At 37.9% G+C, this 72,089-nt stretch overlaps 2 protein-coding genes across 2 annotated transcripts; both read right to left on the bottom strand.

Annotated features, from left to right (window-relative positions):
* Positions 1 to 21,433: 21,433 nt before the first annotated feature.
* Positions 21,434 to 63,089, bottom strand: LOC144337078 (zinc finger protein 728-like). Its single transcript, XM_077979901.1, has 5 exons — positions 63,084 to 63,089; positions 61,092 to 61,218; positions 59,797 to 59,892; positions 34,595 to 34,684; positions 21,434 to 21,576 (listed from the first exon to the last, which is right to left on the bottom strand). Exons 1-5 carry the CDS (start codon positions 63,087 to 63,089, stop codon positions 21,434 to 21,436), a joined length of 462 nt encoding a protein of 153 aa, XP_077836027.1.
* On the bottom strand, positions 32,283 to 34,361 carry LOC144336792 (uncharacterized). Its single transcript, XM_077978055.1, is given in 1 exon segment — positions 32,283 to 34,361. A coding segment is annotated over 1 exon segment (2,079 nt).
* Positions 63,090 to 72,089: the final 9,000 nt, after the last annotated feature.

Raw genomic sequence — 72,089 nt, 5'->3', positions numbered from 1 at the left:
ATGCACAAGCTTCAGTAGCTGATTCGATCAAGTGGAAGAAAGGGTATCACTGATTGAAGATCAAATTAATGAAATAAAGTGAGAAGACAAGGTTAGAGAAAAAAGACTAAAAAGAAACAAATAAAGCCTCCAAGAAATATGGGAGCACACAGATTCATAAAGCAAGTCATCAGAGACCTTCAAAGAGACTTAGACTCCCACACAATAATAATGGGAGACTTTAACACCCCACCGTCAACATCAGACAGATCAATGAGACAGAAAGTTAACAAGGATATCCATGACTTGAACTTAGCTCTGCATCAAGTGGACCTAATAGACATCTACAGAACTCTCCACCCCAAATCAACAGAATATACATTCTTCTCACGTTGCACTTATTCTAAAACTGACCACATAATTGGAAGTAAAGCACTCCTCAGTAAATGTAAAAGAACAGAAATCAAAACAAACTATCTCTCAGACCACAGTGCAATCAAATTAGAATTCAGGATTAAGAAACTCACTCAAAACCACAAGATATGGAAACTGAACAACCTGCTCCTGAATGACTGCTGGGTAAATAACAAAATGAAGGCAGAAATAAAGATTTTATTTGAAACCAATGAGAACAAAGACACAACATACCAGAATCTCTGGGACATATGTAAAGCAGTATGTAGAGAGAAATTTGTAGCACTATACACCCATGGAGAAAGCAGGAAAGATCTAAAATTGACATCCTACAATCAAAATTAAAAGAACTAGAGAAGCAAGAGCAAGCAAATTCAAAAACTAGCAGAGGTGAGAAATAACTAAGATCAGAGCAGAGCTGAAAGAGATGGAGACACAAAAAAACCTTCAAAAAATCAGTGAATCCAGTAGCTGTGTTTTGAAAAGATCAATAAAATTTATAGATCTATAAAGAAAAAAAGAGAGAAGAATCAAACAGATGCAATAAAAAATGATAAAGAGGATATCACCACCAATCCCACAGAAATAAAAACTACCATCAGAGAACACTATAAACACTTCTATGCAAATAAACTAGAAATCTAGAAGAAATGGATAAGTTCCTGGACATATACACCCTCCCAAGACTAAACCAGGAAGAAGTTGAATCTCTGAGTAGACCAATAACACGTTCTGAAATTGAGGCAATAATAGCCTACCAACCAAAAAAAGTCCAGGACCAGATGGATGCACAGCTGAAATCTACCAGAGATACAAAGAGGAGATGGTACCATTCCTTCTGAAACTATTCCAATCAATAGAAAAAGAGGGAAGCCTCCCTAACTCATTTTATGAGGCCAGTATCATCCTGATACCAAAGCTTGGCAGAGACACACACACACAAAAAGAGAATTTTAAAACAATAACCCTGATAAACATTGATGCAAAAATACTCAATAAAACACTGGCAAACCAAATCCGGCAGCACATCAAAAAGCTTACCCACCACAATCAAGCCGGCTTCATCCGTGGGATGCAAGGCTGGTTCAACATATGCAAATCAATAAACGTAATCCATCACATAAACACATAAACCACATGATTATCGACAAAAATGACAAAAACCACATGATTATCTCAATAGATGCAGCAAAGGCCTTCAAAAAAATTCAACACTGCTTCATGCTAAAAACTCTCAGTAAACTAGGTATTGATTGAATGTTTCTCAAAATAATAAGAGCCATTTATGACAAACCCACAGCCAATATCATACTGAATGGGCAAAAACTGGAAGCATTCCCTTTGAAAACTGGCACAAGACAGGGATGCCCTCTCTCACCACTCCTATTCAACATAATGTTGAACGTTCTGGCCAGGTCAATCAGGAAAGAGAAAGAAATAAAGTGTATTCAATTAAGAAAAGAGGAAGTCAAATTGTCCCTGTTCACAGATGACACGATTGTATATTTAGAAAACCCCATCGTCCCAGCCCAAAATCTCCTTAAGCTGATAAGCAACTTCAGCAAAGTCTCAGGATACAAAATCAATGTGCAAAATCACAAGCATTCCTATACACCAATAACGAACAAACAGGAACCCAAATCATCAGTAAACTCCCATTCACAATTGCTACAAATAGAATAAAATACCCAGGAATACAACTGCCAAGGAATGTGAAGGACCTCTTCAAGGATAACTACAAACCACTGCTCAACAAAACAAAAGAGGACACAAACAAATGGAAGAACATTCCATGCTCATGGATAGGAAGAATCAATATTGTGAAAATGGCCATACTGCTCAAGGTAATTTATAGATTCAATGCCATCCCAATCAAGCTACCATTGACTTTCTTCAGAGAATTGAAAAAAACTACTTTAAAGTTCATATGGAACCAAAAAAAGAGCCCATATTGCCAAGACAATCCTAACTATTGGGGTCCGTGCCGGGGGTGGTGGAGAATGAACAGACACAAAAGACAAAGACAAACAGAGAACATGGCGGCCGCACTCAGAGCCTCTACCTCACTTTATTTATATTCCATAAACCTCACGTCAGCAGAAAGAACACAATGCAAAACAAACTTTCTTTACCCAGATGTAAACTTTTACTCAGTTCCTTGTCTTTATGCTCTTATCTGCCCGCCTTCTTGGCGCCTACGGGAGTTCATTAAAAGTTCTATTGGAGAGACTGTCCTTGAGCCCTATCTATTCTTAGCATACTGTTTTCAAAGGCCCCTGCATTTCCCCCTTTTTGCTTTGCCTCAATCCTAAAAAGGTAGCCCATATTTGTTTCTGTGTTTTTTTTGTTTTTGGAGGTGACAGAGGGAGCATCGAATCACCAAGAGAAGTAGACCCAATCCGAGTGTCCAAAGCAATATACTTTCAGAGATTGTAGAAATCCATGTTTTAATTCATTTTATGAGGCCAGTATCATCCTGATACTGGGTTCCATGGGTTAAAGGCAGCAAGGCGTTGACCCAGCTCCTGTAGGGTTGTGGTTCCGGACAACACATGTAATTGTTGTTGAAATGCTTCGGAAATGTTCTGAGTGAGCTCTTGGATGTCTAAACTAATATTTTTATGGCCTATTAATAATTTTCGGATTTTCGTCCAATTCTGAGAGATATTAAAAGGCACAGGCGTTATACAAAATTGAGTGGAGTTCCAATCACATTGTAATGTTATCCGAGTACTGAGGACAGTGAGCTGATCTCCAAGCCATGTCAATGCTTGCTCCATGTTGTCTAATCTTTCAGCAAGTTGAGAATCAATGTTTCGTTGTTGAAGCCATAACCCGTGAGATTGTTCGTGCCATTGCTGCACAAATTCAGCATTTTGTATGTTTTGATGAAGAGCGAGCCCTGCTACGGCCGCAGTGGAGGCGATGGCGACAAGGCTCATCACCGAGGCAATTATAAGTCCAAGGGCACGGCGGGCTCGCTGGAGAGAAGTCCAAATATAAGTCTCAAGAGGTGATGCCCCCCACGGTCGCATAAGGTTAACAGGTAGCCAAATTTCTTTACGAGCCCTGAGGATATAAATATCTCTAGTAAAGTTGTGTCACCAGGAATGATTGAGGCAAGACAAAAATGTACACGTATCTGTATAATTAACAATCTCCATATTATTATCTCATGTCAAATTCTCCACTAATAATAGGTAGGGCTTATGGACACAAGCAATAATATATCAGGAGGTATTCCAATATAACTGAATATGAAAGGAGTTATTTTGGTTAGAAAGATTAAGGGACATATTCCCCACAAAAGTGCTAATGGCATCGCCTGCAGCTAACAACTTCCAAAGATGACTCTGTACTTGTAAAGAGTGTCTAAGATGAGGCATAGGTGGTGACAGGCCTCCTTCACGCCATACCAAGGTTTCATTACCATCAGCGGCAATACTTTTATTTACCTGGTGCCATTTCAAAGGTATGTGACTAAATTTTGTTTGAAAATCACCGTGCACACTCCAATCAGTTATTTGCATCCCATTGTATTCTAATAAAATCTGGGGTTTAGTTTCCCGACATTGTTGCCACTCCAGCACCTCAATATTAGGGGAAAAACCTCTGGGTTAGGACAAAAAGGTAAAGAACTAGGAATAGTCTCATTACTATATACAGTATGATTATACTGAAAGCTTCTAGTTACAATAATAACAGTATTAGCAGCCACATGACTATGATTATAGCGAACAGCCCAGGCTTCATGCGATTTTCAGAGACAATGAGGACTATTTTCCATGCATATTGGAAGTCCTTCCACTCCAAATTGGTATGTGTTGTTTATGATTCCCGTTTCCCATTCTGTGTTGTCCTTGTCTATATAGGGGGACGGCATCCAAGTAGTGTCATTGGTGAAAACCTTAATTTCCGCCTCTCCCCAGGCGACTCCCTGACACAAGGGTGGAAAGGGAATATAAGTCCAATATTCATACAAAGCCTCACTAAGGGAAATAAGTCCCCCGCCGAGGCACATCCAACAAAGGAAGAAATGCATGCTGAATCCAGTTTTCTTTTCAACAGGGTTTGAATCGTCTTGTAGGAAACCACTCAGGCCCGCTCCCTGTAAGGACAAGAGCATAGCCCCATCCCTGTTTTAGAACTTGCCCTTGAACATACTTACCTTCTTCATTAGGATGCCAAACCCTTAAATTGTCAGCAGGGACTATCACCGAGGGAGGTGAGGAAAGATGGGTTACGGCAGCGGAGTTTTGCAATTGTCTCCATTGATTCAAAAAATTTAAGGTAAAAAGAACCTTCAGAATCTGGTTTCTGGGGGACTCATTTCCCCCTTTTTGTTTTTGCAGTTGAGTTTTTAAGGTTAAATTTGCGCGCAATGATGGCTTGACCTTGACTGTTGCCCGGGATACCGGTGATGTGTTGAATATTGTATTGCTGTAAGAAAACTTGCAATTTATGAGAGACATAGGCAGGGGCATTATCAGTTTTAAGTATAAGAGGAATGCCCATGATGGCGAAACAAGCTAAGAGATGTGTAATAACAGAATCAGCTTTCTCAGATGGCAACGGAGTGGCCCATTGAAAATGAGAAATGGTATTAATGGTATGATGAACATACTTTAATTGTCTAAAAGAAGGGACATGTGTGACATCCATTTCCCAAATCTGATTAATTTGAGTATCTCGTGGATTAACCCCAGAATGGAAGGATGGAATGCTCAAAGGAGCACAGGAAGGACAAGCTCGAATAAGAGAACGAGCTTGTTTACGAGTTAAATGAAACCGTCGTTGAAGGCCAGAACTATTAGTGTGATGTAGAGCATGTTCTTGTTCTGCAGCCTGCAGGTGGCCAATTAAAAGTGAATCAATTTGAGTATTACCATGAACTAATGGTCTAGGAAGTTGAGAATGAGAATGAAGATGAGTGATGAATAAAGGAGCTCGACGTTGGCTCAAAGTAGAGGATAACAAAGAAAAGAGTTTTTGAAGAGAAGAAGTAGCACAAAGAGGTAAAGTGGCCTGAGAAATATAAGAAGTAACATAAACGGCGTGTTGAGAATCACTAACAATATTACAACTAGTAGTAGGGAAATCAAGTAAGACCATGAGAATAGCAAACAATTCTCCCTGTTGCACTAAGGGATAAGGATAAACTATAACTCGAGATTGATGAACACTCCAATATCCAGCCTTACCATTGCTATTAGCATCAGTAAAAAAGGTAGGACCTTGAACAGGATATACAGAAATTGGTGAGAAAGGCAACACAGAATGTTGCCTAAAAAATGAAAAGATCGGAGACTTAGGATATTGGGTAGAAAATTGTCCAACAAAGGAAGCGCAAGCAACTTGCCAAGAATCAGAAGTTGCAAGAAGATAAGTGATCTGACTATGAGTGAATTGAGAAATAATTAAGGAAGGATCTCCTCCCCAAAGTTGTCGACAATGATGTCGTCCTTTGATGATCAGTTCAGCTACACGGTCGATATAAGTAGTCAAGCGTTTAGATGTTTTATTGGACAAAAAGATCCATTCTAGCGGCCGATTGGTTTGATGAATCATTCCTGTAGGAGAAAGTAAAGTATGAAATAAACAAAGGGAAAGGGGAACGTCGGGAAGGATATAATGTAAATGGGCCTTTTGAAGTTGCTCTTCTACAAGCTGGAGTTCCTGTAAAGCCAAAGGAGTTAAATGACGTGAGCTGTCCAAGTGACTGTCTCCTTCTAGAATAGAAAAAAGATGCTGTAACTGATATGTTGGTATTCCTAAAACAGGACACATCCAATTAATGTCTCCTAAAAGCTTTTGAAAATCATTTAATGTTTTTAAATGATCACGTCGAATTTGAACTTTTGGGGGTCGAATATTTCATGCTTTCAAGGTATAACCTAAATATTGAATAGGAAAATCTACTTGAATTTTTTCTGGGGCAACATTAAGTGAGTAGAAAGAAAGCTGAGTTTGTAATGATGCAAAAGCATCTTGCTGCTTTTCTCTGGTGGGTGCAGCAAGAAGAATGTCACCTATATAATGATATAAAAGAACAGAAGGATGACGCTTTCGAAGAGGATCCAAGGCCCGATGGACAAATTTTTGACACAAGGTAGGGCTGTTTAACATACCTTGAGGTAAAACTTTCCATTGGTATTGAGAAAGTGGCTGAGAATTATTAAAAACAGGGACAGAGAAGGCAAAACGCTCACAATCCTTTTGATCTAAAGGAATAGAAAAAAAAACAATCCTTTAAATCAATAACCATGAGCCCCCAATCTTGAGGAATTATAGAAGGATTAGGAAGGCCAGGTTGTAAGGATCCCATGGGTTGAATACATGCATTAATAGCACGAAGATCTGTTAATAATCTCCATTTACCGTTCTTTTTCTTTATCACAAAAACAGGGGAGTTCCATGGAGAAGTACTAGGCTCTAGATGACCTAAGGATAATTGTTCCTGAACTAAGTTTTCCAAGGCCTCAAGCTTCTCACGTGTTAAAGGCCACTGTTCAACCCATACAGGAATATTAGTTTTCCACTTTAAGGGAAGGGCTTGAGGCTGCTGAACGGTGGCTACATGTTTAAAGACTTTTTAAGGGGATTGTAGCCCATGTGGAACATCATATTCTTGGCAGAATTAGAAACATGAGGAATAGAAACAAAAGCTCCAAATTGTTGCAATAAATCTCGCCCCCATAAATTTAGGGCAATAGGAACAATATAAAATTGAACTTGGGCCATTTGGCCATCCGGCCCTCGACAACTCAAGGATTGAGAACTTTGATACACCTCTGAGGCGGCATTGTAAAGGCCATTGGTCGGAGGCAATAATGGAAACGTTAGCTCCTGTATCAACCAAGCCCTGAAAAATTTGTCCTCTACTTCGAGAGGAAACAAGGGTTTTTGTTGGGTTACTAAAGTTTCCCAAAAAATATGTTTACCCGTGCTTCCAAAACCTCCAGTTCTTTCTTGCCTCCGTGAAGGAAACTGAAAATAGGGTAGTAAAAGGAGTTGTGCAATCCGTTGCCCCTCTTTAAGGGATATGGGTTTATGAGCCTGTGCCATAATTTGAATTTCCCCTTTATAATCAGAATCTATAACACCCAAATGAATTTGTAAACCCTTTAGAATACTACTACTATGTCTTATAAGCAATCCAACAGTATGTGGAGGTAACGGCCCAAAAACACCTGTAGGCAATTTAACAACTCCCATTTCTGGGGTGAGTTCGACGGTCTGCAAAATTGACACATCAGCAGCGGTGCTACCAGAAGTAGCAGAGAAAAGTTGAGTTAGTGAAAATTGGGGGTTAACATTGACTGATTGCCTGCTGATGCTGGACCCCCGAGCTGATTGGAAATTGCAAATGAAGAGGGCTTGTATTGTTGCTGGGGCCCCAAGCTGAAGGGCCCCTCTGCAAGGTTCCCGATCCGGAGGTTAGAGGGTTACCATATTTGTCCACTTTAGAGTGACATTGATTAGTCCAGTGTCGCCCTTTGCCGCAACAACGACAGGGCTCAGTGGGAAGCCTTTTAGATCCTATTTTGGGGGAGTCATTCTTACTAGATAACTTACAACAATCCTTTTTAAAATGACCAGTCTTTCCACATTGAAAGCAAACCCCCTTTTTTCCCATGAGTGCCTTAGATAGAGCTCCAGCAAACAATTGTGTGTTATAGGCAGCCCCTCCCACTCCGGCACAGACTCTAATAAAATCTTCTATTTGTAAGTTTCCAGCAGCCTTTAGAGGGCGCAACAACCTTTGACATTCTTGATTAGCATTCTCGAAAGCTAATGTGGTTATCAGGATTTTGCCTGCTGCCCCATTACCCACAGTCTTCATTACAGCATCTCGGAGCCGAGCAACAAAATCAGGATAAGGTTCATTAGCACCCTGCAAAATCTTAACGAAAGACAAAGCAGTTTTTCCCAATGGTTCTACTTTACACCAAGCTTTTAAAAAAATGTCCTTTAACTTGTGATAATGCTATGTCATCGAGCCCAGATTGAGCCGCTACGGTAGCAAACTGACCAGTACCTGTTCATTGCTCCTCTGTTGGTCCTGGAGGATTTTTAGTGGCATTGCGGCAGGCCTGTTCTTTGGCATCTTCCAGCCACCAACTGCGTAACTGGAGCCACTGAGAGCGGTCCAAAACAGCCTTCCCCAAAGTCTCCCAATCAAGAGGCAAAAACAAATTCTCAGAGGAGAAAGAATCTAAAAGCCCCATGACAAAAGGAGATTGAGGGCCATAATTAGCAACAGCTGCCTCCATTTCTTTAAGGAACTTAAATTGAAGGACATTATACTGCACATTCACACCTCCTTGAGGAAATTGATCATTAAGGCCAAAAGGTTGCCTAGTAATGGGAAACAATTGTAGTGGATCCTCATCCTCTTGAGAATCCAATACCTCAATTACAGCTTTAGCAGTAGAAGCAGGGACAGTAAAAACCGTGCCTGAACGAGGCAGCATTTCCACCGGCGGTGGTGGTGGTGGAAAACTATCCTCCTCCGCCTTGGGTGCTGATGGGGGTGGATGAGCCATGGGAAAAGTAAAAACAGGAGTGGGTGGAGGAGAAGGGTGAGGGGGAGATAACTGCAATTTTAAAATTTGTTGTAACAATTAAACAACGGGCTGAAGCTCCTTTTGAATTCCTGATTCCCTTTCCTGAGACACATCATTATACAAAGAACCTTCCCCATCAGTTACAGGATTATCTAAAGGAGAGGAAATGGCTATTGGAGACTTCAAAGATTCCTCATCTCCACCTTCCCCTTTTTCAGAGTCTGTCTCTAAGAGCTCCAAAGCCTGAGTAATAGAGGCACAGAGGGCCCACAAAGGTGCCAACATTACATCGCCACGCTGATGCGCTTGACGAAGGGTCTTAACAACCTGTTGCCAATCTCGTTTATTTAATTGCACTTTAGTTTGATATTGAAACCAATAGCAATGTTGTTCCACATGAGCAAACAATTTGCGTAAAGTTCTCTCTTTGGTATCAACTCCAATTGAAAGTAAAAGCCCTTGTAATATCTTAAATATTCTGAGGCCAAGGAACTGGAATTCCCCATAATGAAAGCTTAAGAAGGTTCCCCTTAACAATCTCCGGGCTTTACCCGGTCCTAGGGGGTTCCCCTTCTTGTTCTCCCCTACTCACCCGTGCGAACCCTGCTCGCTGCGCCACTTATTGGGGTCCGTGCCGGGGGTGGTGGAGAATGAACAGACACAAAAGACAAAGACAAACAGAGAACATGGCGGCTGCACTCAGAGCCTCTGCCTCACTTTATTTATATTCCATAAACCTCACGTCAGCAGAAAGAACACAATGCAAAACAAACTTTCTTTACCCAGATGTAACCTTTTACTCAGTTCCTTGTCTTTATGCTCTTATCTGCCCGCCTTCTTGGCGCCTACGGGAGTTCATTAAAAGTTCAATTGGAGAGACTGTCCTTGAGCTCTATCTATTCTTAGCATACTGTTTTCAAAGGCCCCTGCACCTAACCAAAAAGAAGAAAGCTGGAGGTATCACGCTACCTGACTTCAAACTATACTACAAGGCTACAATAACCGAAACAGCATGGCACTGGTACCAAACAGATATATAGACCAATGGAGCAGAACAGAGACCTCAGAAATAACACCACACATCTACAATCATCTGATCTTTGACAAACCTGACAAAAACAAGAAATGGGGAAAGGATTCCTTCTTTAATAAATTGTGTTGGGAAAACTGGCTAGCCACATGTAGAAAGCTGAAAGCAGATCCCTTCCTTACACCTTACATAAAAATTAACTCAAGGTGAATTAAGGACTTAAATGTTAGACCTAAAACCATAAAAACCCTAGAAGAAAACCTTGGCAATACCATTCAGGACATAGGCATGGTCAAGGACTTCATGACTAAAACACCAAAAGCAATGGCAGCAAAAGCCAAAATGGAAAAATGGGATCTAATAAACTAAAGAGCTTCTGCATGGGAAAAGAAACTGTCATCAGAGTGAAAAGGCAACCTACAGAATGGGAGAAAATGTTGGCAATCTACCCATCTGACAAAGGGCTAATATCCAGAATCTTCAAAGAACTCTAACAAATTTACAAGAAAAAAAACAACCCCATCAAAAAGTGAGCAGAGGATATGAACATATATTTCTCAAAAGAAGATATTTATGCAGCCAAGAGACACATGAAAAAATGCTCATCATCACTTGTCATCAAAGAAATGCAAATCAAAACCACAATGAGATACCATCTCATGCCAACTAGAATGGTGATCATTAAAAAGTCAGGAAACAACAAATGCTGCAGAGGATGTGGAGAAATAGAAATACTTTTACACTGTTGGTGGGAGTGTAAATTAGTTCAACCATTGTGGAAGACATTGTGGTGATTCCCCAAGGATCTAGAACTAGAAATACCATTTGACCCAGCAATCCCATTACTGGGTGTGTACCCAAAGGATTATAAATCATGCTAATATAAAGACACATGCACACACATGTTTATTGTGGCATTATTCACAATAACAAAGACTGGGAACCAACCTAAATGTCCATCAATGATAGACTGGATTAATAAAATATGGCACATATATACCATGGAATACTATCCAGCCATAAAAAAGGATGAGTTCGTGTTCTTTGCAGGGACATGGATGAAGCTGGAAACTATCATTCTCAGCAAGCTAGCACAAACACAGAAAACCAAACTCCACATGTTCTCACTCATAGGTGGGACCTGAACAATGAGAACACTTGGACACAGGGTGGGGAACATCACACACTGAGGCCTGTTGGGGGGTGGGGCCCTGGGGAAGAGAGAGCATTAGGAGAAATACCTAATGTAAATGACCAGTTGGTAGGTGCAGCAAACCAACATGTCACATGTACACCTATGTATCAAACCTGCATGTTGTGCACATGTACCCTAAAGTATAATAATAATAATAATAATAATAATAATAATAAAGATGTGTAAAAATCTCACTTCGTGGTCAAACTGGTTAAGATTAAATATAATTGTCTATAATTTCATTAAAATTGGGGTTAACATTAATAGTAAACTAATACAAGGGTAAAATTTGGCTTTCTCTTTTTAACAGGATTTTTATGTAATAGTAAGGGCTAATAAAAGGTTTTTGCTTTTTCAAATCTTTAATTCTTCATGTTGGAAAAACAAATAACTTGTAGTAATCTGAAATTCTATTCCATAAGATTAACTGTTTTAGACCTCTAACATCTTTAACAAGCTCCCCAAAGTCAAACTTCAGTCTCAAGGTTGTCTTTTCTGATTACTGACTTTTTGCTGCTACAAAGAGTCCCTAAAGCATTAAAAAGAAAGGCAAACAGAATTACTTAATATGTTTAGGAACATGGGATTGTCAAAATGATGTCCTTTTTTTTTCAGTTTATATTTGAGTGTATAATATTAACATTTGTTCCAAAACCATACGGGGTGTCCAAGGTTCTAATGTCTAAATATGTGCTTCAATCAAAATTAACGTTGTTATGTTGGGTCATTGTAAACTGCAGATAACCAAATTTTTTTGTCAATCATGTTTCTCACTGTAACCCTGGACAATTTGTCGTTGGCAGACAATTTTCTTGTTTTAATCCTCTTAAAAAATGGCTTCTAATCAGCTGTGGAACTTTAACAGGTGCTCTCAAATGCGGGCTTCTGATAAGAGATAAAAGTACAGAACTCATAAAAAGCGAAAATATTTATGGATATCAAGCAGAACAAAGTTAATAGAATAGATTTAGTTAATAGAAAACTAAAGCAATGTTTTTAACTGTCGCTTAAAACATTGCTAATTCTTATTTTGTTTTTCAGAGTCAGAACTCTCTCAAAAGTTTTAAACAATTGAGCAAGGTGTACTGCTGTAAACATAATTTGGACCCTGTCTGTTTCTCTTTGCCTGGTTCTGCTAAAAATCAAAAACTAGTTCTAAGTATTCTTAACTTACAATATAGTTATTTGCAGCAGTGAAACAAAAATCAATTTTCTTTTCTTTCCTTTTTTTTTTTTTTTTTTTGAGACATAGTCTTGCTCTGTCTGTGGCTGGCATGCAGTGGCAAAATCTCAGCTCACTGCAACCTTGTATCCCGGGTTCAAGTGAGTCTCCTGCTTCAGTCTTCTGAGTAGCTGGGACTACAGGCATGCAACACCACGGCCAGCTAATTGTTATATTTTTAGTATAGATGGTGTTTCACCATGTTGGCCACGATGGTCTGAATCTCTTGACTTCCTGATCTTCCCACCTCAGTCTCTGAGAGTGCTGGGATGACAGGCATGAGCCACCACGCCCAGCTAAAAAATCCATTTTCTTACACAATGAAACACAATAGAAAAATGCTAGCTGTTTCACCAAGGCTTTAACTGGAAGGGTGTGTTTTCCTTTAAGAAATCAAGTTTAAGTTGCAAAGCCAGTAACAGTCTCTTGGGAAAGCTGGTCTCATACCTTGTCTACACAGTCCTCATACAGAGTTCCTGGCCTGTGGTGAGTAAAACATGTCACTTTCTAACAGACTCAGAAACACTATGCTCTTGGAACCTCAAAAAATACAGAAGTTTACCCAACTCAGGTATTTATCCATGGCTTGGCCCAGGTTAAAAAAGTCCTATCTAAGATTTCTTTTGGAACAGAGTTTCACCAAAGCCTATCAAAAAGGCCTATGTAGGGGTAGTTATTCTTGCTGTACTATGATCAAATAGTCAGGCCAAGTATAATGCTAAAGTCTATTTTGCAAACAATTCAGTCTATTCTGAGTTGTTTTTAACAAAATAACATCTTAGAAAAAAATTATCTTTCAAAACTTACCATACATTTCTTATGAACTTCTAGTCTCATTCATTGTTTTAAAGTTTTTGATGATATTTTAAACTAACCCTGCTTATTCCTATAAGCCAACCAGTGATCTCTGCCTGCAACTCAGAAAAAATAGAAAGGGATGGGTAATGTGAAAATCTAAATCAATATTCTAGTTCTAATCAAGTATTCTGCAAATCCTGCTGGGTGATGAAAATAAATAAGGTGCCAATAACCCAGAGGCTTCTTTTATCAGAAAGTAAGATAAAAGGAGCTAACCAAAGCCAAGTCTTATGCACCCAAATCTTAGCAAACATAAGTATAGCTACCAGTTATCGGGGTGTGTCAGCAGTCTCAACATTTTTAGGCTTTTCCTACCCTCCTTGTTTCATTTCAATGTATGTCTTCTGGTAAATCAGATTGTTTCTTTTTCCCTAAAAACTACCAAGCTCCAAGTGGTAATGCAAATGGAATGACGCATAAACACATGTTTCTTCTGAGACACTTAAACCAGCCCTAGAAGAAATTCTAACTGTTGTTTTCTACACAGCACCACTCTCCACTGAGGCATAGCCAAAGATATCAATGCCTATTCTCCCTAACAGCAGTTAGGGTCTCCACTCCTGAGAGGGGACTGAGAGGGATTAGCTAGCTAGCCTAAGGCAGACAGCAAGGGAAGGGTCCCTGGAGAACCCCTAACCCATGAGTCAGTGCCTCATAATCACATACCCACCAAGTCAGGCATAATGGCACACACCTGCAATCCCAGTGACTCAGGAAGCATGAGAATTGCTTGATCCTCGGAGGTGGAGGTTGCAGTGAACTGGGATCACACCATTGCACTCCACCCTGGGTAACAGAGTGAAAGTCAGTCTCAAGAAAAAAAAAATCACCTTTTATCAATATTTTAATTGTTTTATGTCTGAATACTTAAGCATCAAGGACAGGACATTGAATGATCATAAGGGATATTTAAATTTATAAAGTAAAAAATGATCATCAGAGTCTAATAATTGATAAATACAACAAATAATTCTTCATAGAATTATTCTGAGTATGTTTGACAAACAAGAAGGTGTCATAGGACCTTCTTGTCCTACTCATGTGAAGAGTTCTTCTCTCTCACTTTAGTCTCAATTCCCTACCTTAGAGCTAGCACATACTCACCTACAAAGAATAAGAAAAGTTAACTTATTTTCTTAGAAGGTTGTGATTCACATTTTATTCTATTACATCTTTTCTGCATTGCTGTTATAATACTGTTGAAATGCACTCTCTTTCACCAGAATACTTTTCTGAATCTGAATAGACTGACACTGGAGAAGATTAGCTCAACACACTCACTTGAACGATCCCTTTGCTTTTCAGGCAGTAAAAATACCTTTGAGGAGTGAAAATAAAGTGACTGCGGATTAAGCAGAGAGTCATAAACGGAAAAACATTTGTCAATTGTTTGAAGATTACATTGCATGGTCTACAACTTAAAATATAAAATGGGGTTCCAAGATGGCCGAATAGGAACAGCTCCTGCCTCCAGCTCCTAGCGTGAGTGACACAGAAGACAGGTGATTTCTGCATTTCCAACTGAGGTACTGGGTTCATCTCACTGAGGCGTGTGGGACAGTGGGTGCAGGACAGTGGGTGCAGCCCACCAAGCGAGAGCCAAAGCAGGGTGAGGCATCGTCTCACCCAGGAAGTGCAAGGGGGAAGGGAATTTCCTTCCTGGCCAAAGGAAACTGTGACACACAACACCTGGAAAATCAGGTCACTCCCACCCTAATACTACACTTTATCAAGAGTCTTAGCAAATGGCACACCAGGAGATTATATCCTGTGCTTGGTTCAGAGGGTCCCACGCCCACAGAACCTCCCTCATTGCTAGCACAGCAGTCTGAGATCTAACTGCAAAGTGGCAGCGAGGCTGGGGGAGGGGTACCCGCCATTGCTGAGGCTTGCGTAGGTAAACAAAGCAGCCTGGGAGCTCGAACTGGGTGGAGCCCACTGCATCTCAAGGAGGCCTGCCTGCCTCTGTAGACTCTACCTCTGGGGACAGGTCATAGCCAAACAAAAGGCAGCAGAAACATCTGAAGATTTAAATGTCCCTGTCTGACAGCTTTGAAGAGAGTAGTGGTTCTCCCAGCATGGAGTATGAGATCTGAGAACAGACAGACTGCCTCCTCAAGTGGGTCCCTGACCCCCAAGTAGCCTAACTGGGAGACAACCCCCACCACAGGCAGACAGACACCTGACGCCTCACATGGCCAGGTACCCCTCTAAGATGAAGCTTCCAGAGGAACAATCAGGCAGCAACATTTGCTGCTCAGCAATATTCACTCTTCTGCAGTCTCCGCTGCTGATACCCAGGCAAACAGGGTCTGGAGTGGAGCTCCAGCAAACTCCAAGAGACCTGCAGCTAAGGGTCCTGAATGTTAGAAGGAAAACTAAAAACAGAAAGGACATCCACACCAAAACCCCATCTGCACATCACCATCATCAAAGACCAAAGGTAGATAAAACCACAAAGATGGGGAAAAAACAGAGCAGAAAAGCTGGAAATTCTGAAAATCATGAGTGCCTCTCCCCCTCCAAAGGAATGCAGCTCCTCGCCAGCAACAGAACAAAGCTGGATGGAGAATGACTTTGACAAGTTGAGAGAAGAAGGCTTCAGACAATCAAACTTCTCCGAGCTACAGGACGAAGTTTCAATCCATCTCAAAGAAGCTAAAACGCTGGAAAAAAGATTTGATGAATGGCTAACTAGAATAACCAATGTAGAGAACTCCTTAAATGATCAGATAGAGCTGAAAGCCATGTCACAAATGCACAAGCTTCAGTATGTGACATATGCACAAGCTTCAGTAACCGATTCTATTGACTGGAAGAAATGGTATCAGTGATTGAGGATCAAATGAATGAAATGAAACGAGAAGTGTAGAGAAAAAAGAGTAAAAGGAAATGAGCAAAGCCTCCAAGAAATATGAGACTATGTGAAAAGACCAAATCTACGTCAGATTGGTGTACTTGAAAGTGATGGGGAGAATGGAACCAAGTTGGGAAACACTGCAGGATATTATCCACGAGAACTTCCCCAACCTAGTAAAGCAGGCCAACATTCAAATTCAGGAAATACAGAGAACACCACAAAGATACTCCTCGAGAAGAGCAACTCCAGACACATAATTGTCAGATTCACCAAAGTCTAAATGAAGGAAAAAATGTTAAGAGCAGCCAGAGAGAAAGGTCGGGTTAGCCACAAAGGGAAGCCCATCAGACTAACAGCAGATCTCTCAGCAGAAACTCTCCAAGCCAGAAGAGAGTGGGGGCCAATATTCAACATTCTTAAACAAAAGAATTTTCAACCCAGAATTTCATAACCAGCCAAACTAAGTTTCACAAGTGAAGGAGAAATAAAATCCTTTACAGACAAGCAAATGCTGAGAGATTTTGTCACTACCAGGCCTGCCCTACAAGAGATCCTGAAGGAAGCACTAAACATGGAAAAGAACAACAGGTACCAACCACTGCAAAAACATGCCAAAATGTAAAGACCATTGATGCTAGGAAGAAACTGCATCACTTAATGAGCAAAATAACCAGCTAATGTCATAATGACAGGATCAAGTTAACACATAACAATATTAACATTAAATGTAAATGGGCTAAATGCTTCAATTAAAATACACAGACTGGCAAATTAGATAAAGAGTCAAGACCCTCAGTTTGCTGTACTCAAGAGACCCATGTCACCTGCAGAGACACACATAGGTTCAAAACAAAGGGATGGAGGAAGATCTACCAAGCAAATGGAAAACAAAAAAAAGGCAGGGGTTGCAATCCTAGTCTCTGATAAAACAGACTTTAAACCAACAAAGATCAAAAGAGACAAAGAAGGCCATTACATAATGGTAAAGGGATCAATTCAACAAGAAGAGCGAATTATCCTAAATATATATGCACCCAATACAGGAGCACCCAGATTCATAAAGCAAGTCCTTAGAGACTTACAAAGAGACTTAGACTCCCACACAATAATAATGGGAGAATTTAACATCCCACTGTCAACATTAGACAGATCAATGAAACAGAAAGTTAACAAGGATATCCAAGAATTGAACTCAGCTCTGCACCAAGTGGACCTAATAGACATCTACAGAACTCTCCACCCCAAATCAACAGAATATACATTCTTCTCAGCACCATATCACACTTATTCCAAAATTGACCACATAGTTGGAAGTAAAGCACTCCTCAGCAAATGGAAAAGAACAGAAAGTATAACAAACTGTCTCTCAGACCACAGTGCAATCAGACTAGAACTCAGGATTAAGAAATTCAATAAAAACCACTCAACTACATGGAAACTGAACAACCTGCTCCTGAATGACTACTGGGTACATAACGAAATGAAGACAGAAATAAACATGTTCTTTGAAACCAATGAGAACAAAGATACAACATACCAGAATCTCTGGGACACATTTAAAGCAGTGTGTAGAGGGAAATTTATAGCACAAATTCCCATAAGAGAAAGCTGGAAAGATCTAAAATTGACACACTAACATCACAATTAAAAGAATTAGAGAAGCAAGAGCAAACACATTCCAAAGCTAGCAGAAGGCAAGAAATAACTAAGATCAGAGCAGAACTGAAGGAGATAGAGACATAAAAATCCTTCAAAAAAAATCAATGAATCCAGGAGCTGGTTTTTTGAAAAGATCAACAAAATTGATAGACCACTAGCAAGACTAATAAGAAAGAAAAGAGAGAAGAATCAAATAGATGCAATAAAAAATGATAAAGGGGATATCACCACCAATCCCATGGAAATACAAACTACCATCAGACAATACTATAAACACGCCTAAGCAAACAAACTAGAAAACCTTGAAGAAATGGATAAATTCCTGGACACATACACTCTCCCAAGACTAAACCAGGAAGAAGTTGAATCCCTGAAAAGACCAGTAACAGACTCTGAAATTGAGGCAGTAATTAATAGCCTACCAATCAAAAAAAGTCCAGGACCAGACGGATTCACAGCCAAATTCTTCCAGAGGCATAAAATGGTACCATTCCTTCTGAAACTATTCCAATCAATAGAAAAAGAGGGAATCCTCCCTAACTCATTTTATGAGGCCAACATCATCCTGATACCAAAGCCTGGCAGAGGCACAACAAAAAAAGAGAATTTTAGACCAATATCCCTGATGAACATCGACACAAAAATCCTCAATAAAATACTGGCAAACCGAACCCAGCAGCACATCAAAAGTCTTATCCACCATGATCAAGTGGGCTTCATCCATCCCTGAAATGTAAGGCTGGTTCAATATATGCAAATCAGTAAACGTAATCCAGCATATAAACAGAACCAAAGACAAAAACCACATGATTATCTCAATAGATGCAGAAAAGGCCTTTGACAAAATTCAACAGCCCTTCATGCTAAAAACTCTCAATAAATTTGACATTGATGTAACGTATTTCAAAATAATAAGAGCTATTTATGACAAACCTACAGCCAATATCATACTCAAAGGGCAAAAACTGGAAGCATTCCCTTTGAAAACTGGCACAAGACAGGGATGCCTTCTCAGCACTCCTAACATAGTGTTGGAAGTTCTGGCCAGGGCATTCAGCCAGGAGAAAAAAAAAAGGAGTATTCTGTTAGGAAAAGAGGAAGTCAAATTGTCCCTGTTTGCAGATGACATGATTGTATATTTAGAAAACCCCATCGTCTCAGCCCAAAATCTCCTTAAGCTGATAAGCAACTTCAGCAGAGTATCAGGATACAAAATCAATGTGCAAAAATTGCAAGCTTTCTTACAGACTAGTATCAGAGAAACAGAGCCAAGTCATGAGTGAACTCCCATTCACAATTGCTTCAAATAGAATAAAATACCTAGGAATCCAATTTACAAGGGATGTGAAGGACCTCTTCAAGGAGAACTACAAACCACTGCTCAATGAAATAAAAGAAGACACGAACAAATGGAAGAATATTCCATGCTCATGTATCAATATCATGAAAATGGCCATACTGCCCAAGGTAATTTATAGATTCAATGCCATCCCCATTAAGCTACAAATGATTTTCTTCACAGAATTGGAAAAAACTACTTTAAAGTTCATATGGAACCAAAAAAGAGCCCGTATTGCCAAGACAATATTAAGCGAAAAGAACAAAGCTGGAAGCATCACAATACCTGACTTCAAACTATACTACAAGGCTACAGTAACCAAAACAGCATGGTGCTGGTACCAAAACAGAGACATAGAACAGTGGAACAGAACAGAACCCTCAGAAATAATACCACACATCTACAACCATGTGATCTTTGACAAACCTGACAAAAACAAGAAATGGGGAAAGGATTCCCTATTTAATAAATGGTGCTGGGAAAACTGGCTAGCCATAAGTAGAAAGCTGATAATGGATCCCTTCCTTATGCCTTATACAAAAATTAATTCAAGATGGACTGGAGACTTAAATGTTAGACCTAAAACCATAAAAAGCCTAGAAGAAAACCTAGGTAATACCATTCAGGACATAGGCATGGGCAAGGACTTCATGTCTAAAACACCAAAAGCAATGGCAACAAAAGCCACAATTGACAAATGGGATCTAATTAAAGAGCTTCTGCACAGCAAAAAAAAAAACAAAAAAACCAAAAAACAAAAAAACAAAAAAACAAAAAAAAACCAACTACCATCAGAGTGAACAGGCAACCTACAGAATAGGAGAAAAATTTTGCAATCTACTCATCTGACAAAGGGATAATATCCAGAACCTACAAAGAATTCAAACAAATTTACAAGAAAAAAACAAACAACCCCATAAAAAAGTGGGCAAAGGATATGAGCAGACACTTCTCAAAAGAAGACATTTATGCAGCCAACAGACACATGACAAAATGCTCATCATCCCTAGCCATCAGAGAAAAGGAAATCAAAATCACAAAGAGATACCATCTCACACCAGTTAGAATGACAATCATTAAAAAGTCAGGAAACAACAGGTGCTGGAGAGGATGTGGAGAAATAGGAACACTTTTACACTGTCGGTGGGACTGTAAACTAGTTCAACCATTGGGGAAGACAGTGTGGTGATTCCTCAAGGATCTAGAACTAGAAATACCATTTGACCCAGCCATCCCATTACTGGGTATATACACAAAGGATTATAAATCATGCTGCTATAAAGACACATGCACACGTATGTTTATTGCAGCACTATTCACAATGGCAAGACTTGGAACCAACACAAATGTCCATCAATGACAGACTGGATTAAGAAAATGTGGCACATATACACTATGGAATACTATGTAGCCATAAAAAAGAATGAGTTCATTCCTTTGTAGAGACATGGATGCAGTTGGAAACCATCATTCTCAGCAAACTATCACAAGAACAGAAAACCAAACACTGCATGTTCTCACCCATAGATGGGAATTGAACAATGAGAACACTTGGACACAGGAAGGGGAACATCACACACCAGGGCCTGTCGTGGGGTGGGGAGAGGGGGGAGGGATAGCATTAGGAGACATACCTAATGTAAATGATGAGTGAATGGGTGCAGCACACCAACATGGCACATGTACACATATGTAAATATAATAGAGTGAAATAATACCTATTAAAAATAACTTTTCTGGTAATAGAGAAGTTTAATTTTTAGATTAAAAAAGTAAAATTTTACAAAATTATATGCAGACCAATTTAATCAGAAGCTACTTTGTTACAACTGTGAGAAATGACACAAAGATTCAACTTTTACGTCAGCTGGGAGAGAAAATGATTACTAAGGGCTAGAAAATTGTTTTCACTAATCAATGTTGATTTTTATTGTTATTTTGTCTCAAATTATGTTAATAACAAAGTAATGGCCTTGATCCAAAAAAATTTTTAAAAACTTATATAGTATAAAATTAAAATGTTTCTAGAAATAAAAAAAGAGATATATAAATAAATAAGAAAAGAAAAAAAGTGGATTACTCACAATAGCTAAGGTATGAAATCAACCTAAGTGTCCATCAACAGGTGAATGAATTTTAAAAAGTGATATATTTACACAAGGGAATGCTATTCATTTCTTAAAAAGAAAGAAGTCTTGGAGGTGGGCTCAGCAGTCTGTGCCTTAGCAAGCCTTGCAGATATTCTGATGCAACCAAAGTTTGAGGGACACTGCAAAGGATAGTGTCCATATGATTGCTGGGTCACCCCACCTATCCTGAAAGTGAGGAACATCCCGAGTGAGACCAGTTAGCATATTGTAGCTCTTTCTCCAGCCACAACCAGAAAGTCTTTGCTTCCCCTTTGCCTTCCACCACGATGGGAAGTTTCCTGAAGCCTCTGTAGCTGTGCAAAACTAGAAAAAGATGCACACCCAAAAGCCTCATTTGAAACTTCCAGACAGAAACCAAGCATTTGGAAAGTCTCTTTGGACAGTTTTAAACACAATTGCAGAAAAGAAAGCAACCTTACTCAGTGAGATGATGATGAGAATGAAGACTTTTATGATGATCTACTTCCACTTAATAGTGACTTTACAATCCTTAACACTGCACTCAGCTACCAAGCCAATGAGTAAGATTGTGCATCACAGTTGAAATCTGTTCTCCACTCCTTTTGTAGTTGTTCTGAATTGGGTACCAGAAGTCAATTGTCTCATTATTAACATAGCTTCTAAACTGATTCATTTTTGTGACACATAATGACTGTTAGTTGAGTTCTAGTTGTATGTTAAAAAATGCTGATAAAAAATATTTCTACAGAGACGACAGTCAATTAAAATTAACTGTGAGTTATGCTAGGAGCTATACTTAATTCACTTAGACTTTATTTGGTCATTTTAAAAATATATTTCAAAGAAGAAAAATTTTTTTAAAAAGTCTTTTTATTTTCAACAACATTGATGAACCTGGAAGACATTAGGTTAAGTGAAATAAGCCAGCACACACACAAAATAATAAAAAATTATCTCATTTCTATGTAGAGTATTAAAAAATTCAAACTCACTCCAGGTGTGAAGTGGCGGCCTTGTGTGTGATCTTTCTGCCCTCCCCAAGTTTGTATTTTCGACATTAAAGTCTACTTCTTAACTAAACGTTTTAAATTGGAAAATAAAAAAAACTCAAACTCATAAAAGCAAAGAGTAGAATGATGATTGCCTGAAGCTGGAGGTGGAGGAGATGTTGGTCAAAAGTTATGAGTCTTTCCTACATCTCTTACCTTAACAAATAAGTTATTCTTCTCTTTTTTAAATCACCAGGGAATTGAATTATTTCCTGAAGAATTACAATTGAAAGAATAACATATTTATTAAAGCAATGAAGGTTGTATACTGAAATTTCAGAGGCTTTGCAAAATAATATATATTCTGCTCAAATCACCATTTCCTTTATTTTTTTCTGATTAAGAAGACTTTTTCATGGTCTTTCAGGGATTATATTTTCGTTCACCTTCTATCTGCATTCTCTTTCTTCAGCCAATTGATTAAAAAAGAGATGCAGAGAAGACACATTTTCTTCTCATCCACACATCACTTTCACTTGCTATTAGTCAAGGTGATTTGAGCTGAGAATAGCAGTTTTCTATCATGAAAGCAACTTCTCAGAAATAAACAACACTCGGAAACAAAACTATAAATCTTTCAACAAAAGCTAACGTATTTTAAGCAAAATAAGCATATGCAGCAATAATAAAATGCTTGTGGTAGAATGGATTTATTTTATTGCTATTGAGTTCAGATAAGATTTTACCAAAAGCTAGCAAATATAGAGCAGAAAAAAGAATATTTCTGAAACAAGAATATTGTAAATGAAGGTAATTTGTCAATAGAAATAAGAATATTACCTCATGTTAATAGTCTCATCTACAGTTGTACAACACCAAATGCTATTTTTTATTATAAACTGTATTTCATATAAGTATTCAATTTATATCATCCTCTTTCACTATTTCAATGCCTTCTCCACTTTGTATCAGTAGAAAACAGGTCAGCTGCTTCCAAGAAAGCAGGCAATGCTCTTCTTACTTTGATGATGACGAAGAGCACTTGTTTCGGTGATAAACCTGGTTGATTTTTTGTATTTAGTAGACAATGGTTTCACCTTGTTGGCCAGGTTGGTCTCAAACTCCTGACCTCAGGTGATCCATCCTCTTCAGCCTCCCAAAGGACTGAGATGACAGGCGTGAGCCACCACACTTGGCCCAGATTTATTCTTTTAGTCTGAAGTTGTCTTGGCTATTTGAACTCTTTAATTCTTTTGTATATATATTTAGAATAGTTTTTCTAATTCTATAAAAAAGCGTCATGGATAGTCTTGATAAAAACAGCACTTAAATCTGTAGGTTGCTTTAGGTAGAATGACCATTTTAACTATATTATTTGAATCCATGAGCATCCAGTATTTTTCTATTTATTTGCATTCTCTCTTATTACTTCAGCATTGCAGTTCTTTGTAGAGATATTTTACCCCCTTGACTTAATGTATTTCTAGGTAATTTTTTTGTGTGTGGCTATTGTAAATAGAGCTCTTTTAAAATTTTGTTCTCAGTTTATTATTGGCGTACAGAAATTCTATGTATTTGTGTTGATTTTGTATTCTGAGATTTTTTTGAAGTCTTTAGGCTTAGGAGTCTTTTGGTGAAATCCTTAAAGTATTCTAGGTAGAGAAATATATCATCAATAAAGATAATTTGACTTCCTTTGCTATTTGGATTCCTTTTATTTTTCTGGCTAGGACTCCATTACTATGTTCAGTAGGACTGTTTAGGATGGATATTCTCATCTTATTTTTATTCTTATAGAGAATGCATCTACTTTTTGCATTTTTAGTATGTTTGTTAAGGATTTGTCATAGATGACTCTCATTCTTTTGAGGTATGTCTCATCAATCTCTAGTGTGTTGAGAATATTTTTGAGTCAATATTGGATTTTCTTGAATGCTTTCTCTGCCGCTACTGTGTTAAATATTTTTTCTTTTAATTATCTTTACATGGTGAATCACACTTACTGACTTGCATATGATGAAACATCTTTGTATTGATGGAATAAAGCTCACATGATAGTAGCAAAATAACTTTGATTTGCTTTTGAATTCAGTTTGCTAGTATTTCATGGAGGATTATTGTTCCAATGTTCACCCAGAATATTGACCTGTAGTTTCCTTCGTTATGTTTTCACTAGATTTTAGTTTCACATAATTCACTGATTTCATGCAATTAGGTTGAAATGCCACCTTGATTTTTTGGAATACTCAGTAGGATTAGGACCAGCTTATCTTTGTATATGTAGTAAAATATGGCTGTGGTTTCATATGATCCAGGGCTTTTTATGGTTAGTAGTTTTATTATTACTTATTCAATGTCATTACACATTTTACATTTTTGCTCTGTTAAAGACTTCTGTTATTTTCTGTCAATATTGGGAAGTTTTGTATATCCAGGAGTTTATCTATTTTCTCTAAATTTTCTACTTTGCATGCATGTTCACAGAAGTCTCTGAAGATATTTTTAAATCTATGTATAATCAGATGTGATTTCTCATCTCTAACATTTAAATAAATGCCGAATAAGAGTTTAACAAAATTCGACATTTCTTCATAAATTTCTGAAAAAAGTAGGTATAGGACAAATGAACCTCAAGCCAATAATTGCCACATATAACACACACATACACACAAAAAGCACAGCTAATAACATACTAAACAGGGAAATCTTGTAAGCTTTTACTCTAAGAGCAGACAAAAATGCCCACTTTCTTCAGTCTTATTAAACATAGTACTAACTATGCAAGAAAGAAAAATTAGAAAATAAAAATCAAAGCACTGAGATTAGAAAAAATGTTAAATTATTCCGGTGTAATTTTTATTTCTATACATAATTTTAAGTAAATGAAAGCCTAAGACATTACTAAAAATTAGTAGGACTAATAAATGTATTAAACTTGCAGAACACAAAAGCAACATACAAGTGTCAGTAGAATTTCTATACACTGACAACTATCATTAAATGAAATTAAAGAAATTAAACACAATTGGAAAAATATTAATCATAAATTGGCGTTACTAATATTGTTAAACATCTGTATTATACAAAATGATGTACGGCTATAATGCAACCTCTACCGAAATACCAGTGACATAATTAACAAATTTTTAAAAATACATCTAAAATTTATAGGGTACCACAAAAGGCCCTGAATAGCCAAAGTAATCAAGCAATAGAAAAAGTGAAGGTATCTGACTTTGAGATATACTAAAAAGCTATAGTAAAAAAAAAAAAAAAAAAAAAAAAAAAAGTGTGGTACCTGAATTAAAACACACAAGCAAGTAGAGAAGAAAAAGGAAACCAGAAATATATTGATGTATTTACAGCCATCTGATTTGTAAATAATGGTGGCAATTTCTTAGGGAAAAGGCAGCATCTTCAATAAATGGTGTTGAGAAACTTTATATCCACATATACAAGAATATAATAAGACCCTCAACTAATACCATATATAAATAAATTCGATACTTAAATAAAATAAAAACACAAAATAAATTAGATACTTAAAATAAAAACACAAAATAAATTAGATACTTAAATATAAGATCTAAAACTCTGAAACTACCATAAACAACATAGATTGAAAGCCCTGTAACACTGGTTGGGCAGTGACTTTTAAAATTTGACTTCAAATCCCAAGGAGCAAATTGAAAACATAGATGAATCAGATTATTTTAAATTTAAAAACTGCTGCACGGAATATAATACAATCAACAGGATGAGGAAACCAAAAAATGGAAGAAAATGTTTGCAAATCATAAATGTGATAAGGGATTAATATCAAAACTATATAACAAAATCAAATGACTATACCACAAAAAACAAATAACTATTAAAAATGAGAAAAAGGCTTAAATATTTTTCAGAAAAAGACATACACACGGCCAACAGATATATTAAAAACATGCTCAACGTCAATTATTATCAGGGAAAGGCAAGCAAAAAAAAGAACTATGAGATACCAACTCACTTCTGTTAGAAGGAATCTAAGAAGAAAAAGTGTTGGTAGAATTCTGAAGAAAAGAAAATGCTTGCACACTATTTGTTTGAATGTAAGTGAGGACAGCCATTATGAAAAACAAAATAGTTTTCTTAAAAAACTTAAAAATCAAACTACCATATAACAATTGCACCACTGTATATCCAAAACAAATGGAATTAGAATGAAGAAACATTTGCACTTCTAGGTTGTTTGCAGCACTCTTCACGTGTAAAATATATAAAATCAACAGTTCAACATCTAATGAGTAAATAAAGGCAATGTGGTAGATATACACAATGGAATAATATTCACCTTTAAACAACAAAAATTCTATTATTTTCAATCACATGGATTACCCTGGAGGACATTATATTAGTTGAAATAAGGGAAGCACAGAAAGATTAATGTCTCATGATTTCACTTACACATGGATTCTAAAAAAGTTAATCTCATCAATGTAAACTGGTGACCACCAAATGCCAAGGTATTTAGAAGAAATGGGGGGATTGAAAGATGGCTGTCAAATAATACATAATTATACTTGGATAAAAGAAATAATTTCAAGAGACTTATTGTACAGCATGATGACTATAGTTCATAATGTATTTGTATTTTTGAAAAATGTTTAAAATTTCATGTTGTCTAACCATAAAAATGTTAACAATATAAGATAAAGTATTAATTACCTAGTTCTAAGCATTTGACAATGTATATATATACTTCAAAATGTTGTTTAATGAAATACACATTTTATTTGTCAAGTTAAGAATAACAATGTTTCAAATACTGTCTGTCTCTTTGCTGTTTTCTCATTTGTCAGTCATAACCACAGGAACTTTGATGTTTAACAGTATGTTCTGAACCCAGCACAGTACATGGGAGAAGTCAAAGACTTTAGGACTTTTATTTTAAGCTTGGGGCACCTGAAGTTATTGGTGCTTATGGGAATAGTATGAAAGACACGAAAAGGGCAGGCTTGCTTATGCTCACATGATTGGCCACTGTGTGATCACAGTAAACTGGTTTGCATGCAAACTAACAGGAAATGTTTTAATCCAAAAGCTGCCATTATCTCCAAAAGTTTTCAGAGAAAATCATCTAGGAGATCACTACAGTTAGGTGACTAAGAATATAAACTGTAGACTAAACTTCAACCACTAAAACATTTCTTTAAAAAATGAGTGATAAATTTCTCCAAATTGTAGTATCAATATAGAAAATAAGTATTATTCCAAATTTACAGCAGTTATTTTATTGTTTTGCAGTCTTTAACATTCACACTTTAAATAGAGGATTTTGCATGGAAATGTAAGTTGTTCTGTAAGTACATCCTAAATAACTAAATTTAAAATTGCTCACTATTAATTCTCTTAAAAATTTAATTTTTATATGTATGTTCTAGCAAATTACATATTTGCCACACTTTGTATAAAAGCCTAACATTTTTCTTTTACAAAGAAACACCATGATGATTTAATCCTCTCTTCGGTAGACAATGTATGTCTTTTATGTTAATTAGCCAATCTTAAAGTTATATTTATAAGCAAACTTTCCAGTCAAAACCAATTTTTCAGTGCATTAAAAAATACCAATGTCCTCCTTAAAACCTACAACATACCGTGTGAAACCACATGGCAGGAAAACAACAGTGAGAAAACTGTAGTCGTAACACAGAAAAAGAAGGTCTGTGATGCATATATGGTTTGAATGCACATAAAAGGATAAAACTTAGATAATTAGGACATGAATGAAGCATTTCTCTTTAAATTCAGCAAGATTCAGCTTTGCAGCCTGGAAAAAATGTTCTCACATGAAGAATAAATGTTATTTCTTTGCAATTGGTATTTTCCATCTCTGACTTGAAGTTACAAACTAACTTTAGCAGGAATATTTATGACTAATTATGGAGCATCTGTTATACACTGAACACCATCATGTTTGTTTGCTACATTTATATATAAAAGCATCCACATGACTTATGAAGCTTCCCTAGTACTTACTGAAACAAATTGACTCAATAAATAAAATTTACTTATGTCACTTATAAAAAGTTAAGGGAATAATTAAAGAAAAGTAAGCTTATATAGGGTTCTAGAAGCTAATGGAATGTTTTAACTAAATAAAATGTAATAATACACAAATTGTGGAATTCCTTCTAAAAATAATTTTGTGTGCATGATGAAATTTTATAAAAATTATTCTTATAACTACAAATGAGCTCAGATAATAAATACTTCATAAACTATATTAAAAAAAAACAGGAAACAAAAAGATTATGGGTCTAGGCCAGGCATGGTGGCTCACACCTGTAATCCCAGCACTTTGGGAGGCTGAGATGGCTGGATCACCTGAGGTCAGGAGTTCGAGACAAACCTGGCCAACATGGTGAAACCCCATCTCTACGCAAAATGCAAAAATTAGCCAGGCGTGGTGGCACATGCCTGTAATCCAAGTTACTCGGGAGGCTCAGGCAGGAGAATCATTTGAGCCCAGGAGGCGGAGGTTGCAGTGACCCAAGACCATGCTATCGCACTCGAGCCTGGGCAACAAGAAGGAAACTTGGTCTCAGAAAAAAAAAAAAAAAAAAAAAGATTATGGGTCTAGAATGAGTATCATGCAAGTAAAAACAGAAAATTTGCATGGAAAGATTCTAAATCATAAGCTGTAAGAAAGTGTAATAAACTGAATACAAAGCAGAGTATACATTTGCTTTTAGCATTTTTGAGGATTTTTGTTTTCTAGTAAATTAGACATCTTGTTAAAATGCTTTGCTTTGTTTCAATATTGCCCTTTTCTTCTGAAAACAGTTACAAACTTATACTCAAACACCCTTGCTCCTTAAACCTAAGTTATATCTTTAGACTAATAGATGTGTATATTTAACTGTATGTAAGTCAAAACTAAAACTCCATTATGTGCTCTCAGGCAGAGGCCACATGTTCAAAAAATACATAATAAAGTTTTGAAAATTATTCAGGACTCAGAAATATATTGATTTTATTTATGTTTATATATAATTTTTATGATACCATAAAAACAACCATGTAGTCAATAACAATTTAACTGTACAATTTAGAGTAACTAAGACTGTAGAATTGAATTGTTTGTAATACAAAACAGAAAAGCTAGAGGTTATAGGTACCTTATCACAATGTGATTATTATACATTGTATGACTGTACCAAAATATACCATATATGACATAAATATATACACATATTATGTACACACAAAAACTAAGAAAAATAAATTTAAATATAAAAAAAATTAACCCACAGGAACCATATTCTTTCACTTATTTGCAGTTTAAAGCCACTGAAAAAGAAGAATACTAGAAATGTTAGTCTATTATGTTACCAAATAGTGTATTGTTACCATCTTTTAAATACACCCTTGAGTAAGGTGGAATAGGTTAAAATTAGTGGCATAATAACACTTTGCTGAATGTATAACAGTGTTTAACATGTCATCAATGTTCAATTAAAAAATTAACACACAATTTAAAACTTTAAAACTGTAGTTTTATCACATAAAACTACAATTAGTAAAATGACATACTAATTATTTTGATTTAAATTTTAACTATAAGTAATGGCCGGGTGCGGTGGCTCAAGCCTGTAATCCCATCACTTTGGGAGGCCGAGACGGGCGGATCACGAGGTCAGGAGATCGAGACCATCCTGGCTAACCCGGTGAAACCCCATCTCTACTAAAAAATACAAAAAACTAGCCGGCGAGATGGCGGGCGCCTGTAGTCTCAGCTACTCGGGAGGCTGAGGCAGGAGAATGGCATAAACCCGGGAGGCGGAGCTTCCAGTGAGCTGAGATCCGGCCACTGCACTCCAGCCTGGGCCACAGAGCGAAACTCCATCTCAAAGAAAAAAAAACAAAAAAACTATAAGAACGATTTTCTCTCATAATAATGTATTAGAATATTACTTAGGGCTGGGTGCAGTGGCTAACACCTATAATCACAGCACTTTGGGAAGCCAAAGCAGGCAGATCACTTCAGGTCAAAAGTTCAAGACCAGCCTGGTCAACATGGTGAAACCTTCCTTTACTAAAACACAAAAATTAGTTGGATGTGGTCATGGGCACCTGTAATCTCAGCTACTTGGGAGGCAGAGACAGGAGCATAGCTTGAACCTGGGAGGAGGAGCTTATAATGAGCCGAGATTATTCCACTGCACTCCAGCCTGGGCAACAGAACGAGATTCTCTCTCAAAAAAAAAAAAAAAAAAAAAAGAATATTACTCTGAACGCCTACCTCATACATCACTCAATTCTATAAGTTAACCACAAATAGCTTTTCTACTTAGATTTTCATCATGCATCTTACATTTTAATGTCCTCAGTCATCCATAAGAAAGGTAATAAATAATGACCACCTACTAAAAGTCTCCCAAATCTTTGATGCAGAAAGAATTGATCACAGGCTTTTACATGTGAAAACAACAGAAACGATGAAATAGCATGAAGTAATTAAAGAGTTGAATTCCATCAGTATTCAGTTTCCAAATAAGCTGTTTTTGTTTTGTTTTTGTTTTTGTCTTTTGAGACAGAGTCTCGCTCTGTCACCCAGGCTGCAATGCAGTGGCAACATCTCAGCTCACTGCAACTTCTGGCTCCCAGGTTCAAGTGATTCTCATGCCTCAGCCTCCCAAGTAGCTGGGACTACAGGTGTGCACTACCATGCTTCGCTAATATTTGTATTTCTTTTTAGTAGACATGGGATTTCACCATGTTGGCCAGGCTGGTCTTCAACTCAGGTGATCTGCCCACCTCAGCATCCCAAAGTGTTGGCCTTACAGGTGTAAGCCACTGTGTCTGGCAAAAAAAAAAATCTATATTTTCAGGACAAAAGTATACTTTAAATGAAATTATAACTCTTCAAAGATCTACTTCTTTTAAAGTTACTTACAAATAATTTTTCTTTTTATCAACTTTAGTTTTGAATTTTTTCCTATACTCAGCAATCTGAGTAAGTGTAATGTCTGAAGTTTGAGAGACAGGTATTTCTACTGTGGATTCTCTTTACTTAATTTTGGATTAAATTTTTAAAATATTTACTGTATCTGCAAAAATATATTTTAGTATAAACTTTTGTGTTTTATAGTCTGTAGTTTTTTTAAAAACGTTTTTCCAAATTCATTAAATTTGCAGGGTTATTCTTCAATATAAATTCCCTGATGTTGAGCAAAGTTGGAACAACTACCTCAGGGTTTTCCTGTAGTACAAAATGTGTACAATAAAACCTGTGATACAAGTAAAGGTACTACAATCCTCTTTATATTTGTAATGTGTTTCCTCAAAATAAATATTCTTCTGGAATTTAAGGGCTTATATTTTCTGAAAGATCTATTGACACCAATTGCACTTTTAACGCTTTTATTTAGTATGAACTCTCTGATATTGACTAAGATGTGAGAAGATATTAATGATATTTTTTTTCCAGACAGAGTTTCCCTCTGTTGCCCAGGCTAGTATAAATGCTTTCCTTTGCAAAAAGGTATGAGCATTGGTTAAATGTTTTGCCACACTGTTCACACTAGTTTTCTCCAATATGAGTTATCTTACCTACAATCAAGTGTGACAGCCATTTAAAGGCTTTGTCACATTCTTCACATTTCTAGGATTTCTCACCAGTATGATTTCTTTTATACTCAGAAAAGTTTCAGGTGTTGCCAAAAGCATTGTCACATCTTTCAGGTTTGTAGTTTCTCTCTAATATTAATTAACCTGTGTCTGTTAAGAATTGAGGATCTGTTAGAGGCTTTCCCACATTCTTCACATGTGTATGCTTTCTGTCCAGTATGAGTTGTCTTATATGTGGTAAGCCTTAAGGACTGGTTAAAGGCTTTGCCACATTCCACACAATTGTAGGAATTCCCTCCAGTATGAATTACCTTATGTTTAGTAAGGATTGAGGAAGAGTTAAAAAATCTGCCACGTTCTTCACATTTGTAGGGTTTCCCTTCTGTATAAATTCCCTGATGTTCAGTAAGGGTTGAGAACTAATTGAAAGCTTTGCCACATTTTTCACATTTCTAGGGTTTTTCCTCCCGTATGAATTCTCTTATGAGTAGTAAGGTGTGAGGATTGGTTGAACTCTTTACCACATTCTTCACATTTGTAGAATTTCTTTCCAGTATGAATTTTCTTATGTTTATTGAAGACTGAGACCCAGCTAAAGGCTTTGCCACATTCTTCACATTTGTAGGGTTTCTCTCCAGCATGAATTCTCTTGTGTTCACTAAGGCTTGAGGGCCAGCTGAAGGCTTTTCCACATTCTTCACATTTGTAGGGTTTCTCTCCAGTATGAATTACCTTATGTTTAGTAAGGGTTGAGAAGTTACCATAGGCTTTGCCACATTCTTCACATTTGTAGGGTTTCTCTCCAGTATGAATTCTCTTATGTTCTGTAAGGTTTGAGGACTGGTAGAAAGCTTTGCCACATTCTTCACATTTGTAGGGTTTCTCTCCAGTATGAATTGTCTTGTGTGCAGTAAGGGTTGAGGCCTTACTAAAGGCTTTGCCACATTCTTCACATTTGTAGGGTTTCTCTCCAGTATGAATTATCTTATGTTTAGTAAGGGCTGAGAAGTTAACATAGGCTGTGCCACATTCTTCACATTTGTAGGGTTTCTCTCCAGTATGAATTCTCTTATGTTCACTAAGTCTTCAGGACCAGATGAAGGCTTTGCCACATTCTTCACATTTGTAGGGTTTCTCTCCAGCATGAATTCTCTTATGTTCAATAAGGCTTGAGGGCCAGCTGAAGGCTTTTCCACATTCTTCACATTTGTAGGGTTTCTCTCCAGTATGAATTACCTTATGTTTAGTAAGGGTTGAGAAGTTACCATAGGCTTTGCCACATTCGTCACATTTGTAGGGTTTCTCTCTAGTATGAATTCTCTTATGTTCCTTAAGGATTGAGGACTGGTAGAAAGCTTTGCCACATTCTTCACATTTGTAGGGTTTCTCTCCAGTATGAATTCTCTTATGTTCACTAAGTTTTGAGGACCGGTTGAAAGCTTTGCCACATTCTTCACATTTGTAGGGTTTCTCTCCAGCATGAATTCTCTTATGTTCAATAAGGTTTGAGGGCCAGCTGAAGGCTTTTCCACATTCTTCACATTTGTAGGGTTTCTCTCCAGTATGAATTCTCTTATGTACCGTAAGGTTTGTGGACCGCTGGAAAGCTTTGCCACATTCTTCACATTTGTAGGGTTTCTCTCCAGCATGAATTCTCTTATGTTCAATAAGGCTTGAGGGACAGCTGAAGGCTTTTCCACATTCATCACATTTGTTGGGTTTCTCTCCAGTATGAATTACCTTATGTTTAGTAAGGGTTGAGAAGTTACCATAGGCTTTGCCACATTCTTCACATTTGTAGGGTTTCTCTCCAGTATGAATTCTCTTATGTACCGTAAGACTTGAGGACCGGTTGAAAGCTTTGCCACATTCTTCACATTTGTAGGGTTTCTCTCCAGTATGAATTCTCTTATGTTCACTAAGTCTTGAGGACCGGTTGAAAGCTTTTCCACATTCTTCACATTTGTGGGGTTTCTCTCCAGCATGACTTCTCTTATGTTCAATAAGGCTTGAGGACCATCTGAAGGCTTTTCCACATTCTTCACATTTGTAGGGTTTCTCTCCAGTATGAATTACCTTATGTTTAGTAAGGGATGAGAAGTTACCATAGGCTTTGCCACATTCTTCACATTTGTAGGGTTTCTCTCCAGTATGAATTCTCTTATGTTCCGTAAGACTTGAGGACCGGTTGAAAGCTTTGCCACATTCTTCACATTTGTAGGGTTTCTCTCCAGTATGAATTCTCTTATGTGTCACAAGATCTGAGGACCAGTTGAAAGCTTTGCCACATTCTTCACATTTGTAGGGTTTCTCTCCAGCATGAATTACCTTATGCTTGGTAAGGGTTGAGGCCTTACTAAAGGCTTTGCCACATTCTTCACATTTGTAAGGTTTCTCTCCAGTATGAATTCTCTTATAATAAGTAAGGGTTGAGGACCAGTTAAAGGCTTTGCCATCTTCTTCACATTTGTAGGAATTTTCTCTGGTATAAATTCTTTTATGTTGACATAGGTGTGAACGCATGCAAAATGATCTGACATATTCCTTACATTTCAAAAGCTTCTTTCTAGTATGCCTTATCTTATGTCTTTTTGAATTTGAACATTTATGAAAGACGTTTACATATTTGCCATATTGAAATACTTTGCTCTGTGTAGTTGTCAAACTCTGGTTAAGCTTATTATAACCTTTTTTGTGCACCTTACACTCATCCACATTGGTACAACCAATTTTTAACTGTAAATTCTCAGGTCCACATTTTTCACATCTTCTCAATATCACTTTTCGGAGAGAATCTTCTATGCCCTGCTCTGGACAAAGGTGTTGAGCAAAATGAGAACATATAACTGAAAAGAAATAAAAATAACAAATTAGTCCACTTATTAGACTCAGATAAATACGGTTTCTAAATCTAACCTATAAAATTATTCAAACTACATAAGTAAGATTACATTGCAATATGACACAGGCCCTAATTCTTCACAGACATATAAATGTAACGAAAACATACAGACCAAAATACATATGTGGATAATTTATACATGAGTTAAGTGTGTACAGTGTCTGAATTAAACCCAATGCAAAGAACCACATAGAAAAAAAGAAAAGTTTGTTACATTTACCCATTACAACTCTTTCTGCTCCTCAGTATTACCTAGTCCCTTCAGAAGTAAATTGTAACTTCTGGCTTTTTTTTAAAGGAAAGTAAAATATTGGCATGTACAATTTAATTTCTGTCTTCTACTGGCCTTTCCACACACTGCTTTCTGTCTCCCATGACATAAATTGCTGAAATAAATGATGGTATACTTTCATTTTGAGTCTGCTGAGACCAAAGGTAAATACACTGCAGCAGAACACTGCAGTGCTGCAGAGAGAGAACAGGTGTACCAGGTAATTACTTTTCAGGAGAAACATAATCTCTTTAAACTAAAAGTAAGCACAAAATTTCAGACAACACAAATCTGAAGAACATGTTTGACAGACCCACACAATCTCTAGTCAAGACCATTGCTTTCTGACTATGCCAGGACAAAGCTACATTAATAAATTTTGTGACAGGTAACCTTTTTAAATGTCCAAATCTCAAAGATTACATACAATCTATACAAAATAGGGCAACATAATCCCACCAAAAATATTATTAAAATTTCAGAAAGAAACCACTAAAAATTTATATACTAATTTTTAAAATGGAATAATAATGCATGAAACAGGAACACAAAAGACTATAAAAAGTTAGAAAAATGAGGATAAGAACAAAAATATCTAAATTGTGGTGATAAAAATACAAAAATAAATAATTGAAAGATTCTAAAATTAAGAAAAACTATGTAAAAATAAAAAAGCTCAAAAAGCAAATTACGATACACACAAATACATTTATAACAAAAACATATTTATAATCACAATTTCAATAGTTACAGACAAAAAGAGAATTTTGGGAGCTGCAAGATAAAAGTGATTTGCAAACAGTCTTATGACATGGTTAGACGAATTGCTAACAGGAGGAACCAGTTTAGAGAAGAACATAAATGACCTGATGGAGATGAAAAACACAGCATGAGAACTTCGTGAAGCACGCACAAGTATCAATAGCTGAATCGATAAAGCAGAAGAAAGGAGATCAGAGATTGAAGATCAACTGAATGAAATAAAGCAAGAAGACAAGATTAGAGAAAAAAGAATAAAAAGAAATGAACAAAGCCCCCAAGAAATATGGGACTATGTGAAAAGACCAAATCTACGTTTGATTAGGGTACCTGAAAGTGACAGGGAGAATGGAATCAAGTTGGAAAACACTCTTCAAAATATCATCCAGGAGAATGTCCCCAACCTAGCAAGACAGGCCAACATTCAAATTCAGGAAATACAGAGAACACCACAAAGATACTCCTTGAGAAGAGCAACCCCAAGGCACATAATTGCCAGATTCACCAAGGTTGAAATGAAAAAAATGTTGAGGGCAGCCAGAGAGAAAGGTCGGGTTATCCACAAATGGAAGCCCATCAGACTAACAGTGGATCTCTCTGTGGAAACCCTACAAGCCAGAAGAGAGTGGGGAGCCAATATTCAGCATTCTTAAAGAAAGGAATTTTCAACTCAGAATTTCATATCCAGTCAAACTAAGTTTCATAAGTGAAGGAGAAATAAAATCCTTTACAGACAAGCAAATGCTGAGAGACTTTGTCACCACCAGGCCTGCCTTACATCAACTCCTGAAGGAAGCACTAAACACACAAAGGAACAACTGGTACCAGCCCCTGCAAAAACATACCAAATTGTAAAGACCATCGACACTATGAAGAAACTGCATCAACTAATGGGCAAAATAACCAGCTAGCATCATAATGACATAACAATATTAACCTTAAATACAAGGGCTAAATGCTCCAATTAAAAGACACAGACTGGCAAATTGAATAAAGAGTCAAGATCCATCTAAGTGCTGTATTTCAGTCTATATGTGCAAAGACACATATAGACTCAAAATAAATGGATGGAGGAATATTTACCAAGCAAATGGAAAGAAAAAAAAAAAAATCCGGGGTTGCAATCCCAGTCTCTGATAAAACAGACGTTAAACCAATAAAGATCAAAAGAGACAAAGATGGGCATTACATAATGGTAAAGGGGTCAATGCAACAACAAGAGATAACTATCCTAAATATATATGCACCCAATACAGGAGCACCTAGAATCATAAAGCAAGTTCTTAGGGACCTACAAAGAGACATAGATTCCCACACTATAACAGTGGGAGACTTTAACATCCCACTGTCAATATTAGCCTGATCAATGAGACAGAAAACTAACAAGGATATTCAGGATGTGAACTCAACTCTGGACCAAGCAGACCTAATAGACATCTACAGAACTCTTTGCCACAAATCAACAGAGTACACATTCTTCTCAGCACCGCATCGCACTTATTCTAAAACTGACCACATAATTGGAAGCAAAACACTCCTCAGCAAATGTAAAAGAATGGAAATCATAACAGTCTCTCAGACCACTGCAATCAAATTAGAACTCAGGATTAAGAAACTCACTAAAAATCGCACAACTACATGGAAACTGAACAACCTGCTCCTGAATGACTACAGGGTCAATAATTAAATGAAAGTAGAACTTAAAAAGTTCTTTGAAACCAATGAGAACAAAGACACAAAATACCAGAATCTCTGGGACTATGACAAAGCAATGTCTAGAGGAAAATTTACAGCACTAAATGCCCACAAGAGAAAGCAAGAAAGATCTAAAATAGACATGCTAAAATCACAATTAAAAGAACTAGAGAAGCAAGAACAAACAAATTCAAACCCTAGCAGAACATAACAAATAACTAAGAGCAGAACAGAAGGAGAGAGCGACAAAAAAAAAAAACCCTCAAAAAATAAAAATAAAATAAATCCTGAAGAGGCCAATAACAAGTTCTGAAACTGAGGCAGTAATTATTAGCCTACCAATAGAAAATGTCCAGAACCTGATGGATTCACAGCTGAACTCTGCCAGAGGTACAAAGACGAGCTGACCTATTCTTTCTGAAACTATTCCAAGCAATAGAAAAAGAGGGAAGCCTCCCTAACTCATTTTATGAGGCCAGCATCATCCTGATACAAAAACCTTGCAGAGACACAACAACAGCAAAAAAATTTCAAGTCAATATCCCTGATGAACATGGATGTAAAAATCCTCAATAAAATACTGGCAAACTGAATACAGCAGCACATCAAAAAGCTTATCTACCATGATCAAGTTGGCTTCATCCCTGGGATGCAAGGGTGGTTCAACATAGGCAAATCAATAAACATAATCCATCACATAAACAGAACCAATGACAAAAACCACATGATTATCTCAATAGATGCAGAAAAGGCCTTCGATAAATTTCAACACCCCATTCGTCCTAAAAACTCAATAAACTAGGTATTGATGGAACGTATCTCAAAATAATAAGGGCTATTTATGACAAACCCACAGACAATATCATACTGAATGGGCAAAAACCAGAAGCATTCCCTTTGAAAACTTGCACAAGACAAGGAGGTGAGGAGGATTAATTTAACTTGGAAGTGCTATGTCCGGTGAACGATTTAATGTACTATGTACTGTAAATGAACAATAGGTTAGTTGATATTCGGGTTGTGATGCTTGAGCTTTGAGTCTTGTTGTTATGTGTTACAGTTGATTGATCTATTAGAGTGCTTGCTTGTAAGCATGTTGTGGGACTGTGTTTAGTAAGTATGTAAGAATATGTGCTATGTACAGTTAAACATATAGAGTACTATATAGTATTCATGTTGGCTAACAGTAATGCACGATTTACATAAAAGTTTATTGAAATGTTTAATACTTAAGTTGCATTTAAAGCTTGCATACCATAAAAGACAGAAAGTGGTTCAAGTTAGAATGCCAGTTTTGGGTGTTGGTGGTGAAGTTAAGTACTTTCTTTCTGAGTTGCCCTAGGGAGAAGTTTTCCATTTTCAGTTTACAAGACTGGTGTATTTATTTATACTACGGGGGCAGGTTCATTTGAGCAGGTTGTTTTCAATTAGGGAGGCAAGTGGTATTAAGACTAGAATTGTGGTGAAATGTATTACGGATGCTACTTGTCCAATAGTCATAAAGGGTTGGCTTATTGGTTGACTTCCGATTCAGGTAAGAGTTAGTAGAATTGTGATTAGGAGTCAAAATAGGAACTGGCTGAGTGGGCGGAATGCCATACTTTGTTGTTTGGATTTGTGGAGAGTGGGTATGAATAATAAGATAAGGATTGATAGGAGGAGTGCTAACACCCCTCCTAGTTTATTAGGAATGGATCGTAGAATTGCATATGCGAATAAGAAGTATCATTCTGGTTTAATGTGTGGAGGCGTGCTTAGGGGGTTGGCTGGGATGTAGTTGTTTGGATCGCTTAGAAGGTCAGGCGTGAAAAATACTAATGTTATTAAGGTTGTGAAAAAGAGGGCTAGGCCTAGGATGTCCTTAATTGTGTAATAGGGGTGGAAGTCGATTTTATTGGAGTGAGAGGAAATTCCGCAGGGATTATTTGATCCTGTTTCGTGTAGAAATAATAGGTGTAGAGTAGTCAAGGCTGTGATAATGAAAGGTAGGATAAAGTGAAGGGTAAAGAATCGTGTGAGGGTGGGGTTTTCAATAGAATATCCACCTCAAACTCATTGGACAAGATTGGTTCCGATGTATGGGATTGCTGATAGTAGGTTTGTAATTACGGTGGTGCCTCAGAATGATATTTGGACTCATGGGAGTACATAGCCCATGAAGGCTGTTGCTATGGTTATGAGTAGAAGTGTGATGCCAGTGTTTCAAGTTTCTGTGGGAAGAAAGGAGCCGTAGTAGAGGCCTCGGCCTACATGTAGAAAAAGGCAGATGAAGAGTATGGAGGCACAGTTGGCGTGGAGGTAGCGAAGGATTCAGCCGTTATTTACCTCTCGGACGATGTGTGCGATTGAGGAGAAGGCGGAGGAAGTGTCTGGTGAGTAGTGTATTGCTAGGAATAGTCCTGTAATAATTTGTAGAATTAGGCAGGTTGCAAGAAGTGAGCCGAAGTTTCATCATATAGAAATGTTAGGTGGGGTGGGTAGGTCAATGAAGGTGTGGTTAATTATTTTTAGGATTGGGTGGGATTTGCGTATTGGGGTCATTAATGTTTTTGTAGTTGAAGTACAACGATGGTTTTTCATATCATTGGTCATGGTTGGAGTCCACGTGAGAACAATGACATATATTTTATTTTTGTTAAACGTATCATTAGTTATGGGGTTTGTGGGGTTTTCTTCTAAACCCTCTCCTATTTATGGAGGGTTGGCATTAATTGTTAGTGGTATAGTTGGTTGTGTGATTATTTTGAATTTTGGGGAGCGTATATGGGTTTAATGATGTTTTTAGTTTATTTGGGGGGTATGATAGTTGTTTTTGGGTATACTATGGCAATGGCTATTAAGGAGTATCCTGAAACATGGGGATCGGGGCTTGAGGTTTTTGTGAGTTTTCTGGTAGGATTAGCGATGGAGGTGGGTTTAATTTTATGAGTTACAGATTTTGATGATTTAGTGGTGGTGGTGAACTTTAATAGTATGGGGGATTGGGTGATTTTTGAGGGTGAGGGGTCGGGGTTAGTTCGAGGGGATTCTATTGGTGCAGGTGCTTTGTATGACTATGGACGTTGATTGGTAGTGGTTACTGGTTGAACGTTGTTTGTTGGTGTATACATTATTATTGAGATTACTCGGGGTAATAGATTATGTTATTAGGAATAAAGTTAGAATGAGGGGAATAAGAAAGGAGAGGGAGTAAAGTTTGATTATGCCTTTTTGGGTGGTTGTGATGGTGGAGATGGTAGTGTGGATATGTGAAATTGTTTTGGTTATAGATTTTTCCAGTCAGGTTAAGTCTAGTAAGAGGAAGGATAGGTTTTGGCTTATAAGTAGATTTTGGTAGGAGGTTATATGGTGAATTGTGATAGGGTAATATCCTAATATGTTGGAGAATTTAAATGTGTGTGATGGCATGTTTATTTTAAGTTTGTTGGTTATAAGGGCAAGGTCTAGGGCTACTAGAAAGCCCAGGGTGGTTAGATATAGGGCTGAGAGTTTTAGATGGTGAGGTATTGTTGGTTGGGGGAGTGAAGTAGGGGAGATATTGTTGGTGATAAGAAATCCTGCTAGTATATTGCCGATAGTGAGGCGTTTGATTGGTTTTAATAAGGTGGGGTCGTTCTCGTTAATATAGATTGAGGTTGGGAAGCGGGATTGTCCTGTTAGGGTTATAAAGATAGTTCGGGTGCTGTAAGCGCTAGTTAGGGATGTGGCAATGAGAGTGATAGATAGGGCTCAGGCGTTGGTATACGACATGTTTGCGGTTTTGATGATGAGGTCTTTGGAGTAGAAGCCTGTGAGGTAGGGTATGCCTGCAAGTGCTAAGTTGCCAATAAATAGGGAGGTTGAAGTAAGGGGTATTGTTTTAAATAACCCTCCTATTTTTCGAATGTCTTGTTCGTTGTTTAGGTTATGAATAATGGATCCAGAGCAGATGAATAATATAGCTTTGAAGAAGGCATGGGTGCAGATATGTAGAAACACTAGGTATGGTTGGTTGATGCCGATAGCAACTATTATGAGGCCCAGTTGGCTTGAGGTGGAAAAGGCTACGATTTTTTTAATATCGTTTTGTGTTAGGGCACAAACTGCTATGAATATGGTGGTAATGGCTCCTAGGCACAATGTAAGGCTTTGGATTAATGTATTATTTTCTATTAGAGGGTGGAACGGATGAGCAGGAATACTCTGGCGACAACTATCGTGCTGGAGTGGAGTAGAGCTGAGACTGGTGTTGGGCCTTCTGTGGTGGAAGGTAGTCAAGAGTGAAGACCAAATTGGGCTGATTTTCCTGTTGCTGCCAGGAGAATACCTATTAGTGGGAGAAGACTTGGGTTGGGGTTTAGGATAAACATTTGTTGAAAGTCTCATGAGTTGTAATGTAGGATGAACCATGTTATGCTTAGGATAAAGCCGATATCGCCAATACGGTTGTATAACATTGCCTGAGTGGCTGCTGTGTTGGCTTCTATTTGAGCCTACCATCAGCTAATTAATAAGAAGGATATAATTCCTATGCCTTCTCAGCCAATGAAAAGTTGAAAGAGGTTGTTGGCAGTGATTAAAATTAGTATGGTGATGAGAAATGTGAGAAGGTACTTAAAGAATTGATTAATGTTTGGGTCTGAACTTATATATCATAGTGAGAATTCTATAATAGATCAAGTAATGAATAGTGCAATTGGGATAAATATTATGGAGAAGTAATCAAATTTGAAGCTTAGTGTTAATTCTGTTTGGATTGTTATTCAATGTCAGTTTGAGATAATTGCTTCTTGGTCCAGGAGAATATACAAGATTATGGGGAGATGGCTAATGGTGAAAGAATATATCATAGTTGTTTTTACGTAGTATGGGTATAGGTGCTTTTTGTTGGGATTAATAAAGGTAATAGCAATTGGTAGAATTAGAGTGGTTAGGATTGTTATGTTAATGGAGGTGTACATGGTTGTTACTTTTATTTGGAGTTGCACTGATGTTTTTGGTTCCTAAGGCCAATGGATAACTGTAATCCTTCAAAAGTTGGGAAAGCCGTATTTATTAAAAACGGAGACATGGGTTAGCAGCCCTTGCTAGCTTTCTCGGTAAATAAGAAGTGGCAGGCCTCTATGGTTAGATCCACAATCTAATGTTTTGGCTAAACTATATTTACAGGAGGTGAAAACTAGAATAACATTAGGGTTAAGGGACAGGAGTATAATAGGGGAAAGGTGTATGAATATTAGTATGTTTTCTCGTGTAAAGGAAGGTTTTATATTAGTAGTGTGATATGTAAGTATTCCTCGTTGTGTTGTGGTAAATATATAGAGGGAGTAGAGGGCTGTAATTAGCATATTAAGTCCTGTAAGCGTAATGGTGATGTATGATCAGGAGAATGAGGTTATTATTACAAGGAGTTCTCCTACTAGGTTAATAGTAGGGGATACGGCGATGTTGGTAAGGTTTGCTGCAAATCATCAAAAGGTTATTAATGGAAATAGTATTTGGAGTCCTCGGGAAAGTAGTATAATGCGGCTGTGGGTTCGTTCATAGTTTGAGTTTGCTAGGCAAAATAATATGGATGAGGTGAGTCCGTGGGTGATTATAAGAACAGTTGCACCAATGAAGCTTCAGGAGGTTTGAATGAGGGAGGCTATGATTACTAGGGCTATGTGGCTTATGGAGGAGTATGTGATGAGTGATTTTAGGTCTGTCTGTCGAAGACAGGTAGAGCTTGTTATGATTATGCCCCATAAGGATAGTATAAGGAAGGGGTAGGTTATATGTTCTGTTGTAGGGTTAAGGATAGAGGTGAGTCGTATCATGCCGTAGCCACCTAGTTTTAGGAGTACTGCGGCAAGGACTATTGATCCAGCAATGGGGGCTTCAACATGGGCTTTGGGGAGTCATAAGTGTAAGCCGTACAGGGGTATTTTTACTATGAAGGCTATTATGCATGCTAGTCAAAAGATTGTGGGATCAAGTGGTTGTTAGTTTTTGAGCCATGAGCGTGAGTAGCATGATGTTTAGTGAACCCAAACTATTATAGGTATAGATTAACATAATGAGTAGGGGGAGAGAGCCAGTTAGTGTATAGAATAGGAAATATGTGCCTGCGTTAAGGCGTTCTGCTTGGCTGCCTCATCGGATGATGATGATTAGGGTAGGAATGAGACTGGTTTCGAATGGAATATAAAATATGAATAGTTCTGTGGCTATGAATGTTAGAATTAGAGAGATTTGTAGGAAAATTAACATGGAGAGAGAGAATTTTTTCGTGAGGGGGATTCACTATGTAAGTGATATTGGCTTGCTGTAATTATAAGGGGCAGGAGTCAGGCAGTTAATATTAGGAGAGGTGTCGTTAGAGGGTCGGAAGATAAATGGATTGAGTAGTTGAGGAGATGGCTGCTGGTTTGGTTGAAAAATAATAAGGGGATAATACTGATGGTTAGGCTATGTACGGTAAGGTTAATTCAGATTATGCTATTTTTGGAAAATCACGTTGTTGGTAGTAGTATAATTGTGGGGATAACTATTTTTAACAATGAAGTAAATTTAGGTTGTGGATATAGTCTAGACCATATGTGTTAGAGATTGAGATTAGTAGGGCAAGACCGACTGCTGCTTCGCAAGCAGCAAATACTAGTAGGGCGATGGGTATAATGTTAGCTAGTAAGGAGTGCATGTTTAAAGCTATAAGAGTACTTATAATAAACAGTGATGATAATATTCCTTCTAGGCATAATAGGGAGGATATTAGATGTGAGCGATAAGTTAACATACCTAGGAGTGAGATTATAAATGCTAGTGTAACACTTATATAGATGAAAGGCATTTGGTTAGTATGGTTATCATAATCTAATGAGTCAAAATCATTTGTTTTGTTTAAACTACTTACCAATTCAGTTCAATCCAGTCCTTTTTGAGTTCATTCGTAGGCTAGGCTTAGGGTTAGGACAATAATTAGTGTAATTGATGATTTAGGCATGGTTGGAAGATCTGTTGTTTGGAGAGCTCATGGTAGGGGTAGTAGTAGGGCAATTTCTAGGTCAAATAGTAGGAAGGTAATGGCGACTAAGAAAAATTTTATGGAGAAGGGAATGCAGGCAGGGTTTAGTGGGTCAAAGCCACATTCGTAAGGATCGGTTTTTTCTGCATAAGAGTTCAGTTGGGGTAGTCAGAATATGATAATTATTAGTAGGAGGGTCAGAAGGGTATTAATTGTCAGTGCTAATGCTAGGTTAATTACTCTTTTTCGAATAGTATCGAAACTAGTTGATTGGAAGTCAACTGTACTAATTATACTAAAAGAGTAGGATCCTCATCAGTAGATAGAGATATAAAGGAATAATCAGACCACATCTACAAAGTGTCAATATCAAGCAGCGGCTTCGAATCCAAAATGGTGGTTTGATGTGAAGTGGTATAATACTTGACAGATAAGGCAGGTAATAAGGAATGTAGATCCGATGATGACGTGAAGTCCATGGAAGCCTGTGGTGATAAAGAATGCTGAGCCATAGATACCATCGGAAATAGTGAAGGGCGCTTCAAAGTACTCTGAAATTTGTAGTAGGGTGAAGTAGATGCCTAGTAGGATTGTAATGAGTAAAGCTTGGATTGTTTGTTTTCCATTACTTTCTATTAGGCTGTGGTGGGCCCAGGTGATTGTAACTCCTGATGCAAGTAGTACAGAGGTGTTTAAAAGGGGCATTTCTAGGGGATTTAGGGGAGTAATTCCTGTTGGTGTGGGGTGGGAGCAAGGCTCGAGTGGTAGAATGCTCAGAAGAAACCGGTGAAGAAGAGCATTTCTGAGATGATAAAAAGGACTATTCCATAACGAAGGCTTTTTTGGACAGGTATTGTATGGTGGCCTTGGTAGGTGCTTTCTCGAATAATGTCACGCCATCATTGGTATATGGCTAACACGTTGGTTAGTAGGCCTAGCATTAGTAGAGTGGTGGAGTAAAAGTGAAATCATATAATTAAGCCTGATGTTGTTAACAGGGCTGAGAGAGCCCCTGTTAGTGGTCAGGGGCTAGGTTTAACTATGTGAGAGGCATGAGATTGGTGGGTCATTAAGTGTTATCACGTAGATAAAGGATGATTAATAGTGTGAAGACATAGGCTTGGATTAGGGCCACTGCGATTTCTAGAATGGTCAATAGTACTAGAAGTGCATAGATTAGTGAGGTGATAGGGAGGTTGATGGTTGATAATGTTAGTGCAGCACTTCCTATTAGGTGCATTAGTAGATGGCCAGCTGTGATACTGGCGGTTAAGCGTACAGCTAGGGCAACTGGTTGCATAAATAGACTGATTGTTTCAATAATTACTAGTATAGGAATAAGGGGAGTGGGTGTGCCTTGTGGTAGGAAGTGGGCCAGAGAGCTTTTAGTTTTGAAGTGAAGCCCTATGATTACTGTCCCTGCTCATAGGGGAATTGCTATGGCTAGGTTTATAGATAGTTGGGTGGTGAGTGTAAATGAGTAGGGTAGAAGTCCGAGAAGATTGGTTATTGAGATAAAAATAATTAAAGATGTTAGTATTAGGGACCAGGTTTGTCCTTTGGTATTATGGGATATTATTATTTGTTTTAGGGTTAGTTGGATTAGGTTTTGTTGGATGGTAATTAGTCGATTATTAATAAGGTGTTTGGAGGTTGGAAATAGTAGCGCGGGGAGTAAAATGATGAGTACTGCAGCAGGTTGACCTAGGATTGTTGGAGAGGTAAATGGGGCAAATAGATTTTCGTTCATTTCAATTGTCAGGGGTTATTGTACATTTGTGTATTGGGATTCTTTTGTAGGGGAGGTGGGTAGTAGTTTGTGTTTAGTAGTTTTAATTGTATAATAAGAAATAGTGTGGGGAGTATAGTTATGATGATAGTAAACCATACGGATGTATCTAGTTGAGGCATTTCACTGCAGACAGGGTATTTCTCTCGATCTTTAACTTAAAAGGTTAATGCTAGGATAGCTGTACAGTGTATTATGAGAATATTTTGCAGAGAGTTATGGAGTGAGATGGGGGGGGTCTATAGGGTAAATACAGGCCCTATCTCAAAAATTTTTAGTGGAATCAATTCTGTGACAATAGGTATGAAGCTGTGGTTAGCACCGCAGATTTCTGAGCATTGTCCGTAGTATACACCTGGTCGTGTAGCGGTGAATGTGGTTTGATTCAGGCGTCCAGGAACTGCATCTGTTTTTAGGCCTAGAGTAGGAATTGTTCATGAGTGTAGGACGTCTTGAGATGTAATTATTATTCGGACAGGGGCTTCAATTGGGAGAACTACTCGGTTGTCAACTTCTAGAAGTCGAAGGTCTCTTGGGTTTAAGAGCAATGGTGTAGTATATAAGAGTTAAAGATTAATCCTCCGTAATCTGTGTATTCGTAGGTTCAGTATCATTGGTGTCCAATTGATTTAATAGTAAAAGAGGGGTTGTTGATCTCGTCTGTTAGATATAGGATGTGCAGGGATGGAAGAGCAATTAAGATTAAAATGATTGCGGGTAAGATGGTTCAAATTGCTTTCTATTTCTTGGGCGTCCGTGATATTGGTGTTGGTTAGTTTTGTTGTGAGAGCTGAAGACAGGGCATATAGGACTAGAAAGCTAATTAAGGATACAATTATAAAAGTGTGGTCATGAAAAGCAATTAATTCTTCTATGATAGGGGATATAGCATCTTGTAGGCCTAGTTGAACTGAGTGAGCCATATAAGATATATAGGGTTTAACCTATGATTTAGCTTTGACAAAGGTATGAAATAGTTTTTCTAATATCTTATTGAAAAAGTTGTGGAGGTCACAGGGCTGGCTTGAAACCAGTTTTAGGAGGTTCAATTCTTTCCTTTTTCGTTTAGTTTAATGTAGGTTGGTTCTTCAAATGTATGGTAGGGTGGAGGGCAACCATGCAGTCACTCTAGGTTGGTAGAGGCTCTTCAATTAATGAGACTTTACGTTTTGAGGCGAAGGCTTCTCAGGTTATGTAGATTATTAGTATTACTGCTACTAGGGAAATGAAGGAGCCTATGGATGAGATATTTCATCTGGTATAGGCATCGGGGTAGTCAGAGTAGCGTCGGGGTATTCCGGATAAGGCGAGGAAATGTTGTGGGAAGGTTAAATTTACACCTACAAATATGATGGTGAAGTGGGCTTTGGCATAAGTTTGGTCTAGAGTATAGCCTGAAAATAAGGGGAATCAATGAATGAAGCCTCCTATGAGAGGAAATACAGCTCCTATTGATAGTACATAGTGAAAGTGTGCAACAACATAGTACGTATCGTGTAGTACAATGTCTAATGATGAGTTTGCTAACATGATACCGGTTAAGCCCCCTATGGTAAAGAGAAAAATAAAGCCTAGAGCTCAAAGTATTGCGGGAGATCATTTGATATTGCCTCCGTGAAGCGTGGAAAGTCAGCTGAAGACTTTAATGCCAGTGGGAATTGCAATAATTATAGTGGCGGAAGTGAAGTAGGCTCGTGTGTCTATCTGTTCCTACTGCAAATATATGATGGGCTCATACAATAAAGCCTAAAAACCCGATTGACATTATAGCTCAAACTATACCTATGTAGCCAAATGGCTCTTTTTTTCTGGAGTAATATGTCACAATACGAGAGATTATCCCAAATCCAGGTAGAATGAGGATATAGACTTCGGGATGGCCGAAAAATCAGAATAGATGTTGATACAAGATAGGATCCCCCCCCCCTCCGGCAGGATCAAAGAAAGTGGTATTTAGATTACGGTCTATTAGTAATATAGTAATGCCAGCAGCTAGTACTGGTAGAGAGAGGAGTAAAAGGATGGCTGTGATTAACACTGACCAGATGAATAAGGGGGTTTGATATTGAGATATTGCAGGGGCTTTTATGTTGATAATAGTGGTAATGAAGTTTATAGCCCCTAGGATGGAGGAGATGCCTGCTAGGTGAAGTGAGAAGATAGTTAGATCTACGGAAGCTCCTGGGTGGGAGAAATTTCCTGCTAAAGGAGGATAAACTCTTCAACCTGTCCCAGCACTGGCTTCTACTGCCGCAGATGCCAGTAACAGTAGAAAGGAAGTGGGGAGAAGTCAAAAACTCATATTGTTTAGGCGGGGGAAAGCCATGTCGGGGGCACCAATTATTAGTGGTACTAATCAGTTTCCGAAACCTCCGATTATGATGGGTATAACTATAAAGAGAATTATGACAAACGCATGGGCTGTAACGATAACATTGTAGATATGGTCGTTGCCTAATAGGCTGCCTGGTTGACCCAGTTCAGCTCGAACAAGAAGGCTTCGAGCTGTGCCTATGATCCCGGCCCATGTGCCGAACAGTAGGTAAAGGGTTCCAATATCTTTGTGGTTTGTTGAGAACAGCCAACGGTAGGCGAACATAGGTGGGGGAGGGGGGTAGAATGGCTGAGTAAGCATTAGGCTGTAAACCTAGAGACAGAGATTAAAGTTCTCTTTTTACCAGCTCCGAGGTGATTTTCATGTTGAATTGCAAATTCAAGGGAGCAGTTAATTTCTGCCGGGGCTTCTCCCGCCTTTTTTCCCTGCGGCGGGAGAAGTAGATTAAAGCCAGTGATTAGGGTATTTAGCTGTTAACTAAAATTTTATGGGTTTGAGTCCCATTAATCTAGTAAGGGCTTAGCTTAATTAAAGTAATTGATTTGCATTCATTTGATGTGGAGTAGAATCTGCAGTCCTTATATATTTCAGAAATTAAGCGTGGTTTAACTTACTGAGGGCTTTGAAGGTCCTTGGTCTTACTTCACCTAAATTTCTAGAGGATGACTAGGGTTAGTGGAGAAATTGGTAAGAGGAGGGTGGTGAGGATAATGAGTGGGGGGATGAGGAGTATGGGTTTTCTATTTTCGAATTGTCATTTTATTTTTGTATTGTTGGATGTAGGGAGTATTGTTATGGAGGTGGTATAAATTAGGCGTATATAAAAGTATAAGTTGAGTAGGGTTATGGTAATTATAATGGAGGGGATGATGAAGTTATTGTTTTTTGTACGTTCTTGAATGGTAATTCATTTGGGTAGGAAACAGATTAGTGGGGGTAAGCCTCCCATGGATAGGAGGGTGGTTGATATTAATGGTATTAGTCAGGTTAGTTTGTTTCAAGTGCAGGATAGTATAAGAGTTGTGGTATTTGAGTTTAGGTTGAGAGTTAGGAATGCGGTAGTTGTCATAATAGTGTATATGGTTAGGTAATAGATTGTGATATTTGGGTTGTAGGTTAGTGTTATTATTCAGCCTGTGTGAGTAATTGAAGAATATGCCATGATTTTGCGTAGTTGTGTTTGGTTAAGGCCTCCTCAGCTGCCTATTATAACAGATAGAGTAGAGAGGGTCAGGAGAATATCTGTATTGGTTGAAGAATGTATTTGGTATATAATTGAGATGGGAGCTAGTTTTTGTCATGTGAGGAGGAGCAGGCCAGAAACTAAAGATGTCCCTTGGGTGACTTCTGGGATTCAAAAGTGGAAGGGGGCTATTCCTAATTTTATGGCTAGGGCTGTTGTTATGGCTAGAGATGAAAGTTGGTTGATGTTGTCTGTTGTGGTTCAGCATCTGGAGAGTAGGTTGTTGGAGATAATTGCTATTATGAGGATTATAGATGCGGTGGATTGTATTAGGAAATATTTAATAGCGGCTTCTGTAGAACGGGAGTTTGTTTTTTTGATTAGAATTGGGATGAAAGCTAGTATATTTATTTCTAGGCCTGCTCAGGCGAGGAATCAGTGTGAGCTTAGCGTTGTAATGAGAGTGCCTGTGATTATGGTGAGGTAGACAAAAGGTGGGCTAGTGGGTTAATTAGTACGGGAAGGGTATAACCAACATTTTTGGGGTATGGGCCCAATAGCTTATTTAGCTGACCTTACTTAGGATGGAGTGTGGTAGGTAGCACGGAGAAATTTGGGTTCTCAGGGGTAGGTTCGATACCTATAATCCTAGAAATAAGAGGATTAGGGCCTCTATCATTTACTCTATCAAAGTAACTCTTTTGTCAGACATATTTCTAGGTTTGCGGAGGAATACTGGAGATTGCAATAGGTGTTGAGATATACCATATGAGAAGAGCTAGTGTAAGTGGGAGGAAATTTTTTCATAGTAAGTGTATAAGTTGATCATGGCGGAATCGAGGATATGCTGTTCGGATTCATAAAAATAATGAGGTTAGAAGAAGTGTTTTGGTGGTAAAGCACGTTGTAAATAGTTCTGGGGAATTAATAGAGTATAATGTGCCTAGGAAGATTGTGGTTATTAGGGCATTTATTATAATGATATTTATGTACTCAGCCATGAAGAACAGGGTGAATGGGCCTGTGGCATATTCAATGTTAAAGCCTGAGACTAGTTCCGATTTGCCTTCTATGAGGTCGAAAGGAGCTCGGTTTGTTTCAGCTAATGTGGAGGTGAATCATATTATGGCTAGGGGTCATGATGGTAGGAGGAGTCAGAGATGTTCTTGTGTTGTGATAAGTATGAGAAGATTAAATGAGCCGCTTATTAGTAAGACTGATAAGAGAATAATAGCAAGAGTGACTTCATATGAGATTGTTTGGGCGACAGCTCATAGTGCTCCGATTAGTGCATAGTTTGAGTTTGATGCCCATCCTGATCATAAAATGGAGTAGACAGTTAGACTAGATGTGGCTAGAATAAATAAAAGTCCTAGATTGAAGTTAATTCGTGGATGGGGTATGGGAAGGGGAGTTCATAGGAGAAGAGCAATGGAAAAGGCCAAGGCTGGTGCGGTAATGTAGAGAATGGTGGTAGATATTGAAGGTTTTAAGGGTTCTTCCGTGAATAGTTTTATGGCGTCAGCGAAAGGTTGTAGCAACCCGTAGGGGCCAATGGTGTTTGGTCCTTTGCGTAGTTGTATGTGGCCCAGTAATTTTCGTTCAATGAGTGTGAGGAATGCTATGGCGGCCATTACGGATATAATAAGGAGTAGGAGATTTGTTGTTGACATGGTGTTAAGAAGAGGAGTTGAACCTCTGATTGTAAAGTTTTAAGTTTTATGCAATTGCCGGGCTCTGCCATCTTAACAAACCCTGTTTTTGGGTTGGGTTGGTGTTATTTTGTTAGATTGAGATTAGGTCACCTATGGAATGAAGGCACTTTATGAAGTGGGCCTTATTTCTCTTGTCCTTTCGTACAGGGAGAAATATAGAATAGATAGAAACCAACCTGGATTACTCCGGTCTGAACTCAGATCATGTAGGACTTTAATCGTTGAACAAACGAACCCTTGATAGCTGCTGCACCATTAGGATGTCCTGATCCAACATCGAGGTCGTAAACCCTATTGTCGATATGGACTCTGGAATAGGATTGCGCTGTTATCCCTAGGGTAACTTGTTCCGTTGGTCAAGTCATTGGGTCAATTACAGGTGCTGGTTCGCTTTGGCTTGTGTAGTCTTAGCGTAGGCTGTTCGGAGGTTTAGTTATGCTCCGAGGTCACCCCAACCAAAATTTTTAATGCAGGTGTGGTGGTGTAAGGGTCCGTGGATTTGTATAGGTTTGATTGCATTAATAAATTAAAGCTCCATAGGGTCTTCTCGTCTTATTGTTTCATGTCCGCCTCTTCACGGACAGGTCAATTTCACTGGTTGAAAGTAAGAGACAGTTGAACCCTCGTGATGCCATTCATGCGAGTCCCCATTTAAGGAACAAGTGATTATGCTACCTTTGCACCGTCAGGGTACCACGGCCGTTGAGTATGTGTCACCGGGCAGGCAGTGCCTCTAATACTGGTAATGCTAGAGGTGATGTTTTTGGTAAACAGGCGGGGTTAAGTTTGCTGAGTTCCTTTTACTTTTTTTAACCTTTCCTTAAAGCATGCCTGTGTCGGGTTAACAGTGTGAGTAATACTGACTTGTTTCTGTTTGTTAGTGCTAGGCTGTTAAGCATCGGTGAAGTTTTTCAGTCTGATTTAGGCTTATGCGGCGGAGAAAATGTTCATGTTACTTATATTAAAATTGTTGCTTCTATGAAATGATAGATTAATCCAATGTGGAATAAGGAGTTTAGTGGTGTGTTTGGAATTTTTATATAATTGATGTTGAGCTTGAACGCTTTCTTAATTGATGGCTGCTTTTGGGCCAACTATGGAGGTCAGATTTTTTACTCTCTATACAAGGTTTTTTCCTGATGTCTGAAGAGCTGTCCCTCTTTAGACTAACAATTAAGTTTACAGGGGGATGGGGTAGTTCTACAGGTAAACTTAAGGTTGAACTAAAATTCTACCTTGGATAACCAGCTATCACCAGGCTTGGTAGGCTTGTCACCTCTACCCATAAATCTTTTGTTGTTCTAACTATTGAAGTTTAGGGCTAAGCATAGTGGGGGCTCTAATCCCAGTTTGAGTCTTAGCTATTGTGTGTTCAGAAATTTTAAAGCCACTTTCGTAGTTTATTTTACATCAGCTAAGGTTTTACAATTTAGATGGAGTTTAGCTTTATTTGACTAGATCTAAAACACCCTTTATCCCGGTTTTTATTAGCTTGGGTTAATCGTATGGCCGCGGTGGCTGGCACGAAATTGACCAACCCTAGATTGTAGCATAGCTTAGTTAAACGTTCATTTATTGCTAAAGGTTTGTCACTGCTGTCTCCCGTGGGGGTGTGGCTGAGCAAAGTGTCTTGAGCTGCATTGTGCGTGCTTGATACTTACTCCATATGATCGTAGTGATTTATCAGGTGTCTTCACTGGGGCAGGGATGCTTGCATGTGTAATCTTGCTAAGAGCTAATAGAAAGGCCAGGACCAAACCTATTTGCTCATGGGGTGTGCAAGTCCGTCTAGACATTTTCAGTGTCTTGCTTTAGGTGAATTAAGCTACATAAGCACGGAGAGAAGTATAGTTGTGAGGTGCTGTCTTTCGGGTTGTGACAATGAGGGCCCATATTTAGTAGTGAACAAGTGCATGAGAGCAAGGAAGTAGGAAAGAGAAGGAGTGGGATGAAGTTAAGAGGGGTAAAGTGAAGTAATGTTGTGTTAGTTGAGGAAATGGCAGTTGAAGTTGTGCACACCTAAAAGATGAAAACGCGATCTCTGGCTAGGTGTGTGAAAGCTTTTGTTTTTGGGGTTTGGCAAGAGTGAATTTTTGAAGAAGAAGTCAGAGATGGGTGTGGGGGGGGTTTGTTGATAGTTTCCTGCGTTATTTGCAGTGTGATTGAAAATGGATTACATGGTAATTATTGGTATGTCCTACAAGCATGAATTAAATAACACCTTGTAAAACTTATGTAGGGCTAGGACATTGAACGTAGGTGCGATTAATAATGGCATGGACTAGGAATCAAAGACAGGTTCTGCAGGACGTGTTGTGGTGGGACCAGCTTTCTGCAATGGGGTCGCGTGCAGACCAGAGATAAAAGATACCAAATGCATGGAGAGCTCCCGTGACTGGTTAATAGGGTGATAGACCCGTGATCCATCGAGATGTCTTATTTAAGGGGAACGTGTGGGCGATCTTAGTTATATGGCCCTGAGGTAAAGAACCAGATGCCGGATACAGTTCATTATAGCTACCCCCACGATTTATGGGCCCGGAGCGAGGAGAGTAGCACTCTTGTGCGGGATATTGATTTCATGGAGGATGGTGAACAAGGGACACCTAAGTGAGGGGGGTATCCGTGGTGAGGAGGATTAATTTAACTTGGATGTTAAATTAAATCTCACCACTCCCATTCAGCATAGTATTAGAAGTTCTCATGAGGGCAATCAGGCAAGAAAAAGAAATAATGGGTATTCAAATAGGAAAAGAGGAAGCCAAATTCTCTCTGTTTGCAAATGACATGATTGTATATTTAGAAAACCCCATTGTCTCAGCCCAAAATCTCTTTAAGCTGATAAGCAACTTCAGCAAACTCTCAGGATATAAAATCAATGTGCAAAAATCACAAGCATTCTTATACACCAATAATAGAGAGAGAGCCTGAGTCAAATAGAGAGTCAAATCATGTCTGAGCTCCCATTCACAATTGCTACAAAGAGAATAAAATACCTAGAAATACAACCACCAAGGGATGTGAAGGACCTCTTCAGGGACAACTACAAACCACTGCTCAAGAAAGTGAGAGAGGACACAAACAAATGGAAGACCATTCCATGCTCATGGATAGGAAGAACTGATATCGTGAAAATGGCCATACTGCCCAAAGTGATTTATAGATTCAATGCTATCCCCATCAAGCTACCACTAACTTTCTTCACAGATTTTGAAAAAACTGAATTTAATATGGAACCAGAAAAAAAGCTCATATAGCCAAGACAATCCTAAGCAAAAAGAACAAAGCTGGAGGCATCATGCTACCTGACTTCAAACTATACTACAAGGCTACAGTAACCAAAACAGTATGGTACTGGTATCAAAACAGATATACAGATCAATGGAACAGAACAGAGGCCTCAGAAATAACATCACACATCTACAACCATCTGATCTTTGACAAACCTGAAAAAAACAAGCAATGGGGAAAGAATTCCCTATTTAATAAATCGTGTTGAAAAAACTGGCTAGCCATATTCAGAAACCTGAAACTGGACCCCTTCCTTATACCTTATAGAAAAATTAACTCAAGATGGATTACAGACTTAAATGTAACACCTCAAACCATAAAAACCCTAAAAGAAAACCTGGACAACGCCATTCAGGACACAGGCATGGGCAAAGACTTCATAACTAAAACACCAAAAGCAATGGCAACAAAAGCCAAATTGACAAATGGGACCTAATTAAACTAAAGAGCTTCTGTACAGCAAAAGAAACTATCAGAGTGAACAGGCAACCTACAGAATGGGAGAAAAATTTTCCAATATATCCATCTGACAAAGGGCTAATATCCAGGATCTATAAAGAACTTAAACAAATTTACACGAAAAAAAAAAAAAAACATCAAAAAGTGGGCAAAGGATATGAACAGATACTTCTCAAAAAAAGATATTTGTGTGGCCAACAAACATATGAAAAAAAGCTCATCATCACGGGTCATTAGAGAAATGCAAATGAAAACCACAATGAGATACCATTTCATCCCAGTTAGAATGGTGATCATTAAAAAGTCAGGAAATAACAGATGCTCGAGAAGATGTGGAGAAGTACGAATGCTTTTACACTGTTGGTTGGAGTGTAAATTAGTTCAGCGATTGTGGAAGAAAATGTGGCAATTCCTCAAGGATCCAGAACTAGAAATACCATTTGACTCAGCAATTCTATTACTGGGTACCCAAAAAATTATAAATCATTCTACTATAAAGACACATGTACACATACATTTATTGCAGCACTATTCACAATAGCAAAGATTTGGAACCCACCCAAATGCCCATTAGTAATAGACTGGATAAAGAAAATGTGGCACATACACACCACGTAACAGTATGCAGCCATAAAAAAGGATGAGTTCATGTCCTTTGCAGAGACATGGATAAAGCTGGAAACCATCATTCTCAGCAAACTAACACAAGAACAGAAAACTAAACACAGCATGTTCTCACTCATAAGTGGGAGTTGAACAACGACAACACAGGGACACAGGAAGGGGCACATCACACACCGGGGCCTGTGGTGGGGTGGGAGGCTAGTGGATGAATAACATTAGGAAAAATACCTAATGTAGATAACAGGTTGATAGGTACAGCAAACCACCAGAGCATGTGCATACCTATGTAACAAACCTGTATGCTCTGCACATGTACCCCAGAATTTAAAGTATAATTAAAAAAAAATCAAAACAGAATATTAATAAGGAAACAGACTACTTAAAGGTGGTATAAAACAAATATTTCTGACAGAGGTATAGAGAGTACTCCTCAACATCAGGATACACACCCTTCTCAATAGCTCATACAACATATTTCTTGATAGACTACCTCTTAGGCCAAAAAAGAAGTCTTACCAAATTTTTTAAAACTGAAATTTTATGAATTATTTTCTATGACTAAACTCAAATGCAAGTATACAACAATAATAGACAGAAACTGGAAAAAAAAAAAAAAACGTGAGGCATGGTGGCTCACGTCTGTTATCCCAGCACTTTGGGAGGCCGAGGCAGGTGGATCACGAGGTCAGGAGATCAAGACCATTCTGACCAACATAGTGAAACCCTGTCTCTACTAAAATGTGAAAAACTAGCCAGGCTTGGTGGCACACATCTGTAGTCCCAGCTACTCAGGAGGCTGAGGCAAAGGAATCGCTTGAACCCAGAGGCAGAGGTTGCAGTGAGCCGAGATCGTGCCACTGCACTCCAGCCTGGAGATAGAGCAAGACTCCGTCTCAAAAAAAAAAAAAAAAAACCATCGGACGGGCGCGGTGGCTCAAGCCTGTAATCCCAGCACTTTGGGAGGCCGAGGCGGGTGGATCACGAGGTCAGGAGATCGAGACCATCCTGGCTAACATGGTGAAACCCCGTCTCTACTAAAAATACAAAAAACTAGCCGGGCGTGGTGTCGGGCGCCTGTAGTCCCAGCTACTCGGAGGCTGAGGCGGGAGAATGGCGTGAACCCGGGAGGTAGAGCTTGCAGTGAGCCGAGATCGCGCCACTGCACTCCAGCCTGGGCGACAGAGCGAGACTCCGTCTCAAAAAAAAAAAAACAAAAACAAAAAAAAAACCATATATATATATATATATATACACACACATAGGAATTTAACAAAACACTCGAGCACGCTCTTATGTAAAGGTTGTAATAGTTAATATTGTAAAGATGTTCATCCTGGTCAATCCTGGTCAATGTAATCTACAAATTTAATGAAATGTTTTTCAAATTTCTCACTGTATTTTTGAAGAAACAGAAACAGCAACCCCAAAAGTATATCGAACCCCAAAGGCAATAAAGTTCCCATCAATCTTAAAATAATAATAATAATAAAGGAATGCTGCAGGCATTAAAGTTCCTGATTTGAAAAGACGTTACAAAGCTACAGAATTAAAACAATCTGGTATAAGGATGAAAATTAAACTAATGAAATAGAATGCAACCCATATATATATACTTTAACATGTATGGTCATATGAGGAGTCATTTACATAGCAATAATTATTACTGTAAGCTAACAGGTAAAGGCAATGCAAATTTCCGTCACCAAATCATTCAGTAAATACAATTTGAAATATAAAAATACTGGAATATCACTCAGTTTTCAAAAACCAGAAAACAGTCTACCAATTATAAAGATAAATCTTGATAACGTTATGCAAAATGAAATGTCAGCCACAAAAAGACAAAGATTGTAAGAGATAGATAGATAGAAAGCATTTACACTCTTAGAAGCAGACAAAAAGAAAAAGGTGCCCTATTTGCTTAACCCCCAACAGCAAGAAAGTTTGTCAGTCATCCATGACAAAAATGTCTTAATGAGAGAACCAGGCATCATGGTTAGTATCTGTAATGAAAGCTACATGGTACAGTAAGGTTGGAGAACTGCTTCAGGCCAAAATATTACGACCAACCTGGGTTATGCAGTGAGACCCCATCTCAGAAATAAGTGCCTTTAAGAGAGCTTTGAGATCCAGGGAGGGAATTGTGAAACTTTGCTGAGCCCAAGATTGAGGAGCACCCTTTTCAGAAGGCAAGCTTTCATTTAGGTGGCAAACTACAGGACCCCTGCTCTTGACTACAGACCAGAAAATGTCCCACCCAACTCCATCCCACTGAGAATTTTGAACTTACTCTGTAAGCATCCCAAACTTCTCCCAGCCACAGTCTGTGAGAGGTCTTGGTCTTCCAGAAGCCTGGAGAGATACCCATTTAGAGCCAAGCTGGCAGGCCTGCAGACCTTGGTCCCAATAACAGTTCCATGACTCAGTTCCAGCTTCCTAAGCCACAGTTCATCGCCAGTTCTGCCTATGTAGAAACCCACAGTGACTCAGAAATCCTCTCTGGTACTCAGTACAAGCCATACTAATCCACATCCTAATATAAAGCCCACCATATGCAGTCCTGACTGCAGAAACCTGCCCTAGCATCTATCCTACTGAGCAAAGTCCTGAAGGATATTCACTGTGTCCAAAAGTAAAATGGGAATTACAACTACCCAAGTCCTTTATGATAAGCTGACCCTAGTGCAGAGCCAGCAGCCTTGTGACCAAGCTACAACCCCCCGCTCTACTACAAACCCAGAGGGCATTCTATCACCCTGGGGGCCCAAGAAAGGAAGATTTTTACCCTCTGAAACCAGTTTATCAAAACTTTGAGGTGTTTGCTCCTTCAAATTGAGACACCAACGCAAAAGTATATTGTGCCCATCGTCAAAGCTTCTATTTTAACACGGCACTTGATGTATGTGGAAGAAAAATTAGTCAAAAAATTTTTAAAGTCATTGAAATTGAAGACAAGTAAAACATTGCTGCTTGTAGATCATGCAATGTTCTCTACAAGAAAACCATGAACAGTACATTAAAACCTTTTAAAACTAATAAATACACTCAGTAAATTAGCAAAATATAAAATTAACATACAAGTTATGATTCCATACACTTAAACTATCTGATAAAATAGAGGAAGAAAACAATCTTATTTAAAATAGCACTAAAATAATAAATATCTGAGGACAAATTTAACCGAGGAACTGAAAAACTTTTCAAGTGAAAGATTTATCAATGAAAAATGAGAGAACACAAATAAATTTAAATATATTTTCTCTATCGATTCAAAGAATAAATGCTAAAACACCATATTATCCAAAGTGATCTCTAGATTCAATACACTTTCTATCAATATTCCAGTGGTTTTTTTTCACAGTAATGAAAAATACAATCATAACATTTACCTGAAACTACAAGAAACTGTGAATAGCCAAAGCAATCTTGAAGAAAAAGAAAAAAGCAGAAGGACATCATACTTTATAATTTCAAACTATATTTCAAGACTATAATAAAAACAGGATGAAATGTGCAGAAAAATGAACAAAAAACACCCAATAATACAGAAATCACTACTCTCACACATTTCAGAGATGATGGAAAAAGAGAACTTAAAAGATAGTCTAACGTGGAGTGTCTTAAAATTATGCAAACATCTGTGTGTCCACAAAAACAAAAACGAAAAAACTCAGGTTGCACACTCTCTTGTATGCCATGAACAGTACTTTGGCTGTCACTGTAAACTTGAAGGAAGATTACTGAAGGGAAAGAAGAATTCTTAGATATTTTAAAAGCAAAAGAGAGAAGATGCCCCTGTGTGAGAGAAAATTTAAAAATAAAAATAAAAATTAGGCTTTCCAGAAACTATTTCTTTTGGAACACTGCTTCCCATATCACTTTAGGGACTTGCTTTCTTCTTGACTTTGGACCTGTCATCCACGTTATCTGTTGTATTCACTCTCACCTACCTGGGGGTTCTTCTGCCATCTCATGTCTCTTCATATTCCAGGGCTCTTTTCCTTGCTCCAGAAAAATGATCAGGTCTGGCTTAGGGACAGCAATACCTGTTTTATTAAAAATAAGTAACATGCCTCTTGCTCATATTCTCCAATTAACAACTTAATAATGTGCTCAGTAAAGAGGATTTAACACAATATTCTAATACATTTATCCCAAAATACTAAATTACAACAGAAATTTCTAAATATTCAGAAAATACTCTAATTTTATGGGTTCTTACTTTTATCACCTGGTACTACTGAATTAAAAATTGGTGGTGGTAATTAGATTTTAAAGTGTGAGCAATAATATTTTATGCCAGTAAAATTTTGAAATTACCATTAATCTAAAGTGAAGGACAGAGAGGAGCTCAAGAATGTGGTAAGTTCAGGTCAAGATGAAACATCTTGAAATTTTTTTCTCTATGGAAAACTCCCTGTGATTTTCTTGAAAACAGAAATCTGAAGCATAAATTACCAAAAAGAAATTATACAAAAGAGCAATGCTGGCCGGGCGCGGTGGCTCAAGCCTGTAATCTCAGCACTTTGAGAGGCCGAGACGGGCGGATCTCGAGGTCAGGAGATAAAGACCATCCTGGCTAACCTGGTGAAACCCCGTCTCTACTAAAAAAATACAAAAAATTAGCCGGGCGAGGTGGCGGCGCCTGTAGTCCCAGCTACTCGGGAGGCTGAGGCAGGAGAATGGCGTGAACCCAGGAGGCGAAGCTTGCAGTGAGCTGAGATCCGTCCACTGCACTCCAGGCTGGGCGACAGAGTCAGACTCCGTCTCAAAAAAAAAAAAAAAAAGAGCAATGCTGTTGGGAGCCGAAAGCCTGAGGGCTGTGACCAACTCAGCATTCCACTGGACTTGAATGAATCAAACGGCAAATTGTTTATCATGAATGCAGAATGTGGGCAAACTTGCTTCTGCTCATGCCGCCAGAAGGTACACTGAGGACAGTCACTCCCTGGTGCCATGCTCCTTGAGGTTAACTACTGGAACATCTGGAAAGTACTGTTCAAAGAATACAGTCACTAAGTCAAGCAGCTGACCACAACTTGACCCCTTCTCCCTATCTCCTTTACTCAATAAATATGAAGAGCTATAGAAGTTCACAGCCCTTGTTCACTAGAAGCAAGGAGTCCCCTGGTGCCGTCTTTGTCTTTATTCCTGCATTCAACCTCCTTTGTTCAGGCCAATAAAGTCCGCAGCAAAATGAAACCTATCGCGTATACTAGGAATTGCATATTAAAGTTATTCTCACCCAGGAAGACCAGGTTTCTGTAGTTCTCTAACATCACATTCCTATATAAATTCTGCTGTGCAGTGTCCAGGCATTGCCACTCCTCCACAGAGAATTCTATGGCCACATCCCGAAATGTCAATGATCCCTGGAAAACACACACAAACACACTTATTTACCAAGTGGTCATGGGCATAATTTTTAATTTGACTCAACGTAAAATGGAGAGAGTAAACAGAGCTGGTTCTGACTTCTAAGAGTGACTGAAATAATTCAATAAAATAGTTTTCAACTAGAAATATTCTCTAATGTATTCTCTAACTCTGAGAAAACAAAGTGTTATAAGATCCATAACACCAGTGTATATAGTGTATTTTTCTGGACAATAAAGTATAAAATTGAGGGCATAAACACTAACATGTACAATTTTGAGTGCTACATTTACATCATACAGAATTAATCGTGTGCCGGGCATGGTAGCTCATGCCTGTAATCCCAGCACTTTGGGAGGCAGAGGCGGGCAGATCACCTGAGGTCGGGAGTTTGAGACCAGTCTGACCAACATGGAGAAACCCCGTCCCTACTAAAAACACAAAATTAGCTGGGCATGGTGCTTTGTGCTTGTAATTCTAGCTACTTGGGAGGCTGAGGCAGGAAAATCGTTTGAATTCAGGAGGCGGAGGTTGCGGTGAGCTGAGATCGCACCATTGCCCTCCAGCCTGGACAACAAGAGTGAAACTCTATCACAAAAAAAAAAAAAAAAAAAAAAAGAATTGTGTGTATTTTTCAGATGGACATACTTTTGTATATTATTCAGATGGAATAGACATGTTGAGTTAGAAGCTATCACTCAAATTTTTATGTGTACAATAAGCTGGAGATCCTGTTAATGCAGATTTTTTTTTTTTTCAGAAGATCAGGGATAAAGTCTGAGTTGCTGAATTTTTAACAAGCTCATCAGTATGCCAATGTTTTTGACCCAAAAAGACTATTTTGTCAAATATCCAGTAATTGAATGACCCTGTGTTTTTCTGGTTTGTAAATAAAGATGAGAGCCTTCATTTTCCAAAAACAGACAAATGCAAAGGAAACCTAAGAAAGAAGGGCAGCTGCCAGATTAAATGTGGTGGTTTGTTCCCATCAGCTGCATAAAGATACTTAACAATGAAGAGAAAAATAATTAATTCTATAGTACAACATGTATCAGAGAGCTTATCAACTAAGTGATTTATTAACATCAACTACACTAGAACAAACTTTTATAATGTCCTGATGCACCCAGAAGGACACAGCATTACTGCTGAGATACTGCCCCCTGAAAGGTAAATTATAGTCTGAATTTAACCATAAGGAAACATTAGTTTTATGGAAAGTTCAAGATACAGGTATCTCCCATGTTCTGTAATTTTTAATAGTGATTTTAAATAGTCTTTCTTTAGCACTGTAAAGAGCAGTTATCTCCTATCAAATTTTTTATAATTTTCTGGGTAATAAATACCATACTGCTTCAATGGGTATTTTCTTAATCCTGTACTGCATAGACATAATAAAGAACACAGATGAAACCTCAACATTACATGTTCTCTGTCTTCACTAAAAACCCCAGGTTTTCCCCAACAGGAATTTGGAGTATCTACACCTTCCCATGTTCAACAGCCACAAAGGGACACTTTTAATATTGCAGATTATAAATTCATAGTGAGATTTCTGCATGGCATATAAGAAGCCATAATGTAGAGAAGGCTCTGGTATATAGAAAAATATATTTTTCAGAGACTTTGATTATTGTAAGAATTTTTTAAAGTAGTTAAGACAAACTCATTAGGGAGGAAAAACACAAGTAGAGAAGTACAGGTTTGCAAGTACCAAACTTGTTTCCTGGAGGAAGCAGAGTGGACACAGATCTTGATCTGAGACATATTTAGCTGAAAAAAAAAAAAAAGGCCATTTTTTCCTCTTTCTCCTCCTTCTCTAGGATTATTTCTCAGATAAAATTCTCTGGGCAAATTATACCTGCATCTTGAGAACATGCCTTTAAAAGTGTCAGCACCACAGGTCTACCTGCTGTCACCACATCCACAGGCAGAAGAACCAAGACAGAGAAACTCCACCCATTTCTGTCCTTTATAGGAGAAGAGATTGAGAAACAATGAGTAGCTCCACAGAGATAAAAATACACTTTTATTTTGTCCTCAGGAGCCATCCCCTGACACAGGCACCAGCAATTTCCACTACAGTACTGGAAATATGGGCCACGCTGTCCTGTCCCTACCAAATCCAAACAGAACGGGTTCTTGAACCACCCTTTAATGCAAAGATGGAAACTTAACTCTCATGAATGTATTTTGAATTCCTCATACTTGATTCTGACCTCACCTTAGAGTCACATGAACCACTTAATTAAAATAACATGGTGGCTTCCACCAGAACAATAAACAGAATCCATGGACAGGGCACAAGTAAAGAGAGTTCTGCAAAATGGCCAGGTGACACTCATTAGAAGCCTGGGCTGATAACCCAGCACTGTTGTCACAACACAAATACTTCTGGTACAAATGAAGACAATCATTCTTCATTCTAAAGTATTATACTCTTTGCTGACTCTAAAGTTTACAGAGAAAACAGAAGGTAGCAATTTCTGAGTAAGTCTGCATTTGGAAAACAACATGTGCACATGTACTAATGCAATGTTTATTAAGCAGGTACTATGTGCTCAATAGGATGTTACAGAGCACTGTGATAGCACATTATGTGGTTTAATCCTAATAACACCCTGTGAGTCGATACTACGTGTTCAATAATTCCAAGGCTTTAAAGGACCCAGCATTATTATGTCTATTTCTGTTGATATGTCATTGATTTTTTCAAAAAATGCAAAGAATAAAAGGTAAATATAGACAGATGAAAGAGATACAGATGGAAAGAGTTTAATGCAATTTAGATAAATTTTTATTGTGTTTATACTTACTTTCTTGGGACTTGTAAATCAACTACTAGATCTGCAGGAACAGAAAACAAGTTGCTAAATAATGTTTCTGCAAGCACTGGGTTTAATAAAAAATTTGAAAAGTAAGATCCTATAATACATACTTTATATTTCCCATTTATCTGTTGGGTTGCAGAAAATGTTGAGCAGCAGCTCTAAAAAGGCAACAGGATTCATGACCCAAAACTCTGATCTCTTCTAATCAGTTCTGTGAGGCAAGACGCCAGGGTAGAGCCAAACATAAATAAGGACTCTAAAAAGGGTGAATATGCACAGGGCTGGGGCAGAGTGTACAGCCGATGTACAATTAAGTTCTCTGTGCCACTGGGGGGTATTGTCAGTTCATTTTTTTAAAGCTTACTTAAGTAAACCTAAGTCTGAGTTTGTATAATTTTAATCTTTTTTGCCACTGCCCTGCAAATTTTATATTATATGCTAATAAGCAATTTTTAAAAATCCCTTAAGGTTATCTAGAATAACTTTTTTAGAAGAAAAGTAAGTATTCTGGCCAGGTGCGGTGGCTCACGCCTAGAATCCCAGCACTTTGGGAGGCTGAGGTGGGTGGACCACAAGGTCAGGAAATCGAGACCATCCTGACTAACACGGTGAAACCTGTCTCTACTAAAAATACAAAAAAAAAAAAAAAAAATTAGCTGGGCGTGGTGGCAGGCGCCTGTGGTCCCGGCGACTCAGAAACCTGAGGCAGGAGAATAGCATGAACCCGGGAGGAGGAGCTTGCCGTGAGCCAAGATCGCGCCACTGGACTCCAGCCTGGGTGACAGAGCGAGACTCTGTCTCAAATAAAAAAAAAGTAAAGTATTCTTAGCAGGCTAAAATAAATACAAATAATAATGACGACTCTTCTAAGTTCAGGTGTAGACATCAGAAGCCACAGTATAAAGAAAGTGGCCCAAATAAAGCCCCAATTTTTTGCTATTTAAATTTTAAAGTAATAGCTCTCTACTTCCCGAGCATTGGGCTTGAGCACTCCTGTTTCCCTCTCCTGGTGGCTAGTGTATTCTCTTGACCCCTACCATCTGCCACTGAGGCACGGCCCACAGCACAGGGCTCACAGTTGGAAACTCACATCTTAGTTGAATCCCAATTGCCACAGCAGCACTCCGGTGCCACATCAGAGAGTGAAGCCTGAGCAGCAGGAGGAGAGTCTGCAGACCTCCTGGGTAGAATTGCACCTTCACAATAATAGAAAAAGGAGCAGTGTTTCAGCCTGAGTTTTTATTTATAATGGTGACATGAAAAAATACTGCTGGGTTTTAGCATGACTCCAGATAGAGATAGCTCTCAGAGTTCTCACTGTGACAGCCCACATCTTTCACAGATACCATTGGATACTAATAGGGTTTCTGAAACAGACACGCAATGCATTCGAGAGAAAAACAGCTCTTGTTCTGAGAAAAATTATATTGAGAGAAAAAAGTTAAAATGTCTTAAGAAAAAACTGAGATTGGATATAAAATTGATCAAGTCAGCCAGAAAACACCTCCCTAAGAAGAATTTCTCTCCAAACACCCGAAGTGCATAGCTACTCTCAGCAAGAGAAACATGAGCATTATTGAATAAAGGGGGCATATTCTCAGCAGAATTTTTTTTTTTTTTTTTTTGAGATGGAGTTTCATTCTTGTTGCCCAGGTTGGAGTGCAATGGTGTGATCTTGGCTCACCTCAACCTTTGCCTCCTGGGTTCAAGTGATTCTCCTGTCTGAGCCTCACAAATAGCTGGGACTACAGGCATGTGCCACCACACCCAGCTAATTTTGTATTTTTGGTAGAGACAAGTTTTCACTATGTTGTCCAGGCTGGTCTCAAACTCCTGACCTCAGGTGATTCACCCACCTTGGCCTCCCAAAGTCCTGGGATTAGAGGCATGAGCCACCATGCCCAGTTCTCAGCAGAATTTTAAAAGATTTATCTTCCATCTCTGCTGCTCTCTTATTTCCTAACCATTGAATGTGAGATCTATATTGGAATATATCTGACAGCTTCCACCAGCACTATTTTATAAAACATTGAAATCTGTGTTAATATAGTAGAATATATTAGAGCTTGCAACATAGCTAACTGGAGAGCTATTATGGTTTTTGGGTAGCCATATCACCTGTGTTTATTTGTTCCGTAATAGCAGCATACTAATTTGGTAAAATATGACACTAAAATTATGCTTACCTATAATTATTACTATTGGATAAATTAATAAGCATGTCAGACTAATATCTACTGTAACAATTTAATGGTAAATTTCTTTGGATATCAGATATACATATATGACTAATTTTATGTACTTGTCATAAGGTATGTAAGATTTTAAAAAATTATCTGAACTATAATTCAGTTAAAACACTGTATTTCAAAAGTATGAATAACAATATTAAAATAACTAAGGAATTCAAAGTAAACATTGTGGCCTTATATTCATACTATTGTAGAAAATACTGTTTAATTTACATGAATGCAAGTTGTCTACAAACACTACACATAACTGCACTAACTGTACTGAAGTAACCCAAGTACAACAGACTCCACTGTTCAGTTTATACACTGAACTCTTCTGGCTTTTGCAGTGTAAGTATGTCAGCCTGCAAATAATCATCTTGGATAATCAGGTTTCTGCCAAAGAACTTACTCAGTATCTTTTAGTCTATATTATTCTGTATTGCTAAATTTATTCTGATCTTCGTGCTCAACTTTTTAATGCTCTTGAAATGAAGTTTACTCTGAACAAATCTGTGTCTAGTTTAAAGACTAAAGATAAAAAAAAAATAATCTTTTGCCAAGACAAAAAGAAAGCAATGAATCTCAGGTCCCAAATAAAGACAATTCTGAGTCAAAAAGAATGACAAAAGGTTTGTTTCATTGTTAATATGATTTACATATATTTCAAAAAGCAGAAGAAATATATACACATAATCTAAACCTTTTTTTAAAAATCAGCAAGTTATCCTCCCTTATTTTCACACATGAGAATAAAGCCTCTTGTTGCAAATTTATATTTTCTCTTAAAACAGCCAGGTCTCTGGACAAGTTCTTGAACTCTTGGACATCTGAATTTTGCACACTGTGTGCACTTGAAAGGACATTTATGGGGGGGAAAGCAGAAGAGAGAAAGGTGTTATAAAAAAATCCATGGGTCCACATGAATAAAGCAAGTTCTTAGAGACCTATGAAGAGACTTAGAATCTGACACAGTAATAATCAGAGACTACATCTCACAGGCACTAACGGACAGATCACTGAAGAAAAAAATTAACAACAATATTAGGACCTGAACTCAACACTTGACCAAATAGTCCTAATAGACATCTACAGAACTCTTCATCTAAAAATACCATAATACACATTCTTCTCATTACCACGTGGCACATACTCTAAAATTGACCACACAATCAGAAATAAAACCATTCTCAGCAAATTCAAAAATCCCAAAATGATGCAAACCACACACACAGACTATAGCTTAAGAAAAATATAATTCAATACCAATAAAACAACTGGAAACCATACAATTAAATAAAAATTAAATGGCCTACACTTGAATAACCTTTTGGTAAATAATGAAATTAAAGCAGAAACCAAGAAGTCTTTTGAAACAAATAAGAACAAAAATACAACATACCAGAATCCCTGCAATACAGCTAAGGCAGTATTACAAGAAAAATTTATAGCATTAAATCCTCACATCAAAAAGTTACATCTCAGTTTAACAACCTGACAACATAAACAAAAGACTGAGAGCAACAAAAGCAAATCAGCCGCTAAGCTAGCAAAAGACAAGAAATAACCAAAATCAGATCTGAACTGAAGGAGATTTAGACATGAAAAACTACAAAATATCAAGAAATCCAGGCATTCAATCTATTTTTTTAAAAAAAGGTAAATAAACTACTAGCTAGATTAATGAAGATACAAATAAACACAATTAGAAATGAGAAAAAGATACATTACCACTGACCCCACAAAAATATACTGAAGTCTATGAATATACTATGCACATAAGCAAATATAAAATAAAAAATATATATATATACTGAAGTCTGTATGAACATACTATGCACATAAAAAAACAAAACAAAACTCTAGAAGAAATGAAAAAATTCTGGAACAAATACATCCTCCCAAGACTGAATACACACAAAAACATCAAAGCCCTAAATAGATAGAAAAGCTCAAAAAACTGAAAGAGTAATAAATAACCTACCGATCAAATGAAGCTCAGGACCAGACATATTCACAGCTGAATTCTACCAGATGTACAAATAGAAGCTGATATTATTTCTACTAAAACAATTTCAAAAGATTAAATTATTTCTACTAAAAATCAAAAAATTAAAAAGAAGAAACTCCTCTCCAACTCATTGTGTAAGAACAGCATCATTCTGATACCAAAACCTAACAGAGAAAAAACAAAAACAAAAAAAGGCAACTTCAGGCCAATATCCTTGATGAACATTGATGCCAAAATCTTCAACAAACAGCTGGGCCTGGTGGCTCACACCTGTAATCCCAGCACTTTGGGAGGCCAAGATGGGCTGATTACCTGAGGTCAGGAGTTCAAGACCAGCCTGGCCAACACGATTAAACCCCATCACTTCTAAAAACACAAAAAAATTAGCCGGGTATGGTACCACACGACTGTAAGCCCAGCTACTCAAGAGGCTGAGACAGGGGAATCACTTGAACCTGGGAGGCAGAAGTTGCAGTGAGCCAAGATCACACCACTGCACTCCAGCCTGGGTGACACAGCAAGACTCCATCTAAAAAAAAGAAAAAAAAAAGAAATCGTCAACAAACTACTGGCAAACCAAATCCAGCAGCTTATCAAAAAGCTAACCCGCTGTGATAAACTACGGTTTATTTTGGGGATTCAAGGTTTGTTCAACATACACAAATCAATAAATGTGATTCATCACATAAACAGAATTAAAGAGAGAAACCACAAGACTATCTCAATAGATGCACAAAAGGCTTTCAATAAAATTTAACATTTTTCACGTTAAAAACCCTCAACAAACTAGGCATTGAAGGTACATACGTCAAAATAGTAAGTTATCTATGACAAACTCACAGCCAACATACTGAATGGACAAAACCTGGAAGCATTCCTTCTTGATAACTGGCACAAGACAAGGACGTCTTCTCTCAACACTCCTATTCAACATAAAATTGGAAGTCTTAGCCACAGCAATCAGGCAAAAGATAAAAATAAAAGGCATCCAAACAAAAAGAGAGAAAGTCAAACTATCCCTATTTGCAAACAACATGATTCTACATCTGGAAACCCATATACTCTAAGCAGAAAAGCTCTTTAAACTGACAACTTGAGGAAAGTCTCAGGATACAAAAGAAATGTACAAAAATTAGTAGCAACCCTATATATCAAAAACATCTAGGCCAAATCTGAATGGAAAACACAACCCCATTCACAACTGCCACAGAAAAGAATAACATATCTAGAAATACAGATAACCAGAAAGGGAAAAGATCTCTATGACAAGAATTACAAAACAATGCTTAAAGAAGCCAGAGATGATTCAAACAAATGGAAAACCACTTTATGCTCATGAATAAAAAAGATCACTATCATAAAACGGTCATACTGCTGAAATACATTTACAGATGTAATGCTAATTTAATCAAACCACCAAAATATTTTTTAACAGAACTAAAAAAACAATTTTAAAATTCACACGGAACCAAAAAAGAGCCTGAATAGCCAAGGCAATCGTAAGCAAAAACCACAAAGTTGGAGGCATTACATTACCTGACTTCAAACTATACAACAGGGCTACAGTAAACCAAGCAACATGGTACTGGTACAAAAACAAACTCATAGACCAATGCAACAGAATAGGGAGCCCAGAAATAATGACACACACCTAAAACCATCTGATCTTCAACAAAGGTGACAACAGGAATGGGGGAAGAACTTCCTATTTAATAAATGGTACTGGAACAACTAGCTACCACTATGTAGCAGATTGAAATTGGATCCTTTTATAACACCACATAAAAAAATCAACTCAAGGTAAATGAAAGACTTAAATGTTAATCTGAAAAATTATGTATATAAAAAAAGAAACCCTGGAAGGTAAGAAGTGCCATTCTAGACATAGAAACTGGCAAAGATAATGAAGATATCAAAAGTAATTGCAACAAAAGCAAAAATTGACAAGTGGGACCTAATTAAACTAATGATCTTTTTCACAGCGAAGGAAAGGATCAACACAGTAAAGTGACAACCTACAGAATAATAGAAAATACTTGCAAACTATGCTTCTGACAAAGGTCTGCTATCCAGAATTCATTAGGAACTAAAACAAGTTTACAAGAAAAAAAAAAACCTCACTTAAAAGATAAAAACATTAAGAAGATGCTTGTCTTCAAAAGAAGACAAACATGTGGCTAACAAGCGTATAAAAAAATGCTCATCACTAATCATTACAGAAATGCAAAAGAAAACCACAACAAGAAATCATCTCAAACCAGTGAGAATGGCCATTATCATAATTCAACCATTGTGAAAAGCAGTGTGGTGATTCCTCACTAAACTAAAAACAAAATTACCATTTGACCCAGTAACCTCACAATTGGGTATATACCTAAAAATATACAGATTATTCTATCACAAAGACACATGCACAATCACGTTCATTGCAGCACTATTCACAATAGCAAAGACATGGAATCAGCCTAAATGCCTATCACTGGTAGACTGGATAAACAAAATATGGTATGGTTATATGATGGCACATGCCTGTAATCCAGCACTTTGGGGGCCGAGCCAGGTGGATTGCCTGAGCTCAGGAGTTTGAGACCAGCATGGACAACATGGCAAAATCCCATCTATAAAAAAAAAAAAAAAAAAAAAAAAATACAAAAAGAAAAATTAGCTAGGCATGGTGGCACAAGCCTTTATTCTTAGCTACTTGGGGAGCTTAGGTAGAAGCGGATAGTTTGAGCCTGAGAAGTTGAGGTTTTACTGAGCCAAGACCACACCACTGCACTCCAGCCTGAGAAAAAGAGTGAGACCCTGTCTCCAAATATAACAAAACACAAAAAACTTAATAAAAACAAAATATGGGCCAGGTGCAATGGCTCACACTTGTAATCCCAACACTTTGGGAGGCCAAGGCGACGGATCATCGGAAGTCAGGAGTTTGAGACCAGCCTGGCCTACATGGTAAAACCCCATCTATACTAAAAATACAAAAATTAGCTGGGTGTTGTGGCACACACCTGTAATCCTTGTTACTCGGGAGGCAGTGGCAGAAGAACTGCTTGAACCTGGGAGGTGGAGGTTGCAGTGAACTGAGATCATGCCACTGTACTCCAGCATGAGTGACATAGCGAGACTCCATCTCAAAACAAACAAACAAATAATGGTACATAAACATCATGAAATCATGAAATCCTGTGTGGCCATAAAACAAAACAAACAAACAAAAAAACAAAACCAAAAAAAAAGATTATGTCCTTTGCAGCAACATGGAATGAAGCTGGAGATCACTATTCTTAGAAAACTGATGCAGAAACAGAAAACCAAATGCATGCTATTATTTATAAGTAAGAGCTAAATAACAAGAACAAATGAACACAGAGGGGAAAAAAAGAAACTGAGGCCTAGTTGAGGATGGAGGGTGGCAGAACTAAAAGGGTCAGAAAAAGTACCTTTTAGTGCTATGATTAGTACTGCAGTGACAAAATAATCTGCACACCAAACTTCCATGACACAATTTTAGCTGTACAACAAACCTGCATGTGTACCCCTGAACCAACCAAAAATAAAAGTTAAAAGAAAAAAAAGTCCCTGGGTTAGAGAGAGTGCAATGCAGGTGGACAGACTGGTCTGCGCAATAGATAGTGGCTCAGGTGGGGCTGTGCAGGGAGATAAGATTATGAACACGTAGTCGACAACCCTAGGCTGGTGGAGAAACAGGTCGCTACTGCAGATTCAGTGTCTGAAAACAGAGATATGCCAGGAGACTTGTAGATACTTTTGTAGGTTTTTGGCCAAAAAAA

The sequence above is a fragment of the Macaca mulatta genome, chromosome 19 (genome assembly GCF_049350105.2).
Source record: "Macaca mulatta isolate MMU2019108-1 chromosome 19, T2T-MMU8v2.0, whole genome shotgun sequence".
NCBI classification, from domain to species: domain Eukaryota; kingdom Metazoa; phylum Chordata; class Mammalia; order Primates; family Cercopithecidae; genus Macaca; species Macaca mulatta.
This window is presented reverse-complemented; position numbering and strand designations above follow the sequence as displayed.

Coding starts and splice junctions, on each gene's coding strand:
- LOC144337078 (XM_077979901.1), bottom strand. Junction 34,685..59,796: donor GATGGCAGAAGAACCCCCAG/GTAGGTGAGAGT, acceptor ATTTCTTTTCAG/TTATATGTTCTCATTTTGCT. Junction 21,577..34,594: donor ATTGAGAAGATGTGAAAAAT/GTGGACCTGAGA, acceptor ATCTTTTTCTAG/TTTTGCACAGCTACAGAGGC.